Raw genomic sequence first — 72,089 nt, 5'->3', positions numbered from 1 at the left:
CATTTAGTCATGTTTAATTTCTGCTGATGAACTGTGTGATCAGTGATTGTAAAAAATTATGGACTGTTACTTGTACCTTTTCTACATGATTGGTGCCGCTAGGACATGTTTAATTTCTGCTTATAAACTCTGATGAACAGTGTGATCAGTGCTAGTGAATTTTATGGAACTGCTTCTGCTGAGAAATGTGACTTGTTGATGTCTGCACCTGCTCAACATTGCTGGGTGCCACTGATGGACTGTTTCTACTGAAAAGATGTCACCTGTTGATATCTGCACCTGCTCAACATTGCTGGTGCCACTAATGGAACTGCTTCTACTGAAATGGTGTTACTTGTTGATGTCTGCACCTGCTCAACATTGCTGGGTACCACTGATGGACTGCTTCTACTGAAATGGTGTTACTTGTTGATGTCTGCACCTGCTCAACATTGCTGGGTGCCACTGATGGACTGTTTCTACTGAAAAGATGTCACCTGTCGCTGTCTGCACCTGCTCAACATTGCTGGGTGCCACTGATGGACTGCTTCTACTGAAATGATGTCACTTGTTGGTGTCTGCACCTGCTCAACATTGCTGGTGCCACTAATGGAATTGCTTATACTGAAATGGTGTTACTTGTTGGTGTCTGCACCTATTCAACATTACTGGGTGCCACTGATGGACTGCTTCTACTGAAATGATGTCACTTGTTGGTGTCTGCACCTGTTTAACATTACTGGGTGCCACTGATGGACTGTTTCTACTAAAAAAATGTCACTTGTTGGTTTTTGCACCTGTTGACCATTGCTGGGTGCTACTGCTGGAACTGTCAACTACTTATTCTTGAGCTATGGAAAGCGTTTATGTGAATATTTGTATAAACTGATTTTTTTGTGTATTACTGTTTGTGAAAAGTTATGAGACTCTTACCTGCACATATTCATCATTGCTGACGCTATTGATTGAATTGTTTAACCACATAATACTTGTGTAAACTATTATGTAAAGTCACATGTATGAAAGAATTTGTATTGCTTACTGTATTCTATATAATAGGTTATTGAAAGGTCAGTGCAAAGCCAAAATTTTATCTAGTTATATGATATTTACGTATTAATATTATCTTTTATTTTTGTCTGTATTTTTTTGACGAATTTGGTGGTATTTTCACCACCAATGCTGGCAAAAATACCATCAAATTCTAGCCGTGGAGGAAGGGCATATGAAAGGTGGCTACACTGAGCCACAGAGCCAGAGATCGCTAGAGAGCATTATTCCGCCGCCTCCACTGGCAGTGATTATTGAGAACTCGTAGTGGGCAGTGCTTGTCCAGGACTCGTAGTAGTCAGTTCGTGTTCAGATGTGCTAGTAGGGAGTGCTTGCTGAGATGTGATACTGAAAAGTTCTTGTTGAGATGTGGTAATAGCGAGTCGGTGTGGAGATATATTGTAATGATTAGAGTGATTTTGGTCAATATATGAAGGTAACGAGACTTGATTAATTTTTCATTATTTCCATGTTTTAAATAATGCGTCATTACAGGTTCAGTCAACAAAGCATCTGGCTTGTGTTCTTGGATTAGAGTGTAATTCTGGTTCTCTTGAGTAATTATGGTATTTTTATTTTCTTTAATTAATTCAGTATAAATGATATTTAAAATTTCTTGTGTTGTTGAAGAAGAACCGTGCCAGATGCGTACGTTGAGTTATACTTCCACACGCAGAACAGTTACACTTATGCTTTGATTTCGTAGGTTTTATAGTTGCTGGGGACTTAATTAATTAATTGTGTTAATGAAAATTTCCATTTCATTCTTTGTTATTGTTCTATGCAGTCAGATAGCGTAATAATACTAGTCAGGGCCAACCGTTACGAGACTTCGTAATCGGACAAACAGCTACTAAAAACAAAAAATTAAAATTATTTTCATTATATATTAATTAAGCCCCCATGCAGTACTTCAAAACTAGGTATAAAAAACTGCAAATAAGAAAATAGCCATTCTAGCTTTGCTGAGCACCTGATAAAACAAGGAAATGAGCCATCATCACGGAAAAAGACATGAAAATTATGAGAGGGAAAAATTACAACCAAAAACTCCTGACGTTACAGGAAAACCTTTATAAGCAAAGAGCCATGGCAATGAAAAAGAAAATAGTTAATGACCAAATCAATACAAGCAGTAACCCACTGATCATGTTATCCACTAAAACAATAACATACAGAAACGTGAAACATAACCAGAATAAGTAATCAATGAATCTTCCTATGCCCGCTCTCTCTCTCTCTCTCTCTCTCTCTCCCTCTCTCTCCTTCACACAACCGCAGTTTGTTCGAGATTCCATTTTAAGCAACTGAAAGGTAATCGTGTATTTATTTGTACTGGTTAGTGGTTGCAATGTGTCATTTCCTTTAAATAATTTCTGATTAGGGAGACGAGAATGCACTTTTCTCATACCTGAAATTTACCAAATTTTGGCTGAACAGATATATTATCAATCGTCCTTTCTTTTTTCGCTTGCCAACGTTTCCTAGTTATTTCAATGTTCATGGAGGTATTTTCCGTCTTTGCAACTAGACGAGAGACGATTTGTTTTTTTGCCATACGAGTTTCGCTTCATTTATTTATGAAGCTCTTCAGTAACCTGTAATATATGTTTGTTTTTATATATTTAATAAACGCATTATTTAGTGTTTAGAAATATGATACTATGTTACGTTTCCTCATGTCTGTGTCTTGTTTTTCAGAAACAACTTTTGTACCACAAGTTTCGCGAGGAAACCGTCGAATGGTGCTTACATTCAGTGGCATGTTGGATGGATACGCCATATTCGGCGAATATTTACTATTTGCACGAGATAAGAGAGAGAATTGTCACTGCACTGATACCAACGATCATCACTTCGAACACCTTCTGTAAATGGCCATTCAAGTCACCTTTTTGACCTTCGTTAACCTTCAAAAACCTTACTGTTACACGTCATTGGATTCGTCTCGATAGCCGCTATCAGAAAATAAGTATCAAACTATAGCATCCCATTTAAAAAAAAAAAGAGAGTTAACATTCATATCTCTGAAGCGACCCCAGCTAGCAACAAAAAACCGACGACATATTATGGCCCCCATTCTCACATGCAACATTTGTCCCACAAACTTTTCAGCTCCTGTCATACTTTCGGAGTTATTCTTGGTGCAGACGATACCTCTCATACTGCACCAAACGTACATAACAGATACACTCAGTTAATTACACTTGGTAAGTAACAGCATAAGAGGCTACCGCCAACTATCCAATCGCCCAGGCCCGTATAACCAGAAAACTGACGGAGCCAAGTCGAAGTCCTGGAAAGAGACGCGCTAGTCCCTAATCTTGATATCGTCGTAAAACTTCATAATGGCGTGGCTAGCAGACAGCAGTACTGGAAACATGAGGGAATGGAAACAATGACCAATCTCCATGTAGATTTCTTCCTCCTTGTTGTCTTATCTAACTTAAACCTTGCAGTTGTTCCTCCGATTCAAGTTTTCTTGTTATTGTTATTTTTTTAATTTGTCCTCTAGCTGATTCGATTTGTTTGGTTTCATCTGGCGACAGCTATTGCGAAGAAGCAGGTCTAGCTATCACTCAAATGCTCGGAAATGTATTTTGCGCCCCAAAAATCAGGTCTTTGGCTTCTGCGGGGCGTGCACTTTTCTGTAGAAAGATTGCGCAGCCTTGCGGAAGCGTTCACGAAGGCAATTTCTGTGCGACCTCTGCTGGAAGATCGCGCTCCACATGTACCGCTACCTTTGGCACTCGATTCTGCAGGGTCTGTAGTTTTCTAAGATGCTTTTCGGTGCCGTTGGCCAATACGGCTGCAGCATACTCAAGTTCACGCCGGAGCAGCGCCCTGTTCAGTATGACCACAAGGTCAATAGTGGAGGCAATGCCGAGCTTCGATTTAGCACCGCAAGCGAAGGGAATTCAAAAGGCAAGTTAAACATTTTTATGGAGGCCAGCTAACTTTTGTTGGACACCACACTACACTTTACACTGAAAGATATATTGCACTGGTTTTCAAGTCACCAGGTACTCTCATGTTCAGAAAAAAACAGGACACCTTGAACGACTAGAGATAGGACGTTCATATTCGCAGGACATGTACATTAGTATGTTCTGCAGAAATGATTAGCATTTGAACCACGTGGGCTCTCGGGTTCAAGGTCAACATCGATATTGCCTCGCAAATGTACCTGCGGCTCTCATTGTCGCTATAAACTGAAGGTGATTGATCAGTTTAACTTGAGCAGACAGCCCTATGGTGTGGGGGTGCTACTGGGTACAACCACTAATCACTGGTGGTATTTGTCCAGGACACTGTCACCATTGTGACCTACGTGAATGTCATCCTGCGACACATAGTCCTACTCTTTCCGCACAACATCCAGACGCCATTTTTCACCAAGATGTGGGGGACCACATGTTGCATATCTTCTTGATGCGACAGGATGTCAGCCTTTTGCCCTGGCCCGCCAGATCACCAAGCTAGTCGCCAATGGAAAACGTGTAGGTTATGGTGAAACGACAGATGCAGTGCTGTGAGCCAATGCCAACCACGACAAATGAACTTTGGAACCAGGTAAATTCAAAATGGATGGATATACAACAGGACGCCATTCGTGCCTTATATACGACGATGCCATCACGCTTGGAAAAAGTTATCAGGGCCCACGGGCGACCCTGCGATCACTAGACCACAGGACACACACTGAACCGAGTTGACTGAAATGTTAATCATTTCTGCACAATATACTAATGTATCTGTCCTGTGAATATGAAAGTTCTCTCTCTAGTCGTTCAAGGTGTTCGGTTTTCTTATGAACATGAGTGTGGTCTCCGTAAATAATGGGTGTAACGTTCTGCCAATCCTTTAATTCCTCGACGACAGAAATCTTCTCCTTGATCAAAGAGCCATTCGAGAACTGCTGTGTGACCGTCCTTATCCTTGGAAAATCTCTCCCCTCCCTCTGTACTCAAGCCCTCCCCGCCCCTCTCCCTCGCCCACTTCTGTTTCAGCTCGCCGAAAAACTGGGAATCTCATAGTGCGAAATCTGGACTTCCAGATCTGCATCAGGCTAGTGCGTGCGGTTTTAATCAAATTATTGGCATCATTTCACTACGGCTGGGTGCGACATCGCACTTGTTTATGTACCGCCAGATTTTTACAGCGAATCTGTGTGCAATTTAGACGTTTTCCCCCCACAATTACCGTAATACGCCGCGTACTTTGGAGACCGTTTCAAATTACCTCGCAATTTCACTTCACATTGAAAGGTATATCTCATCCGTGCAGCAGCAGAACTGTGTCTGCAGGGAATCTTGAACATGATCTCCCTTGTCGTATGCGACACACTTGTTGCCCACTATCGTCGGCAACGGACGACATGTATAACTTACTTTCTGAAGTCCTTATATACAAAATGATGAGTCTTTCAGCAGCCATTCTTCTGATGTCGGCGATGTGTTGTCACCGTGTTAGACACTTGTCCAGCGTGACGTCAACGTAGCGTGCTGTACCAGCCTTGGAACAGCGCTGCCGACGATGCTCGTCTTCCGAAAGTCCGCCGGAATTCGTCCGTGGATCACTGGCGGACCTGTTCGTACGGGTCAGGTAAACAAGCAGACGTTATACCTGTCCGACTTCTGGGTATGCTATTGATGGTGAGAAAAACGAGGGGATATGGAATGTGTATGGTGTTACTGCGTGGGTCGTCTATAAAAGTGGGTCAGAAGTATCGTGTTAAGGTCATCTTTGATCGTTTATGAAAGAAATTTTTGTGTTTTAGGCCTAATAAAAATGATGAGATTGTGGGAGTGATGAAGTTGTTTTCCTACAGAATTTGACGTTTAATCTCTGATGTCCTAGATGAATGGTAGCCTAATGTGTGTGTTGAGAGTGTAGCGGGAAGCGTCCGTTATAACTCGGAGTCCAGACGTTGCAAAATTGACTGATTTCGTACGGATGTCTCTGGAGGTGCCAAAAAAATGAACCTGAGAATCTAGAAACTCTCACACAGCACAGTTTCATCAGAAAATACGGCGATTGCATGTGCTCGGGTATGTGGTTGGTGTAAACAGAATACAGTTCGGGTCCAAGAACCGAACTCTGTGGTACCACAACCAGTACCCATTTTCTGCCGCTGCAACAGTTGCCATTCCTAATGAAGAGTTTCCTTTCCATAGGAAGGATTCGCCTTCTTGGGCACATTACTTGGACAACCTATGGCATCTAATTTTATATTAAGCCATCATGCCGTCTGAAACCTTTTCTATCCCAAGGAATGCACCCCCAGAAAGCCATACCTGGTCTTTCTGCCTTCAGATGAGTTATTCGTCACAGAACTAATGTTTCCCGCTGTTCGCTAGCGACACTATCGATTTCGTGATCTCAGAATTTTAACTCTAGCGATTTGACCACGATTTCCACTTTGTCTTCGTCGGATTAGTCTAATCCGTTTCCACCATAAAATGGCTTCACTGTTTTCGCGGGCTTCTTCTGCTGTTGCATCACCAGAATTGTCGACCGCTACAGTCAACTGCTGCGGAGGTAAGCTTCGATACAAGTAGCGGACTCCATCCTTAGGCAGTACATTCTCGACACGAACCTCAAGTCGCCTCAGCATGCTCCGATTAATAGCTGCGCGAAATCTCTACTACTGCCGTAGTGCCATCCTCCTGCTATGGTCTTCAACATTGGCAAGTTCCAGAACAAAATGCTACATAGAAGCTGAAGCCCGTAAAACCATTTCTTTTTTACAAAAAATGGCTGTGAGCACTATGGGACTTCACTTATGAGGTCATCAGTCCCCTAGAACTTAGAACTACTTAAAACCTAACTAACTTAAGGACATCACACACATCCATGCCCGAGGCAGGATTCGAACCTGCGAACGTAGCGCTCGCGCGGTTCCATACTGCAGCGCCTAGAACCGCACGGCCACTGTGGCCATTTTTTTTCTTTTTTTTTTTACAAGACAGATGTCGATGGTATCTGTCCTGTATTGTGAACTGTGAGGAGTATTAGGCAGCTCGTCAGTCGTCATGATACCAATAGTCGTACGGCGTTCGACAGACCTACGAAATCACCCGCCACTCACTTTTGCGGTATTACAGAATATGCCTTGTGTTTTGACGTAAGATCCCTCACTACTAGCACCACACATTCAAATACAACAAAGCCTGAAGGTTCCAGTTTTCTGAAGGGATATGGGGAGGAGGGGTACTTAAAGGTCGCTGTGATATGGAATGTAGTGTGACCAAAAAAGCTGCCTTGGTAAGGCACAATATCGACACCACACCTTCTCAGAAACGCATGCCACGTCAATGTAGTTGCAGTCAGATAAGTTCTTCAACTCACGCTTCTGGTCAGAAGTGCCAACGGCTTTACGGTTTACGACATGAAACAAACACTGTCATATCGAAGCGATCGTTGAAGACAGCCAAGACAGCTTGAGCCACGATCATGGTTTCTCAAAACTTGGAGCCATTACCTGGTCTCGGATTTGTGTCGTTTTGAGGGAGGTGGAGTGGGATGAGGACGCAGCTTGGGCATAAATCTGTTGAGGAATCATTCCTGCCTCTGCTGCCGACCGTTGGTGTTAGGCAGAGAGGAAAACTGCTAGGATATGGGGGTCTGCCCAGACTGATGCACCGAAGCCGCGGGAGTGTCCCTACAATGGGCGGCAGAATCGACCTGCCGTCGATTTTCTCTTATATCAACGCAATACTGGCAACGAGGGTAATTCACCGAGTTCGCTTTTCCACAGTGCATTCCGTTTCATGGGGTGTCGTCTTGGTGCACTCGCGAGTCAGATGGTTTCCAGCGCCCTTGACTCGTGCTTGTTTCACATGGCACGGCCGTACAACAGGATGAAATTCCTGACAGCGAGCTTCAGATTTTTTGTATTTCACGACTGCCACCTTAAGGTACAGTACGTTGATCAGTTTGTGCATCGACCAGCTCTTGTCATCGCTCTGCAAGGTCGTGAGGACCAGAGGCTTCTTAAGCCCGCCCTCGTCTGGACGTTCAGAACTGGGAGGATTCGTAATGTTCATCATGCTATCTACTGTGTAGTCCTTAGCCAGTGGCGTCTCCTGATGCCTCTTTTTAGGTGTCCCAGGTGGCATGGTCCATGTAACTAACTGAATATAAGATTTATGTCGGGTACGATATGTGTAAAATTCGAAATTCCCTCTTTTCAAATTCCTTCAGGCGGCATTTTTAGTCTTGCAAGATATCTGCCTAAAACCTGATGTTCTTAGGCTTGGAAACGTGTTCAGTTCACCAGTGAGACCAGTGGGTGGCTTTCTAATGAGATCCACGTAGCTGTAGGTCATGTGGACGACAGTTGGTGGTACCACCTCTTTAGCCGCCGGTTGTCATCTCTCTTCGTCAGTTTCCTCCCAAACAAGCAGTGTGAATTGACTGGTTGGTCCGGTGTTGGCAATGCTCTCAGGAGCGTCTTACGCGTCCAGTTAGTCGCCTGATCTCGTGGCGTCAGACTCCTGTATTCCCTGGGCGAGCATCAAACGTTTCCTTCTCGTTTTCTCTTCTTCAAGTATTTCGCATGTTTTGCGCTTAAAATGTTCAGCAGATATGTAAGGGTCGTGGGAACAGATGGTTTCGCGGCGGTCTGTGATTGTGGCAGCACTAAATGCTTGGTTAGCAGAACCTTCAGCTACAAAAGTAATGGAGTTCGCTGCTAGTGACCCTGGTTGCCCCATCGTTAAAAACCTGCAAGCAGTTCGTCAGGCCACATGCTACTGAAGGCTCCGGAGGCGTCCAGGAAGACGGTTCCAAAGTACTCGTGCCGATTCAGGGCGTCGAAGGCTTCCTCTGCCAAGCATAGAACCTGCTGTTCCGTCTAGTGGCCACGTCGGAACACGAAGTGAACGTCTAGAGTAAGCGGCTCTGCATTGACGTTGTGTAGAAGACGTTAGGGATAGATTTTTCACAGTTTTCAATATTGGAGGTAATGGACAAAAAGGTCTGCAGAACATTAAGTTCGAACATAATAGATTTACACAACCCAGCATGGATTTAGCAAGGATCGCTCGTGCGAAACTCAGCTTTCCCATTCATCACACGATATCCTCCTAATCATAAGTGAAGAACAGAGGCAGGTATTATATCCCAAGATTTGATGAAAGTCTTTTACATAGTGCTTCACTGAAAGATACCAACGAACGTCTGAGCGTACAGAATATGTTTTTCAGATAATATGTGATGCTAAGAACCTTAAAGTAATAGAACGCAGTACGTTGTTCTGGACGGCGAATGTTTGTCAGGAATCAGGATATCGACAAGAGCCCGAAGGAAGAGTGATAGGACCGCTCTTGTTCTCCACATACATAAGCGATTTGACGGATAAGATGAGTGGCAATATGTGATTTTTTGCTGTGCCGTTGTAGTGTGTGGGAAAGTACCATCGTTGAATAGTGGTAGGAGGATACAGGACGATTTATGCATAACTTTGGATAGGTGTAATGAATGGCAGTTTGCTCTAAACGTAGAAAATTGTAACTTACTGCAGAAGAGGGTAAAACTTCTGTGACGTTCGAATAAGGTATTAGTGGTGTGCTGGTTGTCAGAGTCACGTCGATTAAATGTCCAGGCCTAACGTTGCGAAGCGATATGAAATGGAACGAGGATGTAAGACTGGTAGCAGAGAAAGCGATTGTTCTGTTTCAGTTTTTTGGGAGAATCAAGGAAAGTGTAGCTCATGTACAGAGGATATTGCTGTACGTGTAGCTCATGTACAGAGGATATTGCCTGTAGAACATTACTGCGACACATTCTTGCGTATTACTCAGTGTTTGGGATTCCCACAAGGTCAGATTAAAGAAAGGTACCGAGGCAGTTCAGAGGTGTGGTGATAGCACATTACCGATGAGTTAGATCACCTTGTGAATATCACGGAAATGCTCCTAGAATACAAATGAAAGTCCTAGGAGAGAAGTTCCTTTCATTAAATATGATTGAGAAAATTTGGAGAACCGCGAAGACGGTATGAGAGAAATTAAGAGGGATTGTGAGAGGGCGTAAAAACAGTCGTTTTTCACTTGCTCAATTTGTGAGCGGAGCGGAAATGGGAATGACAAGTACTGGTGCAAGGTACCCTCCGCCATGCAACGATAGTGACTTGTGGAATATATGTGTACCAGGTGGTTATAATTAAACTGACGGTGTCTGAGTGCTGCAGTGGGGGATCATTGCAGGACACTGAAACTTCGTAGGTAGGATCAATAATCAGCGTGCTCTCGCTAAAAAAAATATTTTTTCCACCATCAGGTGAGAATATGTCACTGTAAGCAGTCAGAAAGTGGTGTGTGTGGAGCAAAAGGGGACAAACGATCGAACAATCATAACGTTAGTTCTGACACGGTTATTAGGATATGGTCACAAGTTACAAATGTGTTCAATACTTTCTCCCAACCCAGCAACGTGCTGTATCAGTAAGACGGCATGGTCAACAGTTGCCCGCAGCATAGCCAGTGTAATCAGAGCGAAATGTCGTTGTATGCTGTCCTTCAGGTCGGGAAGAGTCCGTAAATATCCCTGATAGATACGATCTTTCGGACATCCTCACAACCGGAAGTCACATGGACTTCGGTCGCGGGATCAGGAATGTCACACATCTTGGAATTGCCCAGAGATGACGTGTCGTTATCGAAGGTTTCTTGAAGCAAATCTTTCAGCTGGTGTCGCCCCATCTTGCATGAAAATAGTGGAGCATACACAGTCGTGTTCTTGCAAAGCTGAATGCACGTTGCCCAACGGAAGGCCTTATAACGTGCAGATGTTATTGCACACATATCGCATCTGCAAGGTATGAGACCTCGAATAAAAACGTACCGAGAAAGAAGGAACTTGTGAAACCACACGACACAGTCACGTAAGCTGAGTGCCGTCGATGTTCCTGCAAACATGTAGCAGAGTTGAACCCCATAGGCGACGTTGCTGTGCATTCACGGCACCGTGCAGAATAAAATGTGCCTCGTCCATCCAAGAGATATTCCCCGGCCACGTTTCGTACATCTCCTTGCGGGCCAAAAAACCGAGGGCAAAATCACGAGATTGTAGCCTGTTTTGGGTCTCATTTGGCGCACATTATCAGTCTTGTAGGGATACCAGTGTAAAATTCGCCGCAAAAACTTTTGAACTGTTGACCAGGGGAAAGGCAATTCCTGTAACACAGCTCGAGGACAGGTTGCAGAATTTGAGGCATGTGCTCCACAGTGAGCTATAGCTACAGAGCTTCATCAACAACTTACAAAGGAATAGGCCGCTTCAATCTCCCTACTGCACCATCTGATTCACCTGATTCTTCACACTTCACCCTTCTTAACCCTATATACCGACAGTCACTTCTCAACAGAAATCAGTATACATCGCCAAGCGACAAACCGCATAATAACGTCAAAACAAGAAACATTTCATATTCTGACTGCTTACAGCGCTGTATTTTCACCTGGTGACAGAATGTGGAACTGTCATTTTTTTCAGCATGCTTCGTGAGCGTACGGGTTAATGAACGTGCCTACTGCGTTTCAACGTACAGCAGTATATACAATCTGGTTAAAAGTTTTTCAGTGCTCAACTGCAACACAACACACTAGTCTTGTCAGCTTGCGACCGTACAAAGGTTGTCACAACCGTCCACACTGCAACAGACTGTGGATGAAACTGCTAACTACAGAGAGTACTCAGCGTATGCGCGGTGCGGTGAGTGCTGCCCCCACTGCCAAAGCTGCTAGTAGTGCCTCCAGAAACCAAGTATCGCTGCCGTAACGAATCGTCAAAAACATCTTCCGAGTTAGAACGTTGTGGTTTAATGTTTTTCAGCGCAGGATTCCACGACATGCTCAAAAAAATGGCTCTGAGCACTATGGGACTTAACATCTATGGTCATCAGTCCCCTAGAACTTAGAACTACTTAAACCTAACTAATCTAAGGACATCACACACATCCATGCCCGAGGCAGGATTCGAACCTGCGACCGTAGCAGTCGCGCAGCTCCGGACTGAGCGCCTAGAACCGCTAGACCACGACATGCTCAGAAGATTAGCTTGCTCCTATTAATATGGTCATAGGCCAGCCTAATTTCAATGGTTTCCTTCAGAACAGAATATCAGTAACCAGAACCGGCAGCAGCCACCTGTCTCACAATATCCGTATTTCATTGAGTGACCCTCTAACAAGCAACGCTCCGAGATCGTAGATGTCTCGGGTTGTTGTAATCATCTGTGCTCCAGATATCTGGCCTCAATATTACAAATAGTTTGGCCATCATATGCTTTACCAGAGCGACTTGCAATTTCATGATCACCAGGCATCCTTAGTCCCAGAACATCTCTATTAGAAGATTAATTAGTTAACAGCATTAATCTTGATTGGCACAAAAAAAAACAGACTTTAACATTTCTTGAAATTGTCCCTTGCTTAGCAGGTGCGTTGCCAGAATACAGTAGCCAGGAAACTGTTGTAGATTCAACTTACTGTGATTCCGGTGATGGTCCCACCTACGACTGTTGATATTTTGAAAAATATCAAAAATTTCATATATGGATATTTAATAAAATGTCATTATCACCTCTCGATATATCGAAAAAAATGAATCAGTACACCGAAGGAAAAAAAATCGGCGTATCGGCATACAAAAATATCGGCTGCACATTGTAAATAATTGTCGTCTTTAGAACTACATATTTAAGTATTGATTTATTATTATATATTCTGAAGTGCATGGAAGGAGCCTCCACGAAGATCGCAATGATTTCCGACCAAGATAACACTTGCAGTCGGGCGTACCCTGGGCGTCAGATTCCTCTGACGGCTGATCCTTTCATACCAGGAACATCATCTTGGTCCTTTTCAGATCCACAGTTGACCATCATATTAGTGAATACAGAAGATATACCATCACCAACAGAAGAACTGCTACAAGAGCTATTCAGACAAACCAAGTGCTATGTACTCTGAATTCAGGAGACCCACAGAAGCTGTGAAATGCACAAACCAAAAATAAACCGAATGCGACTGGCTACGGGAAGACTCTACCAAAAAGATACGGAAACGCTATATTTGTCAAACCAGATAAACACGTCATATAAACAACATTTACTGAAGCAAATGATCTTGAAATCTTAACTTTGGAAATCAAAGACTGTACAATCACAGCCATATATAAGCCACCGGATGTTCATCTCAAAATTAATGTACCTGATAACTTTTACAGTCAACACACACAAATAGTGACTGGTGACTACTGTCACAGCACCACGTGGGGCTATGAGCATGATGATGATAATGGTGTAGCATTAGACGAATGGGCGGAAGGCAATCATCTGAGCCTTATACGTGACCCTAAGCAACCTGCATCTTTCAGCAATGGCAGATGGGAACGCGGATACACCCCCGATCTGATATTTTGCAGCGACAACAGCTCACAACAGTGCATAAAAAATGTCTGCAACCCTATTCCAAATACACAACACATACGTATCATGTGCGAAATTTACGCAGCAGTTAGATCACAGACAGTTCCGTTTAGAAGGAGGTCTGCCGGGCGCGGTGGTCTCGCGGTTCTAGGCGCGCAGTCCGGAACCGTGCGCCTGCTACGGTCGCAGGTTCGAATCCTGCTTCGGGCATGGATGTGTGTGATGTCCTTAGGTTAGTTAGGTTTAAGTAGTTCTAAGTTCTAGGGGACTGATGACCACAGCAGTTGAGTCCCATAGTGCTCAGAGCCATATGAACCATTTTTTTAGAAGGAGGCCTAACTTCAGGAAAGCCTATTGACCGAAGTTTACAGAAACGCTGGACGCTGCAAGTCCCAGCATTGAAGCTTCAGCTGTCTTGTATGACACTTTTGTGGGTTCTGTAAAGAGGTGCTCTATAATTGCCATTCCTCGGGGTTGTCGAACATCATTCACTCCTGGTCTAACTTCAGAACTCAGTGCTCAATCTACAGAGTGTAGGGTACTATTCGAAGAAGTTCCATTCGGCGAGACAACGCTGGCGGCTGGGTATAACTTTTTACATCTCGAAAAGAATCCAAAAGGAATTCTTGGGTTAAACTATAGAAGAACTTGATCTAACCAGAAGCAGCCGTAAAGCGTGCACATTATTGAGACGCCTCAATGATGACACAACCATATTCACAGCACAGTGCGAGATCACTGCAGATCAGATAGCACACCAACTACTCTTGAAAGGAAACGAAGACATAGGATCAAAATACCAAAAATAAACCAAGAGGCCCAACAACAAACGAGGGGTCTGACTTTCCCATTCGAGATATCTGAATTAAACAAGGCTATTAAGTAGAGCAAAACTGGTAAAGCATCGCATTTTGATGACATTCGTATGGAGCAAATTAAGAATTTCGGTCCAGCAACAAGAAAACAGATACTGCAGCTTTTCAATAATTGCACGAACCAGTGCCAAATACCCAAGATCTGGCGAAAGAGAAGGTTAATAGCTCTTCTGAAATCTCGAAAGGAAGCAAATCATCTCGAAAATTTCAGACCAGTTAGCCTTTTGAGTCACCTTTGTAAACTGTGCGAACGTATGATTCTGAATAGAATCCTAACAGTACTAGACCGTCTTCTCATACCTGAACAAGCAGGATTTCGACAAAACAGAAGCTGTACAGAGCAACTTTTGAATCTCACTCACTTTATAGAGGATAGCCTTGAAACCCGACAAGTAACGGGCGTGGTCTGCGTGGATCCCACAGCAGCGTATGATACGGTCCATCATCGGTTACTCCATGCAAAATTATACAATATGATCAAGAACGCCCACCTAGTTGGACTAATCAGCACCCTCCTCCAAAACCGCACGTTTTTTGTTGAATTTCAAGGACAACCCAGCCGCTGGAGAGCGTAGAAAAATGGTCTACCTCAGGGAAGCGTCTTGGCTCCACTTCTCTTCAACATTTATACGAACGACCAGCCATTGAGCCCGGGCACGAGAAGATTCTTATATGCAGGGGGCCTTGCCCTTGATACGCATAGCTCATGCTTTGAAACAGTGGAAATAAACCTGACAAATGCATTTACAACACTGTCAGCCTACTGAAATCAAAACCAACTCAGAACAACCCCTCTAAGACACAAGTGTGTGCCTGTTACCCAAGGAACAGGGAAGCTAATCGTGAGCTACGTGTTGAACTCTGAGGCATCCAATTGCAGCATCATCACGCCCCTATGCCCCTAAATAGTTCGGAGTCACTCTCGACAGAACTCTGACATTCAAAACTCACTGCAAAAACACCAAAATGAAACCCTACACTTTAAACAACCTAATTCGCAAACTAGCAGGGACACAGTGGGACTCACATCTACAAACTATTCGCTCTTTTGCAATGACACTGTGTTTTTCTACTACCGAGTATGCTTTCCCAGTCTGGTACAGGTCATCTCATGCCAGACAACTAGACATTGCTCCCAACGAAACTGGTTGCTTAAGACATACTCCAACCGATAAGCTCTACAACCTCGCTGAAATAGCGCCACCACGGGTACACAGAGCAGTGGCTGCCAACAAGGAGAGACTGAAAGTGGAACAGAAGAGTGCCCACCCACTGCATGGAATATTCCACCACAGCAACGGCTGAGCTCGCGAAAGAGCTTCCTCAGGACATCTGAGAAGCTCACCCTGTCACCAGAGAAGTCCAGGCTGGAGTTACGGAAGAAGTCGACTCCTCACCTGCGCAGATGGATGCCAGAAGCTGAAGAACTACCACCTATACGCAATGAAAGCTGGCAGGTGCGGAAATCTTTAAACATTACGATCAGGAGTTGGGTGATCCACGGACAACCTGAAAAGACGGGGCTTCATAACAGAAGAGACAACCTGGGATTGTGGACAAGGACAAACAACAAGCCTCATGCTTCAGTGCCCTACATCCTGCACGAAGAATGATCTCCTACAAGCCGCTCTAAGCGCCTTGGAGGTTGCAAAATACTGGGAATATGTAATATAAACATAATTTGTATCTATATATTTACATTTATTGATGTGTATGGCTACAGTAAATTTGTATGTTCCTGACTCGAGGTCTTATTACATTTGACGCCACATTGGGCGACCTGCGCGCCGGATGGTGATGAAATTATGATGAAGACAACACAACACCCAGTCCCTGAGCGTAGATAATCCCCGAATCAGCCGGGAATCGAACCCGGGCCCCTTAGGACGACAATCCGTAACAGTGACCATTCAGCTATCGGGGCGGACACTAACACTGGTAACTCCATGTAAGTGGAACCATGAAAGGTTTCCGATTGGTCCGTCATTCGGTTTCGTCATATATCGGATCTGTCTGGAACACTTCATTCTTGTCATTTAGTTTTTTATTCATTTTTAGCATCCGGTTTTGAAGATTGCCGATTGAAGAAATAAAACAGTAGGTGCCTTAAAAATTGTTTTTTAATGCAACTGGTGTGCTATTTCTTCGCATCGAAAATCTTACTAATCCCTTCCCCCCCTCCCCAGTCCAATCGCTTACTTCTTTGTGCTACCTATGCTTGCTCCACACAGACAAAGAGAACGACTGGACACGATGAACGCTCAATTAGTAGTAAGACTCCTTCACACAGTGAAAGTAAAATTATGTTCTACTAAAATTTCAAAAGAACAGTTTCGAATATTTATAGAAAATTGTACAGAAAATAATTTGAAATAACAATATGGGCACTCGACAAAGCCATTTTTATATCGATGTATCGATATTTTGGTTAAGTAGAAAAGCCTATAGATAATGATATTTTTTGTAAAAATATCGATACATTGATATTTTGTCGACAGCCCGAGTCCGAATTCCAAGGCACGACGGATCTGCTTCATCGAGAATCCGTTACTTTTAAATACAGACTTCAGGTCTCCAGTCTCCCGTGGTAGGTTTCCCGCAAGGGATACGTCTCTGTTGTATACGCGAGAGGTTACCAAACATTTCCTCTTGGCGGCACCCTTCTAATACATATAGTTTCAGGAGACACCCTTTCACTAATATTAATAAAAGAGATTGTATTGTAACAAATGAAATCTTAAGGAAATATTAATTTTTATCTTTTAGTTCTAAGTACAGTGTAACTATGCATTATGCACCTTTTCATGGATCATACAGTTTTCAATACCATTATGGATCCAAAGACTCATGTGGGCTTCACGAGCATTACATACCTGAATTCACTACTCTCGCGACATACTCTGGTATACGGTCTTCTTCCTTTTGTCCAAAGGACCCTAGTGCTTTGGAATGGTGGGTATGAGCTAGTCGCCTCAAATAGCACTCAGTGTGTGTTGGTTTGTACTAAATGCCTTGCCACAGAGTGCCATAATTCGAGATGCAGAACATTTAAGAATGAGAATTTTTCTTTAATTTCCACTTTCATTGTAAACTTAATGCTTAATGAAGGGAATCAATGTTCTAAGAAAACGTTAAGGGCATCAGCTACACGTGGGACAAAAGATGTCATTAATATATCTCCAGAAACATGTTGGGTTTAATGTTGCTGTCCTCAGTGCTCAGTCCTTAAAGTTCTCCAGAAATAAGGTAGCATCTATATGAATAAGGGATTACTCATGGACATTCTGTCCGTTCTTGATAAAACTTATCATCAGACTGATTATTTTGCGGTGTACTATCAGTTAACATGTTTTTTACGCCAGAGGTCCGGTTTAGTCTGTTAATATGACTGAAGTTTCTCAATAACACCGTTTCATAGGCCTCGATAAATATTCTTATTCGCATACAAAATTTGCACTGCAGATTTTTCATACCGGATCCAACTCTTTTCTACAAATATACTTCCTTATGATGCATCGCAGCATTTAATTCGCATAGCGACATAGCCACACTGGCAGAAGCGTTGTGACGTTCCGCATGAAGCGTTCCATATTCGATGCGGAACTGTGTCGCTACTCTCCCAGACTTCAACTGCTGTCTGATTGGTGCCTGTTCATGCAGCTAACAAACATCAGTCCTGACGACACTGCCACCGATGGAGTTAGAAGTACTAGCGCCCGGGTGATACGTTCAAACACTGCGCAAAATGCGATGCCACCCGGTGCCCAAAATTCCTTATTTATGGAGCAATCGTTCCACACGCAGTTTATCAGGTTCTCGGTAGCTTACCAAAAGATATTTGAAAACTTGACAAAAACTTTTGAGTCGTACAGTGTAGGTTTGTTTATGAGGCTGCCATATAACTTCTGTTTAATTTTGAGAACCGGAAATGATATGTATTTGTCACCAGTAAAATAGTAACTTCAGTAGTTCTAGCCCGCAATGTTACCATACACTCCTGGCTGCGAAAAACTGCAATATCAAGCGCGAGCGGTAACCAGGACACAACTTGCAGCGGAAATACATTGAGCTCCACGCTGTCTTTCTGCGATTCTTCTTCGTTCGGCAGAGGATTATCTGCTTCTTCGCGACTTTAATGAAAGAAACTTCTTCATAAGTCTCCCAGAACGTGCGTGGCCTTGAAAGCGGCAAGAAGTCCACATCCTGCCGGAAACGGTGTAGTGTTTGGAGCTGCCTTGCACACCGTCAATTGCCATGCTGCAGTCTTGATCAATACTTTGCAGGAAGCTACGATTGATTTATACAGTGAGTTCTAAGCAAGCGTCAGTATCTACAGAGATGCACAAAAAGTCAACAAATATCAAAATTACAGAATTATTGTATAATTCCTATAATATCCTATGAAACGCCCGTCGAACGTGTACCTCACCCCTCATGGTAATCTACATGTGCGTCAGTGAAAAAGACCAATAAAAGGTGTTAGCATGTGGACGTAATGTGCTGTTCCAGTCTCTTCTGTACCTAAGGACCATCACCGTTCTCTTTGGACCCCTATGTAATTCGGTGCTCTCCGATGCACACGATCGAACTGCGGAGGAGTGGTACTCAAGCGTCAACTTTAGGTTACAATATCTCCGGATGTAATTAACATTTTACAATGCAACAAACGGCACTGATTACGTATTTGTTTATATGTTCAGACGTGCTAACAAAACTAACGGGGTTCCATTTAAAAACAACGTAGGTTTGTGTTAAAAAACGTACTTCCGTGCATTTTTATATGGTTTGTATTAACCAGTTACACTAGCCTCTCTCCTCACGTTCGGTCTGTGGAATAGATTCGTCAGTATTTGATGTGGTTTACGAAATATATCCAGCGGTAACGTTAGGTGACTCACCCTGTATATATGTTAACCCCACGATATCGGAAACTACGACTGAAATGGGCACGTGAACATCGGCTTTGGACGTTGGCGCAGTGACCGAGAGTTGTATGGTCTGATGAATCGCGATACCTTCTTCATCATGCCAATGAAACGGCGCGGATCCGTCATCTTGTAAGAGAACAGCTCATTGACACGTTTACTGCAGGACGGAGACAAACTGGCAGCGGCTCCATTATGCTCTATGGAACATTCACGTGGGTAACCGTGGGTCCAGTGGAGCTCGTACAAGCCACCATGATGGGCAAGGAACATTGTACACTGGTTGCAAATCACGTACACCCATTCATAGCGCTCAGGTTTTCAGATGGCAGTGGCATTTTTGAACAAGATAATGCTGCCATGTGACAAGGACAGGAATGTCTTGCAGTGGTTCGAGGAACACAGTTGCGAGTTCCAATTGATGTGCAGCCCCCCTCCTCCCCCTAGCCAGAACTGAACCCAATCGAATACATCTGGGATGTGACTGAATGTGGCCTCAGAGCTCATAGGCCCCCTTCCCGGAATTTACGGGGATTAGGTGACTTGTTTGTGCAGATGTGGTGCCATGTTCCTCCAGCGACCTGTCAAGGCCTCATGGCCATGCCAACACGCGTCGCTACTGTTATCCGTGCCAAAGGTGGACATACCGGCTGTTATGTAGGTGGTCATAATGTTCGGACTGATCAGTGTCTGTCCAACTTCCGTAAGTGCAATTAATGGGGCTGTCCTTTCCTCTTCAACTGAACTGCCAAATATATAGTGAATTATCGCAGTATCTACTGCATCTGAGAACTTCAAACGCAACTCGTAATTCCTCAGTATTTCAGCGGCCCATTTCTCTGAACAATGATTCTTCCGGAGGCGTTTCTTAATCTGAAACCTACTATTCAACATTACTAAATTGTTATCCATATCTATAAGGTACAGTCGAATTAAAAGGAGAAGCATGAAAAGATGTAAGTTAACAGCTTATTATTTCAAAAATAATCACCAAAACTGTCAAAATAATTATCCCACTATGAGACAAAACGGTCAGTGCCTCTGAGCGCGTCTACGTATTGCCAAGTTTGTTTCGACTACGCTGCAGAAGTTTCGCTGGAAAGCACTTACTCGTAGTCCGTACAGTCCCGAACTCTCCGGATGCGATTTCCATATTTCTGGAGCCCTGGAGAAAGAGTTTCGTGGCCGCCGTTATGTTTCGGACCACGCCTGACAGGTACAATCGTGATTCCGATGACAACCGCGAATATTTTTCCATGAAGGCATTGACCGTCTTGCCTCACAGTGGGATAAATGTATTAACAGTTCTGGTTTTAATTTTGGATTAATGAGCAATATACTTACTTTTTTCCATGCGTTTCGTCTTCTTGTGACTACCTCTTTTTTATGTGCTCCTGGCTACTCCTTACTATTCAATATCTGGTTCTTCATGTTGTAATCCAACTGTTATCTTCCCGTCTCCCCACACTCCTTGCAAGTGTAACTCTTATTGTTATTCCTGATACTCGCCGTGTCGATTGAAGACATGAAGGAGCCTTTTACACTCTTACTGCTACTACTGAATCCTCATTCTTCTGTTTTTTCCCTTACTGCAGTTTTCCAATAATCCACGACTAATACATTTTCATCTTTCTTTACTCACTGTGTTACCAGTTCAGGGGCCTTATAATATACTGTCTTTACCTCTTCACATCCTACATGCGACGTCGGCTTGTATGCCTCAACTATTGCCTTTGGCGATTGTTTTCAGCAAATTTGTGATGGAATACTTTATTTTAGTTTTAATAGTTACTCACTCTTTGCCCTACCTTCCCATTCATAACGAATCCTAAGCTCTTATACCATTTTTGCTTTTGTTGGTAACTCTCCATATTTGACTGACCACATATCTTTGTCATCTTCCCATTTCTCTACACTGAGCGCTATTGTATATAGATATAGCCTTTACATTTCACTTTCCAGATTTTCTGGCTTTCCTAACTGAGAATTATCACATTCCTTGTTCCGATTCATGAATATTCCTCTTCCACAGGCTTTTAAATGATTTTCTGGTGGTCACTCCTATTATAGCAGTCTCATTCGGGATATCTGTAATCTTTTTATCAGTGGAGGGATCACAGCAACTTAAGTTACACGCAACATCTCCTGCTGACTCACATTATGTGTCTTTGTGTCTGTGCTTCAGCAGTTTCCATTGCCACGTGCATGCTCCTGCAGATGATCATTATTGACTCTCAACCCACCCCCCCTCCCCTCCCGCCCCCGCTCCCCACCCGCCTGATCCCCATTTAGGGGCAGCACCCCACGCCAAGAACAAGAAGAAACATTAATTCGCTTCCAATACCTCTCTGACAAGGCTTTGGCGTAATGAGCATGCCTCCTTATACGAGGTGCATTCAAGTTCTAAGGCCTCTGATTTTTTTTCTCCGGACTGGAAAAGAGATAGAAACATGCGCATTGTTTTAAAATGAGGCCGCGTTCATTGTCAATACGTCCCAGAGATGGCAGCACCGTACGGCACATGGAATTTTACCGCCAGCGGCGAGAGTGAGAACTGTTTTAAATACTTAAAATGGCGACGTTTTCCTTACTTGAACAGTGTGCAATCATTAAATTTCTGAATTTGTGTAGTGTGAAACCAATTGAAATTCATCGACAGTTGAAGGAGACATGTGGTGATTGAGTTATGGATGTGTCGAAAGTGCGTTCGTGGTTGCAACAGTTTAATGAAGGCAGAACATCGTGTGACAACAAACCGAAACAACCTCGGGCTCGCACAAACCGGCCTGACGACATGATCGAGAAAGTGGAGAGAATTGTTTTGGGGGATCGCCGAATGAATGTTGAACAGATCGCCTCCAGAGTTGGCATTTCTGTGGGTTCTGTGCACACAATCCTGCATGACGACCTGAAAATGCGAAAAGCGTCATCCAGGTGGGTGCCACAAATGCTGACGGATGACCACAAGGCTGCCCATGTGGCATGTTGCCAAGCAATGTTGACGCGCAACGACAGCAGGAATGGGACTTTCTTTTCGTCGCTTGTGACAGTGGATGAGACGTGGATGCCATTTTTCAATCGAGAAACAAAGTACCAGTCAGCTCAATGGAGGCACACAGATTCACCGCCACCAAAAAAATTTCGGGTAACCGCCAGTGCTGAAAAAATGGTGTCCATGTTCTGGGACAGCGAGGGCGTAATCCTTAACCATTGCGTTCCAAAGGGCACTACGGTAACAGGTGCATCCTACGAAAATGTTTTGAAGAACAAATTCCTTCCTGCACTGCAACAAAAACGTCCGGGAAGGGCTGCACGTGTGCTGTTTCACCAAGACAACGCACCCGCACATCGAGCTAACGTTACGCAACAGTTTCTTCGTGATAACAACTTTGAAGTGATTCCTCATGCTCCCTACTCACCTGACGTGGCTCCTAGTGACTTTTGGCTTTTTCCAACAATGAAAGACACTCTCCGTGGCCGCACATTCACCAGCCGTGCTGCTATTGCCTCAGCAATTTTCCAGTGGTCAAAACAGACTCCTAAAGAAGCCTTCACCGCTGCCATCGAATCATGGCATCAGCGTTGTGAAAAATGTGTACGTCTGGAGGGCGATTACGTCGAGAAGTAACGCCAGTTTCATCGATTTCGGGTGAGTAGTCAATTATAAAAAAAAAATCGGAGGCCTTAGAACTTGAATGCACCTCGTACAGGAAGTCCTTGGCCGCCATTGCTGATAAATTTCTTTCAAAATTTAAGCAGTTGCTGAGCTCAAACCCTGAACTTAAGACCTTTTGTGAAAAACGCAAACCCCACACCAGGATAAGAAATTACTTCTACTTTAATGTTGCCCGTGATACTCTCCGTCGGGGACCAGCAGCCGCGACAGCGTTAATATTGCTGTGAGAACGTTGCGGCCGCACTCCGTAACAGTTTGTCCCCATCGGGTTTTAATCAAAGAACGAGGGACACTGAATTAGACATTCCAATAAAGATTCCTCTAACTGACCATGACAAGATTACTCGGGCGATTATGCAACGAAAGTGTTAGGAAATGAATACCGCATTAATTCTGTATTCAGGGTTTATAATCATTCAGTTTCCTGTCTTCTGCACCTTTGAACGCAGCAGGCTGTGACTGGCAATTGAAGTTTCTAGCATTTTTACCATTTCTCCACGATTCTACAGCACCTCTCACAGTTTTTCAGCTTTCGCCCTAACGTATAGAAAGCACAATGGGTAGCCTCCATCATTTCCACGCGTCATCTATCTTCATGTGGTACATAAAACCTGGATGGCAACAAAGCTCTGCAGGAGGCCTTACATGTCACACGGGCGAGCAGTCTGAATGCAGCAGAGGCTTCCCAGTTTTCTTGGCGCCATCTCCTTGAATAACGATAGATTCTTTGAGAAGGCAGCAGCACGTCGCGATTTAAATGTCGGCACGAGACACCCGGCGGCTACACCTCCTGCTTTTTTCCCACGCGAAAAGCGGGGCGAGGAATGCAGGCACGATCTGTGACTTTGTAGCGGCACCCAGTCGTACGATGGATTGTTTTATAGTGAATTCTGGGCCGCTGGCTAATATCGAATTCACGACTGCCAGATTGCGGGCTGCACGAAAGCAGGAATACAACTGTGATTTACCATGAACTGTGAGCAGTACGTCGCATATGAAACTTCGTCGCTGTACAAATTACACCACGATCCACCATGCAGAATATTAAACATTTTCCGTTTCATTTTCATCCTCAAATATTTTACTTCAATTCACCTTTCGTATAAGTTCCTGGTAATTAGCATTCATCTTCTTTCGCGAGACTATGACGAGGGCGTTCAATAAGTAATGCAAATCATTTTTTTTTGTGAAATCTGGTTGGGTTTATTCAGGGTTCCAATAAATGACATAATGCCCAGCTCGTTTGGCTACCATACCGTTTTTTTTTTCAATGTAATCTCCTTTCCTTGCGACGGCCTTACGATACCTTACTGGAATGGCCAGTATGCCCGCATGATATCACTTACTGGTCGACATCAGAGCCAATAACCTCCCCGTCACACATTGATATTCCCCGTGAAGTTGGGCCAAACAAATGGAAGTCGCACAATGCAAGATCTGGGCACACACTTCTGAATATCCCAACTGGTGTGTGTGTGTGTGTGTCAGCACGACCAACAAAGGCGTCCAGTTGTGCAGCGACGTGGTTGACTGTGATCCGTCGGTGACCTCGAATGACAGTGTCTGAAAGTTCCAACAATGCAAGAGTCAGACGTTTTTACTGCCGGCCATCACGCGGGAGATCGGATAGGTTTGCGCGACCTTGTTGCGATAATGACAGACCACTCGCCCAAAGATTCACCGTGCTTTTGTTCACTGACAGGTCTCCATAGAAATTCTACAAGCGCGTATGAGTACCTGCGATGCTCTAGTTTTCCACCAAAAGAAGTTCAATGACATCTTTCTGCTTGGAATACACTTCTGTTAAAGATGCCATTTTGCGCCATTTTGAATGCTACATATAGCACCACCAGCTATCAGAATTTCACGAAACTATAGGGGTTGAAGCGGGAATATTTCACGATATCTCACAACTACTTCCGCATTTTTGTACAGAAATTGGCTGAGGAAAAGATGTGTTGCATTACTTACTGAACTCCCCTTATATATTTCTAAACTGCTATCCCGGGACCCAATCCCAGTTGCCTGTTGCCTACCTATGGTTTCCAGGAGCAACAAAAATATGATCTTCAGTGCTTCGCGTAGTTAGTGACCGAATTTAAAAATTTAAAGTGCTGTCATAATCTACTCGTTAAGAGGTATAATCCTATGCTAAGAATTGAACGCATTAGGACAAGTATTACAGTCAGAAAATGTGTTTGTCTCGAGGCAGCATACCAGACGGCGCGCAAATACTCAGACTATATTTATCCAGTATCTGAGAATGAGAGCAGTTAGCGACTTCCAAAAGACTTCAAACACAATTTCAAACTTTTCTAAACTTTTTGTCGTTTACATCCTTAAAGTCAAATATTTAACACATTAACTCATTTAACTGGGCGGTTATAACTAATTTTCGCTACTTGGGACATTCCCTAGGAAAAATGAATGATCGTAGGCCAGTGAAACTATGTGGAAACAGTTGTAAGGACATGCAGAAGTGAAATATCGAGTAAACTATTAGAAGAAACACATTTCAGTTTTCATATGACAGAATAACATTTGTTAATTGCGTACCATGTTTACGTTACAGGTTACAAACATTGCTCAGTGTGACGACTGTCTGCATCCAAAACAGCCTGTAAACTCACTAGAGATATCTTTTCACAGTTGTTTGCAGTAGTTTGCGAACGGTGGACCGCGGAATGTTCAGTTGTCGTGACGTAGCTTATGCACTGCTTGAAGACACCACACTGCGTCCAAAATTCTCAGCCATGTCACCAGTAACTTCTACAACAATTTGTGGTGCAATTTGTTATCGGCCGCTCCCCGGAGCAGTTCCCAAATCTTCAATTAATTAGAACTTCCGAAACATGTTCTTCAACCCCGGTGCGGAAAGAAGAGTTCTCCGTGTTCCTTCAATGCGTCGATATTTACGAAGAGCAGGGCTTATTGTTGCTTTGAAAAAACAGCTTTACGAGTAAAGCTCCACTCACCTTGTCCAGACCTACGCCGAGTGTCAGCAACTGTAATCCACATAATACTTGTGTTTCCAACCTACGTCGCGATACCAGTACTGGCGCGTAACGACAAGCCACGCAAATCCTGCAGCGCACAGTCTGAATATCATTTCTATAAAATTGAGCATTAATATCAATTCCTTCGTATTTGTATAGTTCCTGATGACAAACTGTCTAAACTAGTGCACAAAGTAACGTCGGTTTGACCGTCAGAACAGTGGTATTCCTCATATTTAAATACTGTAGATGGTAGAATTCACAGTCTTGGTCATAAATTGTTTCATATGAACAGATAACGGGTTTCGGCTCTACGTCCATCATAATAATATAAAAATGAAAATAAAGGTGTTTCAGAATTTGTGACATAAGAAAGTGAACCTATTATATATAAGCGGAAAAAGCAAGTAAGTTTATTGCCTTGTAAGGTGGCAAAATAGAAGTCGCGCAGTCATTTAAATCAGCATCTGCATCTGTACTAGGCAAATCACCTTACGGTATCTGGTGTGGAGTACTTCCATTGCCATTGTCTGGCATCCCCCGCCACCCCCACCCCCCACACTCACACTCTCATTTCCTGTTCCATTCGTGAATGGAGCTTGGGTGGAATGATTGTCGGTGAATCTCCGTATTAGCTCCTTAGTAATTTCTCCCTCTGGAGTTTGTTGGGCATATTCGTAACGCTCTCGCGTCAACTAAACGATTCCGTTGGATATTCTCTATCTCTTCTGTTAATAGAACCTGGTAAGAGCCCCAATATAATTAGCAGTACACAAGAACTGGTCGACGAAGTCTTTTGAGAGCCACTTTTTTCCTGGATGAATTACATTTCCTTAAGATTTTTACTATGAATCTGTTTGGCATCTGCTATCTCTACTCTTTGTTTTGTCCACTTTACATCGCTCTGGTTGGTTACTTTTATATATTTTTCGGCAGTTAAATTTTTCGACAATTTGTCACCAACAGTGTAATAGCGCTGCATTCGATTTTTTCCTTCTGTGCATGCGCATTATGCTACATTTATTTACATTCAACGTCAGCAGTACTTGCACCATTCTCTAATCTTCTGCAGATCACCTTGAAGTTCCCTGCGTTTTAATACACAATCGCGTCATCTGCAAAAAGCCTCACGGTGCGTCCGATGTTCCACACTCCGTCATTTGCATATACTGTAAACAGTATCGGTCTTATCACTTATCACACTTCCTTGGGGTGCTCCTGAAAGTACCCTTATATGTGTCGATGTTGTTTCGTAAACAGCGTCGTGCTGAGTTCTTTCTGCAGTCACAAATCTGGTATTGCTCGTAAGTTTTCACGAAACGACATCGCGAAGCTGCGTCAACTTTCTGTAGTCAAGGAACACGGCATCAACCAGAGGTCCGTTTCTACAACGCTACGGATCTCATTGAGGAACAGAGCGAGCTGAGTTTCGCAAGATCTCTGTTTGCGCAGTCCGTGTTGATTTTATAAAGTAGATTTTCCTTCTTCAGAACCGTCATAACGTATGAGCACAAACCAAACCGACATCAAAGATATGGCCTATCATTATGTGCATCTGTCCTACGACCCTTCTTGGAAACGGGAATGACCTCCGCTTTTTTCCAGTCGCTATGTCATCTTCCGTGCTACAGCTACCTACTAGAGTGCTGCAAAGCTCAGTGTTTGACCGGTCACGGCTCGCCTGTTGAGGGGGCACCGAGCAGCTCGTGACCGGCCCCACACGACTCGGCTCGGTCACGTACTCGCCCCATGTCTGATGTCCGGACTCCGGACACGCGGATAACCGAGCATGACCGGTCACCGCTGACGTCTCACCTCGCTGCACTGTACTGTACAAATCCAACCCCCCCCCCTCTCTCTCACACATACACACACACACAATGTATTTATCTCTGTCTCTCTCTCTTTTAATATAAAAGTAACATTTCCAAGAACGAGTATGTGATACAGCTAAATTCATAAAGCACTTGGAAAGTAAAATGATATTTCAATACAATCGCGGATAGGAGACGTAGCAATTTTATGTCTGGAAATGATCACAGTCTTTTCACAAACGAAAGTCAAGGCTCGATTTTTAATCCTTTGTACCTCGTCTTAAAAAGTACATAGCTGTTAGTACACATCGATTACGCTAGTTAATTATAAATCTATCGCGTATTATAACGAAACAGTGCTTTTAACTGCAGCAATTACTCACATGACAGTCAGTGTCATTGACACTGCAAATTCGTTGCTGTTTGTGAAACCAAAGAAGAACTAACTGGATTGTCGGTTCTTTTCCGCCTTCTAATTCATCTGTGGCCTCTTTAAATGGTCTCAGGAAATGCGCAATTTCTCTTGCAAGCTCATTATCATATCCTTGAAATCTGTAAGCGGAGTCCTTTTCCGCCAGCAAAGCAGCAACTTTGTTATACTGAGTGTGTAAGGATTCCAGCATAGCGTAAAAGCTGTTCCAGGATGTGCAGACCTCTTGTTCCGACGATGATTTCAAAGACGAGCAGAGGCCACCTTTCTTAATGTACCTCACAATGCATTTTGCAGTATTTATTGTTGATGCGATGTTCGGGGCATGATTTAACAAGAAGTTATCTTCATCGAAAATATGGCTAAGTGCTGTGTTTATAGAATTTGCAGCACAAGGTATCCTTTCGTGATTTTACAAAGCCTTTGTTACATTAGCAACCTGGTCGGTGACAAAAACAAAACTGTGCAACATGTCTGGCGAAATGTCCCAATCAGCCATCCTCTCTTCAATTTCTTTCATAATATTTACTCCCGTCTTCTTCACGTCAGGGAATTTTGTTGTAAATAAAACATTGTTCACAGGAGACCAATCTGTGATAATGTAATGTGTTTTAAGTGTCAAACAGTGCGCCTGATTATGCGAATCAGTCCACATATCAACTGTCGCAGCACTTGTTTTATTAATAACTTCCGCAATAATAGAAGGCATTATGCTTCTTCGCATTGCATCAGCTTGTTCTTTGTCATGTCTGCTTATAGTAGAGGGATGTGGCATGACTTCTGCCACGTTAACTTCTCCATAATGCGCACCTAGATGTGTTAATTCTTGGCCTAGTTCTCAGAAACCTTTACGTGAAATAGCATTGAAAGGTCTCATATCTTTAGCACACATTGCAACACATTTTGCTGTAATACTATTTTTTAATACTGCCGGTATCCCTGAAGGAGCTGTATCTTTGTGAGGTTTCCTGCAACTGTGTTTCTTTAAATGAGGGGTTCCCGACTGGAAACACAATAATGTGGAGCAGTTTATGCACGATACGTACCCAGTAGACGCACTGTTTTCGTCTACAACCAACAGAAATTCACCCCATACTTGGTTTTTTAGACCTTCCCGTTCCTTCAATGTGTAAACATTGGTTTCAATCTTAGGTCTTACTGCACTGGCTTCCTCGCGCTGTATGATTACAGAGAGAGACACACCACAAATGAGAAGCCCTTACTGGCTGCAGTCTCACACGGATAATGACACGTGTAATGTGTTTGAAGATGCGTGCTACATTCGGTCACGGCGTCTATGTTCGGTCACTAGAACTAGTGCGGGCAGCCTACCCAGTTAGGGTGTGCTCGCCCCAACTCGTGTTTCGTCCTCGCGTACTCGGTCATGCAGGACTCTACTACCTACGATGAGTTGCTGCTAGAAGGGGAACAAGTTCTTTCGCATAATCTCTGTAGAATCATACTGGTATCTCACCCGGTGCTGATGCCTTTTCTATTCCGCAATCACTTACCTCAATAACAGCCATTTCGACATTCGTACATGATTAGAACGAGGGACCGTATTGAGTCGTGGCGCCATTAAGTTAGTAGAGTGTTCCGTCTGGCGCCACTAGCTGAAGGGTAGTACCGACCATCCCTCTGGCCAATATCTATGAGGAGGAGTTGGTATCTGTACGTTACGTACTCAGAAGCTCATTGCTTGCCGATATATATACGGGTTCGCTGGCCCGAGAGAGAGGCACCAAGTTCGGGGATTGGCGGTAGAGTCGCGACAAGAGATGGTCACGAGGTCCGAGCGGCCGAAGCCACGAGCTGCGCAGAGAGGGCCTGCGCAGAGCGAAGACACCGGAGTACTTCACCGGGGTCAGCGTCGACTACAAGCAGCAGGCCGACATCCCGTCGGTTGGTTGGCAACATTCGTGTCGAACGACCGCTCGTGGCCTGGCTGCACTCTTCTACCTGGCTTTCAACGGCACCACTCACAAGGGAACCTCCCCATCGTACCCCCCTCAGATTTGATTATAAGGTGGCACAGTGGATAGGCCTTGAAAAACTGAACACAGATCAATCGAGAAAACAGGAAGAAGTTGTGTGGAACTATGAAAAAAATATGCAAAATATACAAACTGAGTAGTCCATGCGGAAGATAGGCAACATCAAAGAGAATGTGAGCTCAGGAGGCCCGTGGTTAGCGTGAGCATTCGCGGAACGGGAGGTCCTTGGTTCAAGTTTTCCTTGAGCAAAAATTTCACATTCTTTATTTTCACAAAGATATGATCTGTCCGTTCGTTCATTGACATCTCCGTTCACTGTAATAAGTTTAGTGCCTGTATTTTGCGACCGCACCGCAATACTGTGCGATTAGTAGACGAAAGGACGTGCCTCTCTAATGAGAACCGAAAACATTTGATCGCAAGGCCATAGGTCAACCACGGTTCCTCCACAGTAAAACAAGTCCGATAAATTCTATATGACACTGGTGACAGCATGTGCGTTACATGACAGGAATATGTTGTCGACCCACCTAACTAGTACACTTGGCGAATGGGTAAAAAGATTCTTCTACCTTGCCCGATTTAGGTTTTCTTGTGGATGTGATAATCACTCTAAAAAAAGTGATGAGAACATAAGGATTTGTCACATAAACTGCAACAAATGAATGCAACAGTTTCACAGCCGCACAGTTTTCCCTGTGGTCTGTCAAAACATATGTTTTTAACGTTTTCAAATTTTTCCGTGTGTAGACCGTCATATCCTGCATATGTTCAAGCAAATCTGAACATGTCCTGGAATTTTGGAGAACGAAGTTAATTATGTGTGAGTGCCTGAACTTTGATAACTGTCTGAAAATAGAAAATAAAACTTTTCACCGAGGGAAGACTTGAACCAAGGACCCCTCGTTCCGCAATTGCTCACGCTAACCACGGGACCACGGCGCTCCTGAACACATATTCTCCTTGATGTTACCTGTATTGCGCATGGACTACTCAGTTTGTATATTTTGCTTTTTTTTTTTTTGTTCCACACAACTTCTTCGTGTTTTCTCGATTGATCTGTGTTCAGTTTTCCAAGGCCTGTCCACTGTGCCAACTTATAATTAAATCTGAGGGGGGTGCGATGGGGAGGTTCCCTTGTCAGTAATCGCTGCGACGCACCGCGGATGCATGGACCTGCTTGATGATAAAGGGGAGTAACATTCTGTAATCCTCGTCGTGATTGGTGTCATTGTGTACCCGACGTCCTAATTATTTTCTGGTTGTACGCGACCCTCAGAGCTTTACTCGGTCGGCTCTTTGGTCGTTAATGTAGGCCGTAGTGTTATACTAGACACTAGTTGTCGTTTGAAATTTGATTCAGATCTTATATTGCCCTTCCTTCCTAGTTTATATCCGATCATTAATGTTTTAATGAATCAGCTCCTGGTCGGAAATACAATCGGAACTATTGTACCAAGGCACAGGTTACTTTAAACAATCAGGGGTCTTGTGGTTTGATTTATATGTTAACCGGTTCAACTCATTGATTGTAATTTTATTTGAGATAATCTGAACTCGCTGTTGTGCTAAGCTGTACGTTCCTGCCTTAGAAAGACCTGGTCATTATTGGTGTATTTTTAACTGGATCTTGTGGTTCCGCCGAGTGAGTTCTCTTGTAATAAGTGCACATTCGTAATGTTTTACAACGTTCCTTCAGAGCGGCCTTCGTAACTGAGAAGCAATTTAAGTTTTGACATATTAACAGCCAACTGACACCAGAGATTTAGTCAGAATAAGATTGTTCAAAGGGATAGGTTAGGATCCAGTCGCACTTTGGTTGCTGATTGAAATGAAAGGGTTGCTCGCTTTGAAGCAAGGGTTATCATTATCGTAATTATTTCCTAATTTTTTTAACCTTTAAGCACAGGCGCGCATCTTAATCCCGAATCTGTCGACATACAGTTTCCAAACTTAAAATAAAATTACGTCATCTGTTTGAGTAATTGGAACACTCTTGTTATCAGTATTACTTATATGTTTTCATATGTTGCAGAAGGGTATTTAATAAAAGCAACTGTGTCCAGCGTGGAAGTAAACACCACTGTTTCACCCGACAACGGGTTCGCTGCAGGTCTGGGTCCTTGTAATTGTTGTCAAGTTGTTCTTGTTTTGATTTCTCTTGTAAAAGCTTATTCACTTCACAAATTTGTTAATTTGTAAAGAAAACAAATTATGATTATATTTTTTTAAATAAACGGGTTGTGAGAAAAGGAAGTTACACTAGTGGGTCGTCCCTTCCACATTTTCCTTACTACCAGTAAATACCACGTATCAAGTATTATTGTATTTCGTGGTGAAACAGTTTCAGAAGAGCGAATTCAGTATTTCGGCCTTCTTCTTCTCACCTCCCGTTTCGGTTTCTGTTGTTTTGTTTTGTTTTAGAGTGCAAAAACAACTAGGTTCATACACGCCCATGTGACAACTGTAGAACACGAAGACAAGAGAGGAAATAAAAACGACTACACGTCCATCCCAATCGACAGAAGACAGCTAAAAACAAAGACGTGGAGAAAGGGAGTAAAATACGCCATAGAGAAACGGAGGTCCAGAACTCAAAATTAAATGACCTTTGCCATATTGCTACGACGGATAAAAAGTAAAACGTGATCGATATCCCGCTGGTCGTTCGCTAAAACGGCCGATAACTCAGACGGCAAACACAAACGAGAACATAAGCGGTTAAAAAACGCGCAATCCGTCAGGAAATGGCGGGCCGTCAAAAGTTGAGCGCAATGCTCAGAAAGTGGTGGGTGTGCACCACTTAACAAATGGCGATGGCTAAAACGACAGTGCTTAATATGCAACGTAGTTAAAAGGATCTTCCCGCGTCGAGAGGGCGAGAGGAGGTCGTCTAAGCCGCTGGGAGAGGATTAATAAGCCAAAGCTTGTTTCCATGACGGGAGGGCCATTGCTGATGTCAAAATGTCACCACCTGCTGACAGACGGTGTCAGTATTTTGACTGGGAACTGAATATATGATTTCGATCAGCTTTCTGATTTTACGTAAGAGCGAAACAGCTTAGAGTTTCTAATTAGCGTGACTGGCATAATTTTAGTTTCAAAATCATTGAACGCTTCCCTCGCCGCTCTCCTTACGCTCATCTCCGCTTCGTTCAGCTATTGCTTGTCAGCTATGTTTTGACTTTGCTTAAATCTGTGATGAAACTGTCTTTGCTTCCGGAACAACTTCTTAATACGGCTGATAAATCACGGTGGACCTTTCCCATCCATTAAGACTTCATAAATTTTTGAATTCGTAATTGGGACCCCAGCGATTCTGTATCGTGATGTAGCAAAAATCACTTGACCCAAATAGCAAATGCTGCTGCTCCTTGCACTTACAACGTCTCCGCGCATCGGCTCACGTGTCGACAGTAGAGACATTGCTGGGATGAAGATGGTCTACATGCGACTGAAACCGGTTACCGTACCATAAAAATGAACAACATTAGCGATCTGGGATGACTGTTTCTTTGGAATACCTTAAAACCTTCATCGGAACATTTTCGTTCAAGGCGTATTTAACGATGGTTTTGCATTGCATCCATTCACGCTTCACATTGTCCTCAGAACTGAATATTTGATCTTGACTACTCAGATGCTCTGCAATTAGTTTCTTACCATTCTCTACAAGCAAAACTATTTTTCTACGTTTCATGTCGTAGCTCACAACATCCACAGTCATTGATGCAGCATCAGCTTTCTGATCACTGACGCTCTCCTCTACGTTAGGTTATCCTAAAAGTACAGGGCTATTTGTTGTTGAGAAGTCCGAGACGTTACTCTCATAAGTCCGTTCTCTATCTGCTCGAAGTAGTTTTCGGACAAGACACTCAGAAAGTCCCACGAAACCGTCTGTAGCACCAGTTTTTACGTCATGATTCTCCAGTTCTGTAGCTGGTAGATTTGAGTCTCCCTTGTTTTCAATTGAATGATCAGGAAACGTATTCTCAATATTAACAGAGCCCATTAACCACATAAGAAACATTTCAGTAATGGGTAATTGCTACTTAGATTTGTAACCGCGCTTGCCACTAGCGTCGAGGTTTGGAATTTCTATCCTTTCATTAATTGAGTTAAACCATTTTAGTTAAGCACTAAGCGTTTTCTGTGTCACTGCCTTATAATCAATAAGCTTACGTTTTTTTTCAGTTTGTATGTTACAGGTTCGTGCTTAGAAAATTCTGAAATAGCTTTCCTTTTATTTTCCTCTTATACAGGGTGTTACAAAAAGGTACGGCCAAACTTTCAGGAAACATTCCTCACTCACAAAGTAAGGAAATATGTTATGTGGTCATGTGTCCGGAAACGCTTACTTTCCATGCTAGAGCTCATTTTATTACTTCTCTTCAAATCACATTAATCATGGAATGGAAACACACAGCGACAGAACGTACCAGCGTGACTTCAAACACTTTGTTACAGGAAATGTTCAAAATGTCCTCCGTTAGCGAGGATACATACATCCACCCTCCGTCGCATGGAATCTCTCATGCGCTGATGCAGCCCTGGAGAATGGCGTATTGTATCACAACCGTCCACAATACGAGCACGAAGAGTCTCTACATTTGGTACCGGGGTTGCGTAGACAAGAGCTTTCAAATGCCCCATAAATGAAAGTCAAGAGGGTTGAGGTCAGGAGAGCGTGGAGGCCATGGAATTGGTCCACCTCTACCAATCCATCGGTCACCGAATCTGTTGTTGAGAAGCGTACGAACACTTCGACTGAAATGTGCAGGAGCTCCATTATTCATGAACAACATGTTGTGACGTACTTGTAAAGGCGCATGTTCTAGCAGCACAGGTAGAGTATCCCGTATGAAATCATGATAACGTGTTCCATTGAGCGTAGGTGGAAGAACATGGGGCCCAATCAAGACATCACCAACAATGCCTGCCCAAACGTTCACAGAAAATCTGTGTTGATGACGTGATTGCACAAGTGCGTGCGGATTCTCGTCAGCCCACACATGTTGATTGTGAAAATTTACAATTTGATCACGTTGGAATGAAGCCTCATCGGTAAAGAGAACATTTGCACTGAAATGAGGATTGACACATCGTTGGATGAACCTTTCGCAGAAGTGCACCCGTGGAGGCCAATCAGCTGCTGATAGTGCCTGCACACGCTGTACATGGTACGGAAACAACTGGTTCTCCCGTAGCACTCTCCATACAGTGACGTGGTCAACGTTACATTGTACAGCAGCAACTTCTCTGACGCTGGCATTAGGGTTATCGTCAACTGCACGAAGAATTGCCTCGTCCATTGCAGGTGTCCTCGTCGTTCTAGGTCTTCCCCAGTCGCGAGTCATAGGCTGGAATGTTCCGTGCTCCCTAAGACGCCGATCAATTGCTTCGAACGTCTTCCTGTCGGGACACCTTCGTTCTGGAAATCTGTCTCGATACAAACGTACCGCGCCACGGCTATTGCCCCTTGCTAATCCATACATCAAATGGGCATCTGCCAACTCCGCATTTGTAAACATTGCACTGACTGCAAAACCACGTTCGTGGTGAACACTAACCTGTTGATGCTACGTACTGATGTGCTTGATGCTACTAGTGTAGAGCAATGAGTCGCATGTCAACACAAGTACCGTAGTCAGCATTACCTTCCTTCAATTGGGCCAACTGGTGGTGAATTGAGGACGTACAGTACATACTGACGAAACTAAAATGAGCTCTAACATGGAAATTAAGCGTTTCCGGGCACATGTCCACATAACATCTTTTCTTTATTTGTGTGTGAGGAATGTTTCCTGAAAGTTTGGCCGTATCTTTTTGTAACACCCTGTGGATATGATGATGGACCTAAGGGCAAACCCGGATGTCTCTTTAGATAAAATATAACCTAGGCTCTGAATTCTACAATCTATATACGCCAGGTTTCGCAGCATTTTTTATCCGCAGTGGTACTTGATGAAATTCCCAAAGTTTTTAGACCCATCTAACGGTAATTCTGTAGGAGTGATGGGTAATGAACGAACAAATACAGGTTCTTCTGTGCACAGATTTAGCATGTGGCTAAGATAAAGAGCCCACCGTGACACAGAACCTCTCTGTTCCATGTAACGCCTATTCCTATGATGTGAAAATACAGGTTGTTCGGAGAGGAAAAGTCAGTATTTTAAACAGTGCTAGTATACTTAATTCTGAACAAAAGATGTTATATGAACATAGGTCTGCAAATGCTTCGTTAGGGAGGTACTGGTGTTGAAAGGAACTTTAATTCTGCAAAATTGATGTGAACAACATGAACGTATACGCAATACAACTGGACCGTAATGAGATTTTCTTGTAAACAATGCACAGTTATATGCCATGTTTGCGCTATGCAACCTGCCACGTATTAGGGTCATGTGACGTACGTAGTACGTAGCACATCACCCACTGTTTGCGCAGTTGTGCCGTGTAAGCCGCATTATGTAGTGTACCGGCGACGGATCGGTTAATTGTGCAGCGTATGGTGTTAACTGACTTCGTACGAGCGCTGCTAACAAAGCCACACTTCTACAGTAATGAGGAATACGTAGATATGGTGTCTGTTTATGATTTCTGTGACGATAGTGCTACCACTGCAAGAGAATAATACCAGAGGTGCTTTCCGGCTCGACGATTACCTGATCGCAGGGTGTTTACCAAAGTGTTTATCACTTTGCGTGCAACAGGCTCTCTTCCAAATAGAAATTTTTCATCCGAGCGTGCATGTCAACAAATTTTGCAAGAACAGGAAGAAATTATAGTAAGTGTTGAGCGAAGTCCCGGTACGAGCATACGAAGAATGTCCCTGCGTACAGACACGAGTATGGGAAACATTACATACGGAAAACCTGTATCTATTTCACACACAGCGTGTCCAAAATCTCCACGATGGCGACAATGCCCAACGACTTCAATTCTGTCACTGGGTAATTGAGAATAGTCATTTGCTTCCATACATACTATTCGTTGACGAAGCCCAGTTTTCACGACATGGAATAAACAACACACGCAATAATCATCGATGGTCACGGTAAAATACAGACACTTCAGTGGATAGCAATTTCCAAGTTCATTTTGCCATAAATGTTTGGTGCGGCATGATCCGTAACATTTTGATAGGACCATTTATTATCAATCAGTTCAAAATGGCTCTGAGCACTATGGGACTTAACATCTATGGTCATCAGTCCCCTAGAACTTAGAACTACTTAAACCTAACTAACCTAAGGACAGCACACAACAGCCAGTCATCACGAGGCAGAGAAAATCCCTGACCCCGCCGGGAATCGAACCCGGGAACCCGGGCGTGGGAAGCGAGAACGCTACCGCACGACCACGAGATGCGGACTATTATCAATCAGTGATGGACAGGAGAGAGGTACCTGAATTTTTTTGGACAATTCATTTGTGGAACTACTGGAAGACGTTCCTTCAGCTAAGCGAACCGGATGTACGTTCAACATGACGGAGCCCCTCCACATGTTATCTTACGTGTGAGGGACCATCTCAACCGCACCTACTCTAATCGGTGGACTGGCCGTGGCGGTAATATTAACTGACCTCCAAGATCACCTGACCTTACACCTTTAGATTTCTGTTCATGGGGTTCGATGAAATCAGAAGTGCACAAAGTTAATGTGAATACACGAGATGAACTGCTTCGTTGCGTCATGCATGCTGCTGAATTTATTAGGAACCAAACACAGAGAACTGAACAGGCAACGCAACATGTTATCCTTAGAGCACAAAAGTGCATTGACGTTCATGGAGGAATATTCAAACCTGTTCTGTGAACTGTACAACATTTGTACGATAAGTTTGAAAGCCGTTTGTAAAAGACGTGGTACGTCTTTTTGAACTGAATACATGTAACATGCATGTTGTAATGCATTTTGTACTAAATGTAAAGTAAATAAATATTATGTAAAAATCTGTAACATAACTGCACTTCTCTGTAACATTATTTTCAAGAAAATCACGTTACGGTCCAGTTGTATTGCATATACGTTCACGTTGTGCACATCAGTTTTGCAGAATTAAAGCTCCATTCAATGCCCATACCTCCCTAACGAAGCATTTCCGGATCTATGTTCATATATCATTTTTTGTTCAGAATCACTTATACTATCACTGTTTAAAATATTGACCTTTCCTCCTCAAACACCCTGTATATGTGCATTAAGTTCTTGATCCAAATGCGGTTCTAGTAATATCAGAGAAGCAAACCTATCTAACGTCTTCTCAGCTAGATGTCAGAATTCAACAGTTATCATTGTTCTTCACTGGTTTTCAGTTCCGTAACTCAGACTTCAGGTTTAGTTTAATAATTTCTCGGCGCTATACACTCACTATCCTTTTTAATGCACATCAATGAATTTACGTATTTCCGAGCCAGAATATCTTAACCTGCGCAGTGGTACCTACTAACCACTTCACATGCAGCGCTGTGTATCGTCTCGCCATAAGAATGTCGTTTCTCTTTAATTCACGTGTCAACTAAACGAGGCTCGTCAATACTGAACTCGGCACCAAATTTAACACCACTACCAGCTTCTGAAGAAACCTGTGATCTGTGTCGTGATCTACAAGTCAGTGTTATTTTACATACAGTTAAACTGTAGGCAGTTCAAATGTCAGTCCCACCCAGGATCCTACTTAATAAAATATCTCAATATCTGGACTGTCTAAAATACTATAACCTGCCACGTTCTACTGCTCTGAGTGACGATGTCTCCAAAGAGCTTCCTCTCTTTCAAGAATCCCGTAGACCCTGTTTGTAATACGAATTTTGAATTCATCGCCAACAGAACCAGTAAAAGGAGCTCGTTTCCGTCAATATAACGTTTTTCTATGCCGCGATGCCCCATTGCTTCATTATCTGTCCTAACACGATCGTTAAAGTCAACAAGTAAAACCAGTTTACCATTGACAGTGATATTAATCTAAACTACATGTACAGTCGTGCTCAAAAGTATCCGAACGACCTGAATTGCATTTCGCCTGATTCTAATGCAACCCACATAGCGCATCTGTCTAGCAGGTCCTCTAATTGCCCCTCGGTACAGTCGTTTGACTATTGAAAATGGTTCCAACAAGTCACCACTAGAAAACACTGCTCTGTATCGCAATAACTCAAGATGTAAAGTAATACCAAGGTACTACAAACATCAGGGAACATCTTATCACAAGTAAGACGGTTCTTCAGGCTTGTAAGCTCACATTTATTGCAATAAATGACGTACATGAAACGTTACCACTCTCATTATTACGACAGATAGGTAATTCACGTAGTAAGTTCGACGTATTCATGATTTCCTCTTCAAAATAACATACCGTACTTATTATTTAACACAAAATGACATTAAAAATATAAGTTATTCGCGAGCAGCTAGTTGAGAATATGTATGAACTTCAAATGACACGATGAACCGTCTCGATCTGCATATGGATTCAAACCCAGGTCATGCAGGCTAAGCAAAGACTTCGTGACTGACGAAAACTAACAGTCATTACTGACTAGGCACACAGAGAATATAAGCGATTAGTATTTTACTAATTCGTGCCGATAGAGTCACGCTTGTGTACAGATACTCAGTTTTATTGAAACAGACTTTAGTCGTAAGGTTATCGTGGAAAGTTTTATTTCATTTCTTATAATACAGTGCACTATTTTCGTACGGTTTCTTTTAGTGTTGTTAAAACATTAGTTAACATGAGAGAGAAATTAATCATCAACGATATATGCGAATTCTCTCATGTTATCTATAACAGTCTAACAATGCACATGCACTTTATTGATTACATACATGTAGGAAACTTGTTCTGAGTTAAAGCTGCCAAACAACGTTTTATGAAGAATAAAATGCCACTGCCACACGACAGCTAATGTAGAAAATATTTTTCTGACGTATTTTGGCACGATGCGCTCTCCCCATACATAATACAAAAGTTTCGAGAAGCATCTGCAGCCTAGACATCTATTAAACCCGAAAACAACAAAATGTTGCAGAAGTTAGCCCTTTTTCCACATGCGACTATTTTGGGTTGACAAGTAAAGGGAATTATGTTCAAAGTTCCATTAGATCAATAACTTCAGCAGACAGCAGTAGGGCGTTTTAAAAAATGTAGCAGTGATTGTACCAAAACACGCGACGTCTCAGCAACAGTGCGTGACGCTTACCGTTACGCTACTAACTGACACATAGCTACAACACCTCCAGAACTCAACAACAATTCCTCCAGAACTTGTGCATTGCACAGTGCTGTGAGATAATGCATATGGCCGGATCTAGACTTCTGAGAGACAGACAGTTACAGCTTTTCTTTTGCACTGCACGACGTTTTTAACAAACAGATAGCGCAATAGAGTAGCTCAAGTCGAAAGAAGCACTTCCTGTGTAAATTTCTGCATCCTACACTGTTGGCAGTTCTGTGTAGGTGTCAGTTACGTGATTTAATTTCGGTGATTACAAAATTGAGTCGAATGTATCCACTGAGTATCAGAGGCAGCTAGTCCATGGCGATTCGGTCAACCAAGTACATGAATGTACTGAACATGCTGCAAACCACTACAGGGACTCTGTGTGTCAGAATTCTCATCCAGTGTGGCGCAACATTGTTACGATAGAAAAGTGAGTGACAGAGAATAGAATTTGGAGGTCTGTTGGAGTGATGCTAGATTAATATACTTATGGTCTGGGTTCGATTCCAACTTCTGCTTATGATTTTTGATAAGGAGAGACAGATTCTGTTCTCTTCTGGCTACGCCAAGTGAAGAAGGTATAATGGCATTGTGGTCTGACATTCATGTTAAACATGATATTCCTCCTCTACCAAGCAGACGTTAGGTTGAACCACAATAAAGTCAGGAGTCGCGACACGTAGAAACTCTATCAACAGTAACCTTTCTTATACTAGTTATTTATTTCTAGTGACGAAACAAACGCTATGCAGGGTCACAGGACACTTATTCCATCTTTTATTTGAGCTTCTGTATGTCGATAAAATTGGTTCTGATCTGGGAATGCAACTCGGACCGTCCTTAACGTGAAATTCGATCCCTTCGTGACAATACAGCTCGACTGCAATTTTTTGTTTGTTCAAAACTGCAAATTCCTCAACAACTCCACATATTGCGCGTGAAAGGGTTCGAATCCTGGCCCGGCACTAAAGCTTTCATTATGTATTATCAAGCTCTAGCATGAGAACACCTATCTGCTGGTGGGTAATAATTTTGATTTTTAATGAATTTTCATTCGTTGTCCACACTAACGGTATCTGAAGTTTTTGAGTCCTAATGAGACACAGAACTGTTTGCGAAATCGTTGTAAATTCAAGGATGTTATGCCGAGCTGCTGGTGGAGAAAAATTCGGTAGCTGACGTCTCTTTGTGTGCAGTCAACAACGATATGTGTGGGGCTCGATTCCCAGTAAGCACTGAACTATTCGTCATATTATTTCTAGTTCAAACATGCTCACATGTCGCTGCTGGTGTAACAAACCCATTTTAAACGTTCGTTTTCTCTACAATATAACAGCGATAGGTGCCAGGTTGGAGTCCTGGGAGAGAAAAAATTAATGTTTCTTCTCGTCATTTCAGTTAAAACATCTAGCTACTGCCGAGAAAATCCTATATGTCACAGTCGATTGCACTTCGACGACAATCCTATTAGGTTCTGGGTTCGAATCCCCGTCCAACACAAAGCTTTACCTCACGGCATTTCAAGTAAGTTACTTGTGAAGAAGCAATATTTAACATCTCCCGTAGTTCGTTAACAGGGAAAATAGATGTTGGGTAGGAATTCGTGCCCGTTAAAAATGTTTACTTTATGTAATTTAAAGTTGATATTTGCTAACCGATACTGTCTAAAATCGTGGTATATCACCCTCTGTATGCCTAGTCAGGAATGACTGTTAGTTTCCGTCAGTCACGAAGTCTTTGCTTAGTCTGCATGACCTGGGTTTGAATCCATATGCAGATCGAGACGGTTCGTCGTGTCATTTGAAGTTCATACATATTCTCAACTAGCTGCTCGCGAATAACTTATATTTTTAATGTCATTTTGTTTCAAATCATAAGTACGGTATGTTATTTTGAAGAGGAAATCATGAATACGACGAACTTACTACGTGAATTACCTATCTGACGTAATAATGAGAGTGGTAACATTTCATGTATGTCATTTATTGCAATAAATGTGAGCTTACAGGCCTGAAGAACCGTCCTACTTGTGATAAGATGTTCCCTGATGTCTGTAGTACCTGGGTATTACTTTACATCTTGAGTTATTGCGATACAGAGCAGTGTTTTCTAGTGGTGACTTGTTGGAACCATTTTCAATAGTCAAACGACTGTACCGAGGGGCAATTAGAGGACCTGCTAGACAGATGCGCTATGTGGGTTGCATTAGAATCAGGCGAAATGCAATTCAGGTCGTTCGGATACTTTTGAGCATGACTGTACACTGTTATAATATTGTAGATTACTTCTATCTGATGCCGTGACAGTAGGAGCATAGTCACTGATAGGATGGAGATATTTTCTGTGGCAGTTTTGTGGCAAAATGTCAAGAGCGTGTTATTCTTTGCTTTGGGAGACTCTAACAGTGAAGTTAGAGTTTACTTTTAAGTGAAAATTCTACGTTGCTAGATGATTCCTCAGATAAGTGGCAACTAAACCCACACGGTTTATCGCACAGTTCTCCTCGCAGCAGCAGCGCTCGCATATTGGAGTAGTTCTTCAGCAATGGCAGCTGGGTCTTCCCCTTTTTTGTGTCAGCGCTTAAGCTCTTGTCCCTATATAAAAAGATGCAAACTTTGCTGGTCGCTATTTGCAATATTTAGAAGATGTCCACCCTTTCCGGTTTGTTTATTGTTTTGTTTCATTATCTGCCAAAGAGAAAGAAAGCAATACTGTCAAAAGAATAGTTAAAAATAATGGACATAAGATACAAATAATTGACAGTCTTTATCATAAAATTAAAGACATAAAATTACCTTAAGCAGATTCACAACCACCAGTAGAAAAAATATTTTCCTGCTTTCCTTTCCTAGCAGATATTTTCCGATAAGGGTTCATATAAGTCTCGCATCAATAACACTGTGCAGCACAACACAATACACATCGCCAAAACGACCAGTCCAGGCCCTGAATGATCAGGAAGTTACAACAATGTATGTGGCAACTGCCCCGCCCTTTAACTCGACCAGACTGGCAGAAGCTTTAACATCGGATACCGTGAACCATGGAAGACTTTACACTAAAATATACGATTAAATCTGCAGTCATACTCTCGCGGATCAACATGGACACTTGCTTCTATCATTCAAGACAAATTTCAGATATTACTTACAACCAACAAGGGCAAGGATATGGACCTATTAGAATAACTACAGTTACACATTCACGCCAGTAGTTTACCACAATATATTCTAAATGAGCAACTGGAACTAGGTAATAAGCACTTTCTACATCATTTCCTTGAGCTGTTCACATACGTTAAACTTAACACGGAACATTAACAACAATATCCTCACGGCGTTAAAAAACACTTGCACTATAGCGAATCAAAACAAACAGTAACTATGTATAAAAGAAAACGAACAGAAACCAAAATTAATACAAAAAGTAGGCACCAAAACAACACCCCAATAACAATTTTTTAAAATTTTTAACACTTTCTAAAACATATACTTAGTACAGCTTAAATATATTTATATTTCAAATAAGCAGTTTCTAGTGTCAGTATGAAGTTAATTAAATCTAAACTCTAATACTAAGCAAATGTGCTGACCTCCTACAACCCTCCCCTTTATTAACAATTCGATCATCAAAAGTTCTTTACATACGTATAGATATGTGTGTGTACATACACTGAAGTGCCAAAGAAATTTGTGTAGGCACGCGTATTCAAATACAGAGAGATGTAAACAGCAGAATACGGCGCTGCGGTCGGCAATGCCTGTATATGATAAGTGTCTAGCGCAGTTGTTATGTTGGTTACTGCTTCTATAATGACAGGTTATCAAGATTTGAGTGAGTTTGAACGTGATGCTATAGTCGACGCAAGAGGTAGCGATAAGGTGGGGATTTTCCCGTACTACCATTTCACAAGTGTACCGTGAACATCAGGGAACAGGGAAAACATCAAATCTCCGACATCGCTGCGGGCGTAAAGTGATCCTACAAGAACGAGACCAAAGACGACTGAAGAGAATCGTACGACGTGACAGAAGTACAACCCTTCCGCAAATAGCTGCAGATTTCAATGCTGGACTATCAACAAGTGTCAGCGTGCGAACCATTCAACGAAACATCGTCGATATGGGCTTTCGGAGCCGAAGGCCCACTTGTGTACGCTTGATGACTGCAGACACAAAGCTTTACGCCTCGCCTGGGCCCGTCGCCACCGACATTGTGCTGTTGATGGCTGGGAACATGTTGCCTGGTCGGACGAGTCCCGTTTCAAATTGTATTGAGCGAATGGAGTAGAAGTGTATAGAGACAACCTCATGAATCCATGAACCCTGAATAGCAGCGGGGGACTGTTCAAGCTGGCGGAAACTCTGTAATGGTGTGGGGCTTGTGCAGTTGGAGTGATATATGACCCCTGATACGTCTAGATACGACACTGACATGTGACATGTACGTAAGACGTCTGTCTGATCACCTGCATCCATTTATGTCCACTGTGCATTTCGACGGACTTGGGCCATTCCAGCGTGACTATGCGACACCCCACACGTCCACAATTGCTACAGAGTGGCTCCAGAAACACTCTTCTGAGTTTAAATACTTCCGCTGGACACCAAACTCCCCAGACATAAACGTTATTGAACATATTTTGGATGCCTTGCAACGTGCTGTTCAGAAGAGATCTCCACCCCCTAGTACTCTTACGGATTTATGGACAGCCCTGCAGAATTCAGGGTATCAGTTCCCTCCAGCACTACTTCAGACATTAGTCGAATCCATGCCACGACGTTTTGTGGCATTTTTGTGTTGTCGCGAGGGCCCTACTCGATATTAAGCAAGTGTACCAGTTGATTTGGCTCTTCAGTGTGTATAGATATGTGTGTGCACATTATGAATAATTCGTACCATGCAGTCTGACGGATTTATAATATTTTGATAGAATTTCCACTGTCGCTTGTTATTAAAAGAATCCTGAAAGAACTTGCGCTATAGTACATTAACAATAAGTTCGTTGTTCGAGTAAAAGCTGTTACTGGTATTAACTTGTTGCACCTTGTACTTTTCTGTGGTATGTAACGTCTTCGCCTGCGCCCACTACCACCCGCATTACAGAGATTGCCGACACGTTACCTGCGCACCTGCTCCACAGGGGCATTCCTTTGGCAGACCCATCAGAATAAGCCAAATTGTGTCCAAAACATACGGTCTGTTTTGAAGAAGGACTCCAGGTGGCGCCACGTATCATTCGGTGCTAGTTTCGCCACGTGGGCTGCCGGCCTTGAGATCAGTGGCGCGCGTTCCAGACAATAGCGCCACAATATGGAGAATTACTTTGCATCTGCCAACCACGTCTTCTCCAGGCATTGACATGATGTCACTTCATCAGACGTTTATTTACTACGGTGGCCGGTCGCTCTTAGCCAGTTCAGTTCGCTAAGCCACTGCCTACATTTCTGAGACAGTGACTTCCATGATCTACACAAAACGATTCCACAAGCAGCCCGACAACGAGGATATCACACCGTAGCAGCTACGAATAGCCAGACGTCGGGCAAGGAATTTCGTATACTCTGACTTGGCGTCCTGTGTCACCGGCGCTCCGAGGCTGGTATTCCTGTGTAGAATTTACACTGTGCAGTGTGTTCTGTCATCAGTCATTACACGATGAAATGACATTCAACTTTTGTCATTAAGTGCCAGTGCTAATCGGACTTAGGAATTATTATCCCGATCGTAACTAGTTTAGTGACTGTGATCTGCGTGATTCCTTCTCTGTATCAATTTACATGTGTTTGAACGTAGACCTAGACTAACTAATCTATTGATTTATCAGTCATTAGTCGTTGGTGAAATTCATCTGTACTGAATTTAGACCAGCAATCAGGAAGGACGTTTCGCGTTGTTTTACTTATTTGCATTGAACTGACAAGTAAACCGAATGAGATTTTCACTCTGCAGCGGAGTGTGCGCTGATATTGAACTTCCTGGTAAATTAAAACTGTGTGCAGGACCGAGACTCGAACTCAGGACCTTCACAGAAGAGCTTCTGTGAAGTTTGGAAGGACGATTCGCGTTGTTTTACTTATTTGCATTGAACTGACAAGTAAACCGAATGAGATTTTCACTCTGCAGCGGAGCGTGCGCTGATATTGAACTTCCTGGTAAATTAAAACTGTGTGCAGGACCGAGACTCGAACTCAGGACCTTCACAGAAAAGCTTCTGTGATGTTTGGAAGGACGATTCGCGTTGTTTTACTTATTTGCATTGAACTGACAAGTAAACCGAATGAGATTTTCACTCTGCAGCGGAGCGTGCGCTGATATTGAACTTCCTGGTAAATTAAAACTGTGTGCAGGACCGAGACTCGAACTCAGGACCTTCACAGAAGAGCTTCTGTGAAGTTTGGAAGGACGATTCGCGTTGTTTTACTTATTTGCGTTGAACTGACAAGTAAACCGAATGAGATTTTCACTCTGCAGCGGAGCGTGCGCTAATATTGAACTTCCTGGTAAATTAAAACCGTGTGCAGTACCGAGACTCGAACTCAGGACCTTCACAGAAGAGCTTCTGTGGAGTTTGGAAGGTAGGAGACAAGGTACTGGCAGAACTGAAGTTGTGCGTACAGGTGATGAGTGGTGCTTCGGTAGCTCAGTCGGTAGAGCACTTGCCCGGGGGGAAGGCAAAAGGTCCAGAGTTCGATTCTCAGTGCTGCACACAGTTTTAATCCGACAGGAAGTTTCTGACAAGTAAACGTTAACTGCATACGACCTTGGACAATCCTTTACTGATGTGTAATACCTACACTTAGTTTAAATATTTATTAGATAAGAAATAAATGAATGAATAAGAAATAAATGGATGCTATTCACTTTGTAAACATAAATATTGAATGTTAAGCACCTGTCAGAAGCTCAAACTGACGTGAGGAATACTATAAAGAGTGTTTTACGTGCCAAAGTGATTATTTATATTGCATGTCGTGTTTACAATGCAACAGCTTACACGTTGTGTTAAAGCATAAAAAACAGCAAGACTGTGCATCTTCCACTGGAACGTACGTAAGTGTAAAACACTGTTTCACCTTATTTCTAAACGAAGACAGGTATATTAATATATTTTTTTACTATCGAAACGACATGAGAGTGGCGATAATTATTCAAATATTATTGTGTAGTGCTGGAGCTGACGTGTGTCTCTGATCAAAACAATTATGTAACTGAAGAACTTGGCCATCTGACGATGGATATGAATGCCTGAAATAGGTAATCGCTCTGAAATAAAGGGCATGTTAAAAGTATGCGTGAATGGTTGAGTTATTCACCAACAACCATTAAAGACGATTTGAACACTACGACTCTTATTAAAATACTTATACAAATTCTGTGATTCAGTATCTTCCAACTGTATTAATTTGTGACCAATAGGAAAACAAATACTATATTAATTTTATGGCAGTAACCGTAGTTATGTAACGACACAGGCCAAGACAGGAGCACTGTGCCGTATCCAGGATGTGAGCCACAGCCAGTCCATATAGCACTGAGCGGGACTACCAGCAACCTGAATTGCAACCCAGTTCTCCAGGAAGATACCAGCGCCCAAGAAGTCGCAACGGCACTGAAGTATGCGCGCAATATCTTCCGCATTAAAGGGCTTACGGTGGCAATATATTTATTTTCCCTCCTCAGCCGAGCAGGTAATTGTCGCTGAAGGGCTATGCATCAACGCCTGTCATGTGTTGGCCTCTATCGCGGGGTTGCCAACACTTCTGACGGATACATCGTAATTATAGCAGGCTTCAAACCAACGTCCATTGTCTGGCAGTCTAGACAACGGGTCGCCTTCATACTGGCACCGTCTCGACGAGTCAGCCTGCTGGGGATCCTGCTCAACCTGAAGGTCCGCGATACGAACAGGGGTACTCCAGAGTCCTCGCTACCGGGGTCCAATGCACCAGCCCCAATGCCTCATCAATCTGTCTCGGATTCGTCACCCTCGTGAACACCACTATTTGCCACATCACTGCAACATTGGGCCACCATGCCAGAAACGTCTGCCTGTTTACCACCTGCTATCAGCAGAGCCGTTGGGCTGCAACTGCCTCTACCGTCTCAGCTTCCGGTGCGTCAGCATTGATAAGTATACTGCTCGACACCAGGCCCCTCCCCGAACGTGGATGTAAACCTGTAGCTGTTCAAGATTATTAGCATAATAAAGAATTTTCATTTACACCGACTGTCTCACCGCAGTTAACCACAAGAGACTCCCATCTACCTTGCTAGTCACACAAACTCTGCACGCCTAGATGAAAAGTCAAACGCCTCCTGAATAACCCTGAATGACTCTTCTAAGCCATACCTGGCTGCTAAAGTTAAGAGAAATCATCTAATACCAGCACTGAGTACCAGCATCGCGTGGGCATGTACCTATTCCAGTCTTCTGTTAACAAACTGCCAATTGGCTTCTGTCTCGGGTTCTTCGGCCGACGTTCATTTAATGATTTTTCTGACGTTTCGCCAGCACGAGTGGCTGGCATTGTCAAAGCTTCACCCTCCATTGCCGGTGGTGAACTGGAGCCGAGCTCGCGGGCGCAGACTATATGTACCTGGCGCGCCAACGTCCGAGGGCTTCTCCGCGGTCATTTCCGGTGCGGTTCTCCTCTTGCTACCTGCGACGGTCGTTCGCTGCAGTACGGGAAGCCAGAATCCGTTGACCTTAAGGCTTTCCTCTTTCTTGTTCAAACTTTTCGCGTGTTTTTGTATTTCTACAGCTTCTCTGAACAAGCGCGTGTGATAATGCTTCTCTACAGCCAGAACTTCCGTGTCGGCGAATTTTATTACGTGGTCGGTCCCAATCAGTGCGTGCTCTGCCACGGCCGATGTCTCCACCTGCCCCAACCTGCAATGTCGCTTATGCTCTTTGATCCTGGTGTTGATGAATCGTCCAGTCATTCCGACATAAAATTTTCCGCATGCGCAGGGTATACGGTATATTCCCGACATTGCAAGTGGGTCTCTTTTCTCCTTCGCCGATCTAAGACAATCTTTGATCTTCCTTGTCGGTTTGAAAATCGTCTTTACGCCATGTTTGCGCAATATACGGCCGATTCTGTCCGTCACTCTGGGAATGTATGGCAGAAAGGTCGTACCCGACATTTCTTTTTCTGGTTCCTTACTTCGCCGAGTAATATAATTTGTGGAGTACCCATTGCTCCTCAGGACAGTTTCCAGGTGTTGCATTTCTCGTTTGAGGTGTTGCGGCTCACATATTCGTCCTGCTCTTGTTACGAACGTACTAATCATGCCTCTTTTCTGGCTCGGGTGGTGGTTTGACAGTTTGTGCAGGTATCGGTCCGTGTGTGTCGGTTTTCGATACACACCTGGAAACTGTCCTGAGGAGCAATGGGTACTCCACAAATTATATTAGAAGTGTAACACAGCCAAACACTCGACGAAGTAAGGAACCAGAAAAAGAAATGTCGGGTACGGCCTTTCTGCCATACATTCCCAGAGTGACGGACAGAATCGGCCGTATATTGCGCAAACATGGCGTAAAGACGATTTTCAAACCGACAAGGAAGATCAAAGAGTGTCTTAGATCGGCGAAGGAGAAAAGAGACCCACTTGCAATGTCGGGAATATACCGTATACCCTGCGCATGCGGAAAAGTTTATGTCGGAATGACTGGACGATCCATCAACACCAGGATCAAAGAGCATAAGCGACATTGCAGGTTGGGGCAGGTGGAGAAATCGGCCGTGGCAGAGCACGCACTGAATGAGACCGACCACGTAATAAAATTCGCCGACACGGAAGTTCTGGCTGTAGAGAAGCATTATCACACGCGCTTGTTCAGAGAAGCTGTAGAAATACAAAAACACGCGAACAGTTTGAACAAGAAAGGGGAAAGCCATAAGGTCAACGGATCCTGGCTTCCCGTACTGCAGCGAACGACCGTCGCAGGTAGCAAGAGGAGAACCGCACCGGAAATGACCGCGGAGAAGCCCTCGGACGTTGGCGCGCCAGGTACATATAGTCTGCGCCCGCGAGCTCGGCTCCAGTTCACCACCGGCAATGGAGGGTGAAGCTTTGACAATGCCAGCCACTCGTGCTGGCGAAACGTCAGAAAAATCATTAAATGAACGTCGGCCGAAGAACCCGAGACAGAAGCCAATTGGCAGTTTGTCAACAAGTGGCCAAGAAAGCCTTAACAATTTCGTATTACGCCTCTACGGGGAGGAGATTTGCAGATTGTACCGACGCCTTGACCAACGACGGAAGAAGAAAGCGCGACTGATGTCCTCTCTCGCCTTTCTGTCACGGTGCCGAGATGAATGTGCTACACCGAAGTTCTTGAGATGTAAGTGCCTATTCACCACCGCCCAAGCACATCGTATCTACGACAGAATGGAACGAGCTTTTCTTCGTGAGCTAATACATACAACACGGAGAGACTTGGCAAGGACGGATCAGGAGCTTCTGGACATTTTCTATCAACTAAGTAGCAGAATGGATCGAGACGACTGGGACAAGATCGACAGCATCACTCACAGGAGCATGCAGAACGAACTCGAGCGCTGCACCGAGCGACAGAAGAAAAAGTTTGAAAGGTGCCGGAAGCAGACCGACAAGGCGATTCCCGACATGTCACACACAGTGGTCAACCTCACTGAACGACAATTGACCGAAGAGGAAGTGTCTGTTCTTCAAAAAGGAGAGAATATCGCTATCACCCCGAGAACTATACCTATGGAGGATATCATTGCCAACACCGAAGCAGCCATTCGGACCCTTCCTTGTGAAAGGGCAGAGGAAATACGCACGGAAATAGCCAGGATACTGCGCCGAGCAAATCCACCAGCTTGCAACCTAAAGAAAGGAGAGGTACAAGCCATTAAGAATCTCAACGCCGAAAAGAATATATTGATACTGCCTGCCGATAAGGGGAATGCGACCGTCGTAATGAAGACCGGAGAGTATGAGCAAAAGATCCGAGACCTATTAGTTCCGACGACTTACCGAAAACTAAGCGCAGATCCGACGCAGCGTATCACATGGAATACGAATCGATTAATCAAGGCGTCTTCTCTGCCGGCGGACATACAGAGAAACCTGCGCAACACAGAAGCCCTACCACCTCGGCTGTATGGATTACCCAAGATCCATAAGAACAACGTACCACTGAGACCGATCGTTAGCGCTCCTGGATCACCGACATATAAACTGGCAAAACACTTGGCCTCTCTGCTCCAGCCACACGTGGGGAAGACCGACACATACATTAAGGACTCAGGACATTTCATTGAGAAGCTGAAGATACTGAAACTTGCACCAAGCGACATCTTGGTCAGCTTTGATGTTGTTTCGTTATTTACGAAAGTGCCACTCAGTGATGCTCTGGAGCACATCGGTTCCATTTTCCCGCAGGACATCAGAAAGCTCTTCCATGCATGTCTCACCACGAGCTATTTCACGTGGAATGGCGATTTCTACGAACAGCTGGAAGGCGTCGCCATGGGTAGTCCTCTCAGTCCAGTGGTGGCCAACTTCTTCATGGAACAATTCGAAGCACACGCACTGGACTCGGCGACTTGCAAACCTAAGGTGTGGTACAGGTACGTCGATGATACTTTCGTGGTGTGGAGCCATGGTGAAGAACAGCTCGGTGACTTCCTAAGACACTTGAACAGCATCCATGCCAACCTAACATTTACCATGGAAGTAGAAAAGGACAAGAAACTGCCATTTCTAGATGTGCTGGTCACAAGGGACGGCGAAACCCTGGGACACAGCGTGTATCGAAAACCGACACACACGGACCGATACCTGCACAAACTGTCAAACCATCACCCGAGCCAAAAAGAGGCATGATTAGTACGCTCGGAACGAGAGCAGGACGAATATGTGAACTGCAACACAACAAACGAGAAATGCAAAACCTGGAAACTGTCCTGAGGAGCAATGGGTACACCACAAATTATATTAGAAGTGTAACACAGCCAAACACTCGGCGAAGTAAGGAACCAGAAAAAGAAATGTCGGGTACGGCCTTTCTGCCATACATTCCCAGAGTGACGGACAGAATCGGCCGTATATTGCGCAAACATGGCGTAAAGACGATTTTCAAACCGACAAGGAAGATCAAAGAGTGTCTTAGATCGGCGAAGGAGAAAATAGACCCACTTGCAATGTCGGGAATATACCGTATACCCTGCGCATGCGGAAAAGTTTATGTCGGAATGACTGGACGATCCATCAACACCAGGATCAAAGAGCATAAGCGACATTGCAGGTTGGGGCAGGTGGAGAAATCGGCCGTGGCAGAGCACGTACTGAATGGGACCGACCACGTAATAAAATTCGCCGACACGGAAGTTCTGGCTGTAGAGAAGCATTATCACACGCGCTTGTTCAGAGAAGCTGTAGAAATACAAAAACACGCGAAAAGTTTGAACAAGAAAGAGGAAAGCCTTAAGGTCAACGGATTCTGGCTTCCCGTACTGCAGCGAACGACCGTCGCAGGTAGCAAGAGGAGAACCGCACCGGAAATGACCGCGGAGAAGCCCTCGGACGTTGGCGCGCCAGGTACATATAGTCTGCGCCCGCGAGCTCGGCTCCAGTTCACCACCGGCAATGGAGGGTGAAGCTTTGACAATGCTAGCCACTCGTGCTGGCGAAACGTCAGAAAAATCATTAAATGAACGTCGGCTGAAGAACCCGAGACAGAAGCCAATTGGCAGTTTGTCAACAAGTGGCCACGAAAGCCTTAACAATTTCGTAGTCTTCTGTTAGTTCAGCTGCTCCTACCCTCTCCCCCCCCCCCCCATCAACTTCCTTCTCCGCCTTGTTTCTGTCCACTTACCCTCCCCTTCTCTGTCGATGTCCTCCACCACCTGTGTCCATCTCCTCATTGACACCCCCCCCCCCTCCCTGCCTGTTTTCCTCATCTTCTCTCTCCACTTTATCACTTACATTCCAATAGGAGGCTGGTTGTTCATGTCCCGGCAGTATTTCTTTCCAGATCATAATTAATAGATGAACCAAATTTGATCGAAATCGTTCCAGAGACTTACACTGCTGGCCATTAAAATTCTACACCACGAAGATGACGTGCTACAGACGCGAGATTTCAGCGACAGGAAGAAGATGCTGTGATATGCGAATGATTGGCTTTTCAGATCATTCAAACAAGGTTGGCGCCGGTGGCGACACCTACAACGTGCGGACATGAGGAAAGTTTCCAACCGATTTCTCGTACACAAACAGCAGTTGACCGGCGTTGCCTGGTGAAACGTTGTTGTGATGCCTCGTGTAAGGAGGAGAAATGCGTACCATCACGTTTCCGATTTTGATAAAGGTCGGATTGTAGCCTATCGGGATTGCGGTTTATCGTGTGACGACATTGCTGCTCGCGTTGGTCGAGATCCAATGACTGTTAGCAGAATATGGAATCGGTGGGTTCAGGAGGGTAATACTGAATGCCGTGCTGGATCCCAACGGCTTCATATGCCTAGCAGTCGAAATGACACGCATCTTATCCGCATGGATGTAACGGATCGTGCAGCCACGTCTTGATCCTTGAGTCAGCAGATGGGGACGTTTGCAAGACAACAACCATGTGCACGAACAGTTAGACGACGTTTGCAGCAGCATGGACTATCAGCTCGGACACCACGGCTGCGGTTACCCTTGACGCTGTATCACAGACAGCAGCGCCTGCTATAGTGTACTCAACGACGAACCTGGGTGCACGAATGGCAAAACGTCATTTTTTCGGAAGAATCCAGGTTCTGTTTACAGCATCATGATGGTCGCATCCGTGTTTGGCGACATCGCGGTGAACGCACATTGGAAGCGTGTATTCGTCATCGCCATACTGGCGTATCACCCGGCGTGATGGTATGGGGTGCCATTGGTTACACGTCACGATCACCTCTTGTTCGCATTGACGGCACTTTGAACAGTGGACGTTACATTTCAGATGTGTTGCGACCCGTGGCTCTACCTTTCATTCGATCCCTGCGAAACCCTACATTTCAGCAGGATAGTGCTCGACCACATGTTGCGGGTCCTGTACGGGCCTTTCTGGATACAGAAAATGTTCGACTGCTGCCCTTGCCAGCACATTCTCCACATCTCTCACCAATTGAAAACGTCTGGTCAATGGTGGCCGAGCAACTGCCTCGTCACAATACGCCAGTCACTACTCTTGATGAACTGCAGTATCGTGTTGAAGCTGCATGGGCAGCTGTACCTGTACACGCCATCCAAGCTCTGTTTGACTCAATGCCCAGGCGTATCAAGGTCGTGATTACGGCCAGAGGTGGTTGTTCTTGGTACTGATTTCTCAGGATCTATGCTCCCAAATTGCATGAAAATGTAATTACATGTTAGTTCTAGTATAATATATGTGTCCAATGAATACCCGTTTATCATCTGCATTTCTTTTTGATGTAGAAATTTTAATGGCCAGTAGTGTACGATGCGCTTTTTACCCATGGATTTGCCCGTGTACGCTCTTGTCTAATATATTTCACACACCGTTAAAGTATTTCAAACGTATTGTAAGAGGTCCGAGCAGATGTAATTTCGAAATATTGCTCATGCGCTGCCTGCGATATGCAAGGTCTCTGACCAGAGAACAGTGTTGACTGCAGTAGGAACTGTGTAGCTGTAGCAGTAAGTTGTTGCTAGTCTGCAGTCTGCTCTGGTCTGGTCTGGTCTGGTGTATCGTGTTGGCTGGCCCGGTCGTGGTGCAGCGATGCCGGAGCCTGATTATTATTGTATAAGGTAAAAAGCGGCCTCGCGCATATGTAGTAATGTTATCTCAAGTCCCATGTAAATGTTTTAAAAATCTCGTAATAATAATCTTCCTCATAAAAAGTAACTTTTAACAACCATTCATTTCAATTTAAAGAATTTACTAATTTCTCCCATCCATGATCATCCCGATTATTGCAAAAGAAAAATCATTTGTTTCCCTTTCATAAATGAGAAATCTATCGGCCAGCATTGCACAGGGCTGTGCTAGAAAAATTTATTGTAAGAGCAGATGTATAAGCGTTATCCGGCGACTTCATTGAGGTAAGAATTTTTCTCTTTTTTATTCAGAATGATCTTTCAGGGCCATGACGCAGCACTGCTGACGTCCAAAATTTACCAGGTTAAATTCACAGTCAATTATTGAAAAAATTAAAGATGAGCGACAATTTAATTGAGAGGTTAGTTACATTGTATTATTACCAGGTGACGGAAATTATTTTGTTGGGACGTTACACTGAATGTGAACGACATAATTATATTTTTTACTGTTGAGAGGTTTAGGAATTTTTCTGTTTTTGAGGTTACATTAAATGAGAAAGAATTTTGTGAGGAGGTTACAGTATCTGTATACATTTCACCTCTATCTCTAGCAAATTTCGCCCTGCAGTTTAATTTTCAAGCTGCTCAGTGTTTCTGACGTCGTATCTCCTGATTTATGTGTACAATGAAATAATCTTGCTGGTAAATTCAGTGATGTACGTGAATACTACCAGCAAAATGAGTCATGAATACATTAAGTAGTAAAGAAGTAATAAATTAAAGTGTCATCCTTCATACGGTAGCTTTATTGCATGAACAGTGAAAATGTAGTGAGTGACAAATAATTTTTCCTTCTTCATTTTGTGAGGGTAGGCAATGAGAAAAAATTTCATAAAAATTCGAAATTATGTGTAGTGTTCGTTGGAAGTCATTACGTGCTTCCATTCCCTATTAATGGATGAGTGAAGTATGGGAATTAGCGCGTCGTGTGCTACAATGTTTCTTCTCCCTCTCCCCCTTTCCCCTCATAGGCAGTTGGTCCTTATCACCACAGCAATGCTTTTCAAACAGTAAGTGATACGTGTAACAAGTTTGATTGAAATCGGGTCACTAGTATAGCAGTAGTCGTGGAACATACATAATTAGATATACACTGCAGGAAAAAAAAAACATAGTACACCTGGAAGGACATCAGTTTTGATCCGATGAAAGCATAAGCCAACTGAAGGATAAAAGATGTACTGATAATGGTTTCAGGTTCGTCCGCCAACACACAGCGGAGTGACATAGCTACGAGAGCTCCATCTGTGTCTACCCTTTAACAGGGAATGCCCACAGACTGAAGGCTCAGTGAGGTGCACGCGTGTGGAGCAAGCAGGCAATCATGCCATGGAGATTCACTCGTGCTTCCTATGGCCGACTCATCCAGTTTGGAAGGGGTCAAACCGTGGCATTCCGGATGGCAGGATGGTCCTTTGGAAGGATTGCAACACGTGTGGGACATAATGATGATATCAGTGGCCACGTGAACATTCTCACACACCTAGACAAGGTTCTGGACATCCGCGCAGAACAGACGCCCACCAGGGTCGTTGTATTGTAAGGGTAGAAGTAGCAGATAGTACAATAAATATGAAATGATCGTGTGGTTATTGATGGCTGGGAGGCCCCATCCTCAGAAGTTCGGCCGCCGGGTTGCAAGTCTTAGTTCAGGTGACACCACACAGGACGACTTTCGTGTCGGTGATGATGATGAAAGGATGATGAAGACAACACGCAGTCCACCAGCGGAGAAAATCTTCAACCCGGCCGAGGAGCAAACCCGGGCCAGCTGCATGCCGGGCAGACACGTGACCACTAAGCTCAGCAGGCGGACGCATATAGTGCAGCTACCACAGCACAGAGAACTGTTGCAAACCGGTTTTTAACAGCGGGACTACAGGCACGCACACCTCTAGCTCGTCTTCCATTCAAGCCTCAGCATCGACGTGCATGGCTCGAATAGTGCCGTCAGAGTATCACTTGGAAGATGGAACGACGCGCCGTTGTTTTCAGTGATAAAAGCAGATCCTGACTGCAGGCAGGTAATGGTGGTTTGTGACCATCCCATGCCATACGGTCTGGAGGGGCGCTAACCAGCACTCGGTAAGTGCAGAATGTTGTTAGACCTGTCGTTTTTCCGTTTTTGCGACAGAAAGGTGATGTGTTGCTTCAACAGGATAATGTTCACCCACGTGATATCCGTGAAAGTGAACATGTTCTGCAAGATGTGCGCCGGTCGTTGTGGCCGAGCGGTTCTAGGCACTGCAGTCCGGAACCGCGCTGCTGCTACGGTCGCAGGTTTGAATCCTGCCTCGAGCATGGATGTGTGTGATGTCCTTAGGTTAGTTAGGTTTAAGTAGTTATAAGTTTAGGGGACTGATAATCTCAGATGTTAAGTCTCATAGTGCTTAGAGCGATTTGAACCATTTTGCAAGATGTGCGGCAACTTCCCTGTCCAACATGATCCCCAAACTTGTCTCCAATCGAGAACATGTCGGATATGATGGGATGAGATGTGGCTCACGCCACTCATCAACCAACAGATCTTACAGAACTACATAAACAGGTTGAGCAGGCATAGCGCATCGCAGCACCATATTTGCCATCTGTACAATTGGCTGGATGCCAGAGTGAGCGCCTGTGATACCTGAGACATCAGAACCGCTTGTACTATTGATATATAACGTAACCATTTCATGGACTCCATATGCACTATTGCAACAACAAAACTCGAGCGATTTGGAAACGTCTAACAGGGAGTACTATTTTTTTCTGTCAATGTACATAGATATGTACATTTATGTATATAGTATGTATGGATCTAAAACATGAATTTTAGTGTGTCCACAACAAAAAATAATAATGAAGTATACCATGATATGTATGCAATGGAATATGTTAATAACAACAATAATAAAAATGAGTAAAATTGATGTTGCAGTTGTGATCACCTTCTGACGTTATCAGTACTAGTTCAATCGTCCGGTGTCGCTTCCCGTCAGCCTTTATACTGTTTACCCATATTTCCAATTGTCCTTTAAAATAACTCCGTAACTGTTTCCTTCTGGTGGCGACATCTCAGCAGGGTGGTCTGTCGCAGGTCAGAATCTTGCGCAATCTTACTTCTGACTCCACAGTTCCAACTTGGCTGCAACTATTCCATAGTGAGCAGTTTATCGCTACCTTACTGGTACGCTCAAACATTGTTTACGGCATTTCGTTTTAATAATGTGTTATTCTGCTCCTCAAGCAAGTTACAATAATTCTTCCGCGATTTCATATATTTAATTAATTCCGCATAGAGTGACAGTTATAGGATAAAGAAAAACATCTGAAAAGAATTTCTTCCTTAACACGACTTTAGCAGCATTGTTTAAAGGTAACAGCAATTACCAGACGTTACATGAAGTCCCATGAAATGGCAAAACATATATCTACTAGCACTAGTTCTATAGTAATTTACACAAAAAACAAGGAACAAGAAAAATATAATAAAATAGTACTAACTGGTATTTTCTGTGACTTCTCTAAGCCACCTGATTGTGTGAATCACAATATTTAGCTACTTAAATTGAGGTTTTGGGGAACTGAGGGTATAGCCAATGAAAGGATATTATCATGTATAACAAAAGGAATGGAAACTGTTGTACTTAATACTCTGACGGGTGCAAGTAGGAGAGATTATTATGAATAAGAAGAAATTGCGTATGGTGTTATATGACGCTCAGTTTTCGGTGTACTTTTTTTTTACATAAACGATATTTCGTGTAATTCACAGCATGCAGTGTTAGTTGTTCTTTTGTCAGATGACTCTATTGTTGTAATCGGTCTATGCACACACCTACATAAGGGATGGTAAATAGCGGTCGTAATACTGTTAGTCTGTGGCTTTCGACAAATGGGCTAACTTTCAGTTTCAAAACGAAGCATTTTTCAGTTCTACATATCTAGAAATACGAGAACAATGATAAATGTGAGGGAATAATAACTACGTAGGACTTAAAACATGTGATGTATACATATTAATTAGAATTTAAACTGGGAAAATCAAATCTGTAGACTTCTAAAGCACCTGAGTTCGGCAACTTTTGCATTTTGAATCGTTTAAATCTTGAAGAGAGACAAAAAAGTGAGTTACCTTCACTTTCGTATTTCGATTCACAAATTGCTGTGTGAAAAAATGTTCTGGTGTTACTCATTTTCAACAAAGAATATTTCGGTTTTTAAACGTGCTGGGCAACAGCAACTGTGTGTACAGAAGTTTTAATGGCTTGAAAATAACAGCCAGCCACTTGTAAAATACAGTTCTCCTTCAGGAGGTATTATACGTAGATTCACATATTATAGATATCCGATATGGGAGTCCTTGATTCTGTGTAGTACATGTGTCTGACGTCCACTTAATCACCACGTAAAATACATGTTAAAAGTAGTAGCACTCTATTGTAGGAGTTTGCATTTTAAAAAGTCTTAAGGCAAAGCCCTATATTACAGAGCCACTACTTTTAAACAATGTATTTTAAATGTTGATTACATGGATGACACGCATATGTACTACACAGAGTTAACGACTCTCACATCGGATATAGATAAGATGTGATTCTACGTACAGTACCTTCTGAAGAAGACTGTTTTAAAATTGTCGAAAGCAAAGTCGAGATTTAATAAATCTGTATTTTGCAACCGGTTGGCTGTTATTTCCAATCCACTGAATTTTTTCGTTTCTCAAACACGTGCTGTAAGAATAACGTGTCGTGCCCACACACAGTCATCTTGTAAACATATGTTTGAGGAGGCATTTTGACTGTTGTTTCTTTATGGTGAGCTCATGAAATTTTGTTGTAAATAAACCAGTGCAATTCGAAAGGAACAATGATGAATATAATGACAGTCCCATAAGAAACAATGATTTTGTGAGTAGCACGAACAGGGGTATACAATGCTGCCATCAGAATTATCGATCACTTACCAAATAATTTAAAATGTCTGACAGCAAAGTTAAGATTGTAAGCAAACCGACACTGTTTCGCTTGAGAAATCCTTTAATTCCGCAGCAGAATTTCTGTTTATGTAATGTGTGAATGTTGGTGAGTAAAAATTATTTATGAATATTTGTATTAAAAAAAAATTGTAAATCGTAGAATGTCGCTATATTTACATGACTGTGAAATACGAATATAAACTGCGTCATTTCACATCACTACAACTAATCGTACAGATGAACTCTAGACCATGAAACTCACTGACTGACGAGACAGAGGAAAAATATATCTACTAGTACAAATGGAAAGCAATATGTTACAAACCGTTGCTCAGGCGCAGATTAACTATCTTGCAGGGGCCAGTGGAACGGAGACCGGTAATGGCAGGAGATGAAAGGGATGCAAGATGTCACAAAGGCCCTGTCAATGGTTCTTAAGGGACGGTACAATGCTTTGCTGGGTCGGCATGATTGCTAAGAAGGTTCGCCCCATTTACAGTATCCACTTCCTAAGCAGAACATGGCGATCTCCCTTAGAGATGTACTCTTCAAAGTAAGTGTTGTGCCCGGATATGCGAAGTCTACGCTCAGTGAAATTTGTGCCAAGTACTTCTGGAATCTACCTAACCGCGTCGCGACCTACCTGTGCCTGGAGATCCTTCATCCACCAGAAACGTGTCACGCACCTGCAGTGAGTTTCCGTGCCAACCATCTGCCACCCTGTCCGTGTCGCGTCAACACCGCCAAGTGAATGACCAGCACCACGTAGATCCTGCTTCCAGAAGAAGGCTTCCACTAATGATCGTCATAACGCTTTACGATATGCTCCTTACACACACATGTTGCAACTGTTTAAGGTACTTTAAAGTTTAAATTCTGCTTTTCCTCCTTTTACGGTGCAAACTCTATCCTAACTTGAAAGATCGTCAAACATTGCCACCTTAAATTTCTTTCGGTTTGTTATTACGGAGCCGGCCGTTGTGGCCGAGCGGTTCTAGGCGCTTCAGTCTGGAACCGCGCGACCGCTACGGTCGCGGGTTCGAATCCTGCCTCGGGCACGGATGTGTGTGATGTCCTTAGGTTAGTTAGGTTTAAGTTGTTCCAAGTTCTAGGGGACTGAAGACCTCGGATGTTAAGTCCCATAATGCTCAGAGCCATTTATTTTTGTTATTACGGAAGTTATTTTCTGACGCACATATCGTCCTTATGAAGTCCATCAGCCGTACTTATTAAACAAGTTTATAATGCTCATTTATCTTACATTTGCAAACAATGACAACGGCATGCAGCACTGCAATTAAAAGAAAATTGTTTTCTGTTTTTCAATCACACGTGGAGGACGCACCCATGTAGCACTAAAACTGAAAAGAGAACCGATGTACAAGTTATGTCACTTATATACGTGTGTAACCATGGCCTTCTAGTTAGTATGAAAATTCATGTACATTACATACCGGTAATACATATGCTGATCCACGAGAATGGACCATATCCTTTTTATTTAGTGTAAAGTGCCGATACGCTTTGTCTAGTAGAAGAGATGGTACTTTTAAATTCTATGGACTTAATTTGTTTCTTTTGTTTTTCGCAGTAGTTTATAAAGGTCCGACCATAACTAAAATTTTTGAGAATTCGTCCTACAGATAATAAAATGTATTGTTTTATGATCTCCAAACCTCTTCATCAGTACACCACAGCCCTCAAGTTCTTCTACCTGCCTGGTAAGTTGTGGAGATCGGACAGGAGCATTAGAAGAACTTTCCTTGGCGCAAATTTCAATGGGCGTGGTTCACAGAACACCATTCTCCCGTCCATCGGGTTTAACCCGTTGGTCGGCGCACACTACTGAGGTGTGTCTGCTTCTTTGAGGAACGCTGCTTCGAGCCTCTGATGGAGAGGTTGCTACTTTACTGCTCTACTTTTAATGTGACGCGGTTATGAATAAAGCTTGGCTCGTAAAAGTCGTTGGGACGTGCCTACACCATCCACTACGCGCCCCGCTTTTGCAAATAATGTACTAAAAGATGATCCTGCAGTCGAATAAGCGAGGGCAGGTAAGTTATGTGAATTGTAGCTTAATGAACATAAAAACATTTATAATAAACATAGGCAACACTGCAGATTTCACTTCCGAGAGCAGATAGTTTATCCAGTAACGTTCAAAACTCCTACTGAATGTTGGCCCTACAAGTATTTTTATAAGTTAATAAAGATAAACGGAAATATATCAACAGCCCTTGAAGTATCTAGTCAGTCACAAAAGATAACGGAGTCCCCACAAAGATCAAGCAGCGACGTATACTCAATTCGTAGGTTCCACGACCACGTACTTAGAAGCCTGTAACCAAGATTCGATAAGCGATCCAGAGTGTCTCTACACAGGTAAAGTCACATCCTCCTGTTGTACTCTTTCCATGGCAGAAACTAGAACTCTTTCTCGATCAATGTCCCGAACCGTTCCTCCTATTTTCCTGTCCCTCCTGCTCCCAAGAGCAACTTTCCCACCACCAACATCTGCCAACTTCATGATACTTTAGTCAATGAGCGCTCAAAGATCTCTGCACCAAGTTACACACTTCAACATAGTTGCAAATGGACCACGAGTCCTACATTAATGATTCAGTAACAAATACACATATTCTAATTGAGAGTCTGTGTCATGATAAGTCTACTGGCATCAATTCTTATCATTTTAATTATATATCTCATTAACATCGACACACAATGAAGCGCCAAAGAAAGTGGTGTAGGCATGCGTATTCACGTAAGCAGGTAGAATACGGCGCTGCGGTCGGCAACGCCTTTATAACAGAACAAGTGTCTAGCCCAGTTGTTACATCGGTTACTGTTACGACAATGGTAGGTTATCAAGATTTAAGAGGGTATGAACGTGGTGTTATAGTCGGCGCACGAGCGATGGGACACATCATCTCCGAGCTAGCGACGAAGTAGGGATTTTTCCGTACGACCATTTCACGACTGTACCGTGAATACCAGGAATCCGGTAAAACATCAAATCTCTGACATCGCTGCGGCTGGAAAATGATCCTGCAAGAGCTGAACCAACGATGACTGTAGAGAATCGTTCAACGTGTCAGAAATGCAACATTTCACCAAATTACTGCAGATTTCAATTCTGGGCCATGAGAAAGTGTCAGCGTTCGAACCAGTCAACGAAACATCATAGATATGGACTTTCAGAGGCGAAGGCCCACTTGTGTTCTCTCGATGACTGCACGACACAAAGCCTTACGCATCGCCTGGGGCCGTCGACACTGACACAGGACTGTTGATGACTGGAAACACGTTGCCTTGTCAGACGAGTCTCGTTGGAAATGGCATCGAGTGGATGGATGTGTACGGGTATGGAGAAAACCTCATGACTCCATGGACCCTGCATGTCAGCAGGGGACTGTCCAACTGGTGGAGGCTCTGTAATGGTGTTGGGTGTGTGTAGTTGGAGTGATATGGAACGCCTGATATGTCTAGATACGACTACGACAGATGAGACGTACGTAAACATGCTGTCTCATTACCTGTATCCATTCATGTCAATTGTGCATTCGAAGGAACTCGGGTTATTCCAGCAGGACAATGCGACACCACACACTTCCAGAATTGATACAGAGTGGCTCCAGGAACACTCTTCTGAGTTTAAACACTTCCGCTGGCCATCAAACTTCCCAGACATGAACATTATTGAGCATATCTGGGATGCCTTGCAACGTGCTATTCAAAAAAGATTTGCACACCATCATACTCTTACGGAGTTATGGACAGATCTCCTGGATTCATGGTGTCAGTTCCCTCCAGCACTACTTCAGACATTAGTCGAGTACATGCCAGGTCGCGTTGTGGCACTTCTGCGTAATTGCGGGGGCCGGCCGCTAGAGGCGTTGCAGTCCGGAACCGCGCACCTGCTACGGTCGCAGGTTCGAATCCTGTTTCATGCATGGATATGTGTGATGTCCTTACTCTAGTTAAGTTTAAGTATTTTCTATGTTCTCGTTGAAACCCAGCTCGCGCTATTCGTCCACGAGACTCAAGAGGGCCATAGACACGGGTTCCCAGGTAGATGCCTTGTTTCTTGACATCCGCAAGGCGTTCGATACAGTTCCCCACAGTCGTTTTATGAGCATATGGACTATCAAACCAATTGTGTGGTTGGATTGAAGAGATCCTAGATAACAGAACGCAGCATGTCATTCTCAGTGGAGAGAAGTCTTCCGAAGTAAGAGTGATTTCAGGTGTGCCGCAGGGGAGTGTCGTAGGACCGTTGCTATTCACAATATACATAAATGACCTTGTGGATAACATCGGAAGTTCACTGAGGCTTTTGAGGATGATGCTGTGGTATATCGAGAGGCTGTAACAATGGAAAATTGTGCTGAAATGTAGGAGAATCTGCAACGAATTGACGCATGGTGCAGGGAATGTCAACTGAATCTCAATGTAGACAAGTGTAATGTGCTGCGAATACATAGAAAGAAAGATCCTTTATCATTTAGCTACAATATAGCAGGTCAGCAACTGGAAGCAGTTAATTTAATAAATTATCTGGGAGTAGGCATTAGGAGTGATTTAAAATGGAATGATCATATAAAGTTGATTGTCGGCAAAGCAGATGCCAGACTGAGATTCATTGGAAGAATCCTAAGGAAATGCAGTACACTTGTTCGCCCACTGCTTGAATATTGCTCACCAGTGTGGAATCCGTACCCGACGGGGTTGATAGAAGAGATAGAGAAGATCCAACGGAGAGCAGCGCGCTTCGTTACGGGATCATTTAGTAATCGCGAAAGCGTTACGGAGATGATAGATAAACTCCAGTGGAAGATTTTGCAGGAGAGACGCTCAGTAGCTCGGTACGGGCTTTTGTTGAAGTTTCGAGAACATATCTTCACCGAGGGGTCAAGCAGTATATTCCTCCCTCCTACATATATCTCGCGAAGAGACCATGAGGATAAAATCAGAGAGATTAGAGCCTACACAGAGGCATACCGACAATCTTTCTTTCCACGAACAATACGAGATTGGAACAGAAGGGAGAACCGATAGGGGTACTCAAAGTACCCGCCACTACACACCGTCAGGTGGCTTGCGGAGTATGGATGTAGATGTAGATGTAGATGTCTAGGGGACTGATGACCTCAGATGTAAAGTCCATAGTGGTTAGAGCCATTTGAACCGTTTTTTGATTGCAGGGGACCTACACGATATTAGGCAAATGTACCAGTTTCTTTCGCTCTTCAGTGTATTTGCGCTTTTAGTTCACCGTCATTCATACCAGAATAATCAGTATTTATCATTGATTAATACATCACTTCATTAATAACTACATACTGCTTCATTTTATCACTGAGAGAGTGGAGAACGGACTGGATCTACATCCTTAGACATGTAAACTTAATATTAGGAAATATTTAACAACAACATACTATTTAGCTGCTGATAAACCTTTCGGGATGTAAGGTCATGGTCTAAGAAACTTTTCTGTTCCTGACGTTTCGTCCGGAAATACGCTGGCAATCCTCAGAGGCGCTCCTCCGCTGAGTCTTGCCTACTGACCGGTCGGCCGTCCGAGAGCGACATATATATTGTAGGATAGGAGGCGTGGTCGAAATAACACGTGATGAGCAGAGAAAATTCTTGTCAAAGATAAGAACTTAGCTGACGATTGTCGCCTTGTTAAAAATAAAATGGTATAGTGATTCAGCAGAGCTACTGTCCATATGTCGCTAAGTTTCATTGCCTTCTCTTTTCTATTAAAATTATCCCGATGCTTATAAATTCCAATTACTTCTCTACATAGTCGTGGATAATACACTCCTGGAAATTGAAATAAGAACACCGTGAATTCATTGTCCCAGGAAGGGGAAACTTTATTGACACATTCCTGGGGTCAGATACATCACATGATCACACTGACAGAACCACAGGCACATAGACACAGGCAACAGAGCATGCACAATGTCGGCACTAGTACAGTGTATATCCACCTTTCGCAGCAATGCAGGCTGCTATTCTCCCATGGAGACGATCGTAGAGATGCTGGATGTAGTCCTGTGGAACGGCTTGCCATGCCATTTCCACCTGGCGCCTCAGTTGGACCAGCGTTCGTGCCGGACGTGCAGACCGCGTGAGACGACGCTTCATCCAGTCCCAAACATGCTCAATGGGGGACAGATCCGGAGATCTTGCTGGCCAGGGTAGTTGACTTACACCTTCTAGAGCACGTTGGGTGGCACGGGATACATGCGGACGTGCATTGTCCTGTTGGAACAGCAAGTTCCCTTGCCGGTCTAGGAATGGTAGAACGATGGGTTCGATGACGGTTTGGATGTACCGTGCACTATTCAGTGTCCCCTCGACGATCACCAGTGGTGTACGGCCAGTGTAGGAGATCGCTCCCCACACCATGATGCCGGGTGTTGGCCCGGTGTGCCTCGGTCGTATGCAGTCCTGATTGTGGCGCTCACCTGCACGGCGCCAAACACGCATACGACCATCATTGGCACCAAGGCAGAAGCGACTCTCATCGCTGAAGACGACAAGTCTCCATTCGTCCCTCCATTCACGCCTGTCGCGACACCACTGGAGGCGGGCTGCACGATGTTGGGGCGTGAGCGGAAGACGGCCTAACGGTGTGCGGGACCGTAGCCCAGCTTCATGGAGACGGTTGCGAATGATCCTCGCCGATACCCCAGGAGCAACAGTGTCCCTAATTTGCTGGGAAGTGGCGGTGCGGTCCCCTACGGCACTGCGTAGGATCCTACGGTCTTGGCGTGCATCCGTGCGTCGCTGCGGTCCGGTCCCAGGTCGACGGGCACGTGCACCTTCCGCCGACCACTGGCGACAACATCGATGTACTGTGGAGACCTCACGCCCCACGTGTTGAGCAATTCGGCAGTACGTCCACCCGGCCTCCCGCATGCCCACTATACGCCCTCGCTCAAAGTCCGTCAACTGCACATACGGTTCACGTCTACGCTGTCGCGGCAGGCTACCAGTGTTAAAGACTGCGATGGAGCTCCGTATGCCACGGCAAACTGGCTGACACTGACGGCGGCGGTGCACAAATGCTGCGCAGCTAGCGCCATTCGACGGCCAACACCGCGGTTCCTGGTGTGTCCGCTGTGCCGTGCGTGTGATCATTGCTTGTACAGCCCTCTCGCAGTGTCCGGAGCAAGTATGGTGGGTCTGACACACCGGTGTCAATGTGTTCTTTTTTCCATTTCCAGGAGTGTAGTATGACGTTGTAGATTATATTTCTGTTTCTGAAAACTTCACTTCGGGGTTTCCTGACTGAAGAACATGCTCTGCTATATCTGATTTCTCTGTTTTTCCTTGTTGGCAAAGACTTTTGTGCTCTTTTAGCCGCGTATTTACGCTCCTCTTGATAAATCCAATATAAACTTTGCTATACGTACACGGAAATTTGTATCACCTTATGTTATCATAAGAGGGCGTTTACCCTTCACAGATCGGAGTACTTGACTTATTTTCTTTGTTGGTCTAAAGACTGGTCTGATATCATGCTTCTGCAAAATCATACCGATCTGATCCGTTACTTTTTTAATCAAACGGAGGGAAACTGTATTTTTCCGTAGTTGTGGTTCGTCCTTGTCCGTCGGTCTTCTGTTCCTTGGTCTCAAAATTCTCTTTACCTCTTTCCCTGAGTAGCCATTTTTCTCGAAGGCCTGCTTCAGATGTTTCATTTCAGCGTCCAGGTGTTCGCATCTGCATATCCGTTCGGCTCTATCGACTCGACTTTTTATAGCACCTCTCTTTTGATGTGAATGATGATTGTAGTTTTTATGCAAATACCTAGCCGTATGTGTTACTTTCCGAAAAACTTTATGTTCCAAACTTCCATCGAACCGTCTCGTAAATACATCCAAGAAAGATATTCTATCATTTTCCATTTCAATGGTGAACTGGATTTTTGGATTAATTTTGTTTAGATGATCAAAGAATTCGTCCAGAGACTTTCTACCATGGGACCAAACCACATATGTGTCATCTACAAATCGATACCATAGAGATGGTTTCTTATTTGCTTTGTCCAGAGCCGATTGTTAGACTTTCTCCATATAGAAATTAGCGATCGGAGGATCTAATGGGCACCCATTGCTACACCATGAAGTTGATCATAAAATTCATCGTCACACTGGAACTGACCCGAAGTAAGTCAGTGTCTAAAAAGAGCAGTCAAATCTCTTGGAAAAATATCCGTTATAAAAGTAATAACTTCTTTAACGGGAATCATAGTGAATAAGGACACTATTTCGACCACGTCCTCATCCTTACAGTATAGATGTCGCTCTCGGACGTCCGACCGGTCAGTCGGAAAGACTCAGAGGAGGAGCAGTTCTGAGGATGTCCAGCGCATTTCTGGACGAAACGTCAGGAAAAGAAGAGTTTTTTGGACCACGGCTTCACATTCCGAAAAGTGTACAAGCAGCTATGTCATCCGGTCGTTAAAGCCTTCATTCTATGAATATAATATTTATTATTCGTGGTGACAATGGCTACTGTGCAATGCCGTTACCAGACGCATGGTTTATTGTGTATCGTTAAATTAATTATCACTCAGTAAGTGGAAATATTTGTGGTGGAATGAATGGTTTTATTGTCAATATTTTATGATCGCAGCTGGTACTTTTTTACAGAATATTGCATTCCGATATTGACTTAGGGCTATCGCATTTACTGGACTCATTTCAGGTTACGAAAGTGTATGTTATGTCTGTAGTTAGTCATTCATATACGCTACTTAGGGTCCAACTCCCTGCATCGAGTGCGGCTGACCTGCGGATGTCTGTAAACCCCCCAGCCAGTAAAAGCTGGTCGCTCGCTCGCACTAATCTTTCCACTGAAGCCCAACGATTTTCCCAAGACTAGTTAAGTTACAGTCCTCTATTATAAGTACATTCCGGTCGCACTTGCCGAGAGGACACTATGCCTCGACCGCTCAGCAAACCTTAACTATTTGCAATCCTCAGTTCCAACCAAGAGTTTCTCACTAGACTCCTTAGGTTATATATAACATTTAGGAGTGCTTACAGAGCAGACAACAATTACTACCCATCCCCCTGATTTAAGCTGGCAAGTAGTTTAACAGGGAGACTACTGATAACTGCTAAACAGCAGCGGTCACGTATTGTAACTGCACCTCTAGTGATAGAGACACATTACGAGAAGACACATACACCTGAGAAATTACGTAATTCCTTCGTTGTTGTGTGCCTCGAGGAAGTAAATTTCTCCAGCTAGCCGCTGCTCTGATTGATACCCCGTGCTATTTAGCAGTCGATTTAACTTCATCCACTTGACTCGGGTACCTCATTCGGGGAAGTAGCTTCGCAGTCAATCTTCTTCATCAGGGGACGCAGCGTTTAAAAAAGAACGTCCAGAATACCGTTTCATCTAAGGTGCTAATATAATTTATATTAAGCGCTGCATTAGCTACAATTTACAGGTAGTTAATATATCCGAGTAAGTCTTTGTTAAGCTTTCTTTTATCTCTCTCTGAACTACGCGCATTTCCTCTGGCTATCAAATTTTTCGCAATTTTTAATTCCACAGTGAGAGAGAACAACTCCCATTACTTATATAGAAACACCTATTACTTATCTTACATTCTGACAACAAAATAATGAAGAATAAAACACACTATCAGTCGATAATACGTATAAGCATGTATTTACAGCTTCGTCGATATTCGACTTTACAAGTGTTCTTTCGTACTCGTCATTTTCTTACTGTTACTATCCGTTACTTGTATTTTCACCACAGGCAAGATTTTTCGGTGATAATTTCACTATGAACCCATCTATAAATTATAAATATAAACGCACACAAACACAGATATGCAATCAATGAAATGTAACAAATTCAGTACTAAATGAGTGATTTCTTAATACTACAATAATTGACTTTAGTAAGGATTTGCACTGACATGCCAGTAATTTTACTGTTTTCTTTATCACTGTGGTATGGTTCGTTGTTTTTTCATCTCAATGGGGGTTTCCCAAATTAATACGTTTGAGGAGTAAGTAAATAACTATTACAGCATCGAGAATAAAACACTCTTTCTTAACTTACCTCGCTTAAAGTGGCATATTACAGGCTGGTTATAATTAAACTTTTGCGATTTGACCAATGTAAACGGAAAATAACTTACTGTGTGTGTACTCAACATCATAGGAATTACGTTTCAGACTTTGCGCTGCTGGAACCGCGTTGTTAATAATGTTAGTGTCATGACTTGCCATTAGGCACCGGTACTGGCAGGATGACGTAGGGTTCAAACATAAGTAGAAGCGTACCTTACATTTGCAGACAGTCAACATTGGTCTGGACAAGGTGACGAGGGCTTTACTCGTAAAGATATTTCACCAAAACAACTGAAATAATGTTACTACTCTGTCTGGTAGAGTAGCAGAATGTGAAAAGGATAACATTTTGAATCAAGATTAAATATAGAAGCTGTGTAACATCAACAGCAGTGTAAAGACATGAGGGCCGAATTACATTCTTTATCAGAGAATCAGACTGCTATTGTAATATGTGTTCCACGTATGAACTGAGGAGCGACAAAATGTTTTGAAAATGATGGAAAATACGATCCAGTTCATTTTCTTGTTGCGTGTGCAAATGGGTGTTTGAGAGGGATGTCGGAAGAGGCAAAAATTAAATTTGCGGAAAGACATATTGACGGCAATGTACAACAATGGGCAAATTTAATGAGTGTTATGTTTAATAGCTATGAAGCTTTGGAGAGTTGTTTCCTGAACCAATTCTGGAGTGAAGAGCAGCAAAGGCGATATCAGGATGAATTCCTAAACGAACCATGTTTCAGACACGATGTGGAATTTTTGTATGCGTGAACTGGCAAATCTGTGGTATATAAATCGTCCGTTGGGAGTGTAGACGGAGATTACGACGCTCAAGAGACGTACACCGGAACATTTACAATGACATCATGTTCAAGACGCGACAAATTCCATCAACGAATTTTTAGATTTCATTGGGAAACTTCCGGTGTTGAAATTCAAGACATGTATTGGGAATAGTGGAAAGGGAAATGGGTACCAGAACAGGAACATAATAATCACCGAAATAGTTATCATCGTAATAACAATTTTCACAGGGGAAGTGGAAACAGGTTTTCATAACGAAAGTCAAAATCGGCAGATATGGTTTGAGGGTCAGGAGCCACATGAACTGCAACGCAAGAATACGAGGTCGCGAAATTAGAGACCGTCGCTTCTCAGGTCCGGAGATGGGGAAATAAACCGGCATTGAAAATAAGTTATTTTAAAAATTCTGTGGTTGTCGAAAATTCGGCAAAGAAGCCTTAAATGTTGAAGGTGAAGGTCACAGCAAGTAAGAAGAAAATGGAAAGTAATTTTAAGCAACGCAATCGAGAAGAGGGGTCAAGCAAGGCTGTAAAATGTGTAGAGTAATTTCATAATGAGAGTATGGGACTAAGAAATTTATTTTGTGGAAGGGAAGTGAATGATGGAATGAATCTATGTTTGTTGATAGATTCTTTGATCAGAAGAGAGGCTGAGGTGAATCTGAATTTGGTGGACGTGGAATGTATAACGTATTCTGATGAGGCACTATGCTGTAGCAACAATTACAATAATGTAGGCAAATGCAGATGATTTGATATCGGAGGCAGGAGGTTAAGCTATCTATGAAGGCGGCGAATCTGTAGTCTCGCCAGATGTTCAGATGTGTGTGAATTCCTAAGGGACCAAACTGCTGAGGTCATCGGTCCCTAGACTTACGCACTACTTAAACTAAATTATGCTAAGGACAACACGCACACCCATGCCCGAGGGAAGACTCGAACCG

This window comes from Schistocerca nitens, chromosome 2 (assembly GCF_023898315.1).
Source record: "Schistocerca nitens isolate TAMUIC-IGC-003100 chromosome 2, iqSchNite1.1, whole genome shotgun sequence".
Taxonomy (NCBI): domain Eukaryota; kingdom Metazoa; phylum Arthropoda; class Insecta; order Orthoptera; family Acrididae; genus Schistocerca; species Schistocerca nitens.
The sequence above is the reverse complement of the archived record's forward strand: the minus strand, read 5'-3'. Positions refer to the sequence as shown.